Source organism: Phytophthora cinnamomi (genome assembly GCF_018691715.1).
Source record: "Phytophthora cinnamomi strain GKB4 chromosome Unknown Contig63, whole genome shotgun sequence".
Lineage (NCBI taxonomy): Eukaryota > Oomycota > Peronosporomycetes > Peronosporales > Peronosporaceae > Phytophthora > Phytophthora cinnamomi.
Window position 1 is genome coordinate 143,541 of NW_027150996.1, and position 50,864 is coordinate 194,404.

The 50,864-nt window shown below is 53.2% G+C and overlaps 7 protein-coding genes across 7 annotated transcripts; 5 read left to right on the forward strand and 2 right to left on the reverse strand.

Annotated features, from left to right (window-relative positions):
* Nucleotides 1-7,408: 7,408 nt before the first annotated feature.
* IUM83_13159 (Leucine-rich repeat, ribonuclease inhibitor subtype) lies at nucleotides 7,409-8,827 on the forward strand (the record flags this gene model as incomplete). The annotated part of the gene is made up of 1 exon (XM_067937818.1): nucleotides 7,409-8,827. One exon carries the CDS (start codon nucleotides 7,409-7,411, stop codon nucleotides 8,825-8,827), a length of 1,419 nt encoding a protein of 472 aa, XP_067786986.1.
* A 538-nt stretch (nucleotides 8,828-9,365) lies between these two features.
* On the reverse strand, nucleotides 9,366-9,917 carry IUM83_13160 (uncharacterized protein; the record flags this gene model as incomplete). Its single annotated transcript, XM_067937819.1, has 2 exons — nucleotides 9,366-9,533; nucleotides 9,633-9,917. 2 exons carry the CDS (start codon nucleotides 9,915-9,917, stop codon nucleotides 9,366-9,368), a joined length of 453 nt encoding a protein of 150 aa, XP_067786882.1.
* Nucleotides 9,918-11,786: 1,869 nt separating this feature from the next.
* Nucleotides 11,787-32,801, reverse strand: IUM83_13161 (ubiquitin-specific protease 2A; the record flags this gene model as incomplete). Its single annotated transcript, XM_067937820.1, has 12 exons — nucleotides 11,787-12,177; nucleotides 12,258-12,337; nucleotides 30,065-30,131; nucleotides 30,211-30,417; nucleotides 30,497-30,535; nucleotides 30,608-30,658; nucleotides 30,729-30,842; nucleotides 30,922-31,027; nucleotides 31,098-31,267; nucleotides 31,332-32,134; nucleotides 32,250-32,487; nucleotides 32,644-32,801. The coding sequence occupies 12 exons, from the start codon at nucleotides 32,799-32,801 to the stop codon at nucleotides 11,787-11,789; spliced, it is 2,424 nt and encodes an 807-aa protein (XP_067786881.1).
* IUM83_13162 (Serine/threonine protein kinase) lies at nucleotides 27,611-29,167 on the forward strand (the record flags this gene model as incomplete). The annotated part of the gene is made up of 1 exon (XM_067937821.1): nucleotides 27,611-29,167. One exon carries the CDS (start codon nucleotides 27,611-27,613, stop codon nucleotides 29,165-29,167), a length of 1,557 nt encoding a protein of 518 aa, XP_067786884.1.
* Nucleotides 32,802-33,054: 253 nt separating the features above from the next.
* Nucleotides 33,055-37,446, forward strand: IUM83_13163 (Serine/threonine protein kinase; the record flags this gene model as incomplete). Its single annotated transcript, XM_067937822.1, has 1 exon — nucleotides 33,055-37,446. One exon carries the CDS (start codon nucleotides 33,055-33,057, stop codon nucleotides 37,444-37,446), a length of 4,392 nt encoding a protein of 1,463 aa, XP_067786883.1.
* A 3,539-nt stretch (nucleotides 37,447-40,985) lies between these two features.
* IUM83_13164 (Gag/polymerase/env Polyprotein) lies at nucleotides 40,986-41,636 on the forward strand (the record flags this gene model as incomplete). Its single annotated transcript, XM_067937823.1, has 1 exon — nucleotides 40,986-41,636. The coding sequence occupies one exon, from the start codon at nucleotides 40,986-40,988 to the stop codon at nucleotides 41,634-41,636; it is 651 nt and encodes a 216-aa protein (XP_067786836.1).
* Nucleotides 41,637-42,240: 604 nt separating this feature from the next.
* IUM83_13165 (RNA-dependent DNA polymerase) lies at nucleotides 42,241-43,497 on the forward strand (the record flags this gene model as incomplete). Its single annotated transcript, XM_067937824.1, has 1 exon — nucleotides 42,241-43,497. The coding sequence occupies one exon, from the start codon at nucleotides 42,241-42,243 to the stop codon at nucleotides 43,495-43,497; it is 1,257 nt and encodes a 418-aa protein (XP_067786907.1).
* Between the last annotated feature and the right edge of the window lie 7,367 nt (nucleotides 43,498-50,864).

The following is a 50,864-nucleotide window of genomic DNA, read 5'->3' on the forward strand; positions in this document are numbered from 1 at the left end:
TCCCGCTGGTGTTCATGATTTATCGGTCGGTACTCGCACAGCTACCGAATATCATTTACTATCCGGCTGATGTGGGGAACTGGGGTATGAGCACCGTTGCCAATATTATTGCCTTTATCCTGACGGAAGTGGTGTCGTTGGTTGTTTTTGAAAACTATCTGCGACGCACGTTTGCGTTTTCACCACTGAGCCAACTCGCGTCTGTACTCGAAACGCAGATGTACGTGGTGCAGAGTAGCCTTTGGACTGTGATTTTGACCCTGATGCAGTTCGAACTCGTTCATTCTGGTAAGTTGCTACGTTTTTTTGCTTGAACAAGTTGATACTTCACACCAGACTGACGCTTGCGTTATTTGGTTGTTGGATCAAGGAACTGATTTCACCTTTCGATTTGAATGGCTCCATGACAAAAGTACATGAGATGTTGAGCACGGCTGTGATTTTGATACTAACACGAGAGGATTCAGTCCTCTTGATTTCAGTTCAAACCTGAACTTCTTTTTTTACTAATATCGGGTGGACTGGAGATTGCCGCCTTTGTTCTGATATGTTGTTGTTGGAGGTATTTCAGACATCAATGATGTACGGCAATATATACATGTACAGTTAGAAGCATATTGAGTCCTCTTATCAGGCCTCGATGAGACTTGCACACGGACGTCGGAGACTAGTGAAAATTGTTGTTTCACGTGTGGTTTTTCCTCTCTCAACACGAGGAGAGGTGGGATGATATTCATGTGGGTTGTACTCGATCGAGCGGGTTGAGAGTCTGGATCACTACTATAAAGTTACATCACCAATTCGTGTCATTCTTGTATGTGTGATCACTCCTATGCCTGCGCTGTCGTTTGTGTTGGTGGAATGCTTGCCGCTGTCGCCTCCATGCGAGGGAGAACTGGAAGGTGAATTGGGTATTTTTGGTTCGAGTGTTTTACTAGACTTTGCAATGCTCTTCGCGTCGTATCGTGTCGGCTAGATTTTTGTCCTTCCACTGTGGAGGTTTGCCGGAAAGCGTTTCATCATGTGGGTTATGCGCAACCGGGGAGACTACTTGCCCGAAATCGTAGCGTTTACAGTGGATTACTTCAGTGCGCTCTTCTAGCAGCGTCTGGGTTGTAGTCCTGACGTTTGAACTAATTCACAAGGAGATGCACTTCTTAGGTAGCGGCTTGTTTCTGAGTTCTCATTTTATTTGTTTGGCACAGGGATGACCGTCACATTTCGCTTTGAATGACTCCACGATAAGAATCAATAAAATACCCAGATTCTGATGAACCAGGGAATGAGTAGTACTTCAAATGCGGAGGCATCAAACCCAATAGCATTTGGGTGACGATAAGGCGCACTCCCATTTTGAAACCAAGCTGCACACACGCTCGCTATAATTGAAAAGAGCTTGAACATGTATTTCAAGCTTTCGTCAGCCGTGTGTCGTTCATTGATACTTTTGGCGCTTGTATTTGACGCGATAGTTGACATGCCGGTGATGAACCGCGTTAATGAATGGAGAGAGGCTGCGACAGTGAAACCCATCGCCCAGGCAACTACAGCAACACACACGTTATCCCATCTAATCAAACTGTTAAAGCGTCTCAACGAGGAGTGGGAGAAGATCCAAGTCGGCCGACAGGGCTCCTACTCTGTGGAGCGCCTGGAAAGCCTCAGTCACTATTGTAGAACCACGTCACGAACTCGCGTCATTCTAGTGTGCGTCGTCACCCCACTGCCTACACTATTAGCAGCTCTGTTGCTAGAATGCATGCCACTTCGACCTCCATCCGAAGGTTGGAAGGCCAATTGGGTATTCTGGATTCGTCTATCGATGTTGATATTTGCCATGCTCTTCGCGATCACATCCCAGCTGGTTACGTGCGTTCCAGAGCTAAACCCCACGTTTGCGAAAGGGTGTTTCGTGCGGCCGGCTCTTTTGTTGGACTATGTGTCGGAATAGCTAAGAATTACGGGCTTCCCGTTCCGTTCATGTGGAATGGAGCAAATTTAATCGGAGGGATATACCTGTTGTGGGTGATCTGGTTTGTCTTCGGCGGCACAATCTTCGGCGCGGACTCGCCCAGTCGCCGGAACCTAAGGCGGTGCTTTCGCTATTTCTTCGCCTATATGGGCATCGGAGCGGTGTATCCGATATACAAAGGGGTCTACCTCGGCGTACCCGAAAACTACCGCGCAGGCGTGATTCTCGCGCTACCGTTTTGGAGATTTTTGGGCAAGCACTGCGTCATGTGGGCTACGTACGATCTGGAGGACTTCATCCCAGGGATCGTGACTTTCTCAGTTGATTTTTACAATGCACTCTTCGTCTCCCTATTCATGTCGAACGCAGGGTCAATGGCCACTTCTGCATTATTCATCGCGGTAGATTTGATTCAAGCGCTTTTGGAAATTTGCGAGGTGCGGACAAATGCACAAAATGTATTGAAACTTCTCCATGACCGCAGAGCGTCGCGAGAGCAACTACGCAGAGCCAACAGTGATCTAGAAAATGCCGGGCTGATTAAGATAATACTGGGCATCACCAACAACCTTAGCGTGTTGTTCGTAAAACCTTTGCAAGGCGTCCGACTGTGGGCGTGTCTACCCCATACACTCGAAAGTGGTCAAAGGGAACAACTGTATGCATGGGAATCGTCAGGTTTGTTCGGACCTATGCAGGAGCATTTCGTTAGAAAACCAAGCCGCATTTTCTGGAAGCCAAGCCGCCGGCGAATACAAGTCGCTCCCGCGCACAACCAAGGAGATCTGTCGGCAAAATTTGAAAAAGCTCAAGACAAGAACACTAGCCCCAGGTTGACGGCATCTACTGAACGATCCAAGAAACTCGTAGTCCAGGGTCTTCAGTTGCTGTTTCACTGCGAATACCTCGTGCTAGTTGAATACGTCGAGGCAATCATCCCGCTTGTGTTTGCGGCCTATAGATCGGTGCTCGTGCATCTCCCGAATATCGTGTACTACCCTACTAGCATCGCCAATTGGGGTCTCAGCGCCGTAGCGAACATTTTGATATTCTCGGTGCTGGAGCTCGGATCGTTTCTGTTTATCGAGACATTTCTGAGGCGCACGTTTGCATTCTCCCCGTTGTACCAGCTCGCGTTCGTGCTGGAGACACAGATCTACCTGATCCAAGGGAGTATTTGGCTTATCTTGCTCAGTCTGATGCAACTCGATCTCGCCCACTCCGGTAAACTAAGAATCACTTTATTGGGAATTGGCATGCGTGACTCTCATTGATTTTTTTGTATTTGCGGCAGGAAATTCATCCTAAAAGCTATGGCACTGAGCTCAAAGTCAAACGCGTTGTGTTCATTTAAGATCCCGGAGATAAACCTATTCCCACATTGTGGTGTTTTCTTGATCTATCTCATGGTAGTGATTCGGGTAGTATTTGGTGGCAACCCGTTCTCGAAGAATGCATCAAGTCGGAACACTCGGCGGTACTATCGCTACTTTTTCTCGTTCATGGTGCTAAACGTGGTGCACCCGATGGACAAAGTTCCGTACATCAGTCTACCCCAGGAGCGTCGCATCGTAGCGATTACTGCACTCCCGTTCTGAAAAATTGTCGGGAAACACTTCATGATCTGGGCTACGAGAGACTCGAAGGACTTCATCCCCAGTATCATGACTTTTTCAGTAGACTGCCTCAGCGCTGTGTTTATCTCGCTGTTCTCCGGGTCGATATACACCTCGATAATGTTCATTTCGGTAGACCTCCTGCAAGTCCTGCTGGAGTTCAGAGAGGTCCGTGCGAACACAAGAATTATCTTCAAGACAGACGTGCTCCCCAGCAACACCTGAAACGACGATTTAGTACTAGTATGAATTGCAGAGTAGGTAGCGGAACAGCGGCCCAGACTACGCCGACCTGGTGACGAAATTGATCGCCGTGACGCACAATCTCCGATACTTTCCGGTTAAGTCGCTGCAAGATGTACGACTTCGGGCGTGTCTACCTCACCGTCTTACAAGGCTACACGCGGATCAACTGCAAGTGTTGGAAGTGTCGGGCATATTCGGACCACAGAAACAACCCGCCAATACAAACTCGCCTCAAATATTCTGGAAATTCGGCCGCCGACAAATTATCGTCGCTCCAGATCCTCTAGAGGAAGCACCTGACGCCACGAACTCAAACCGTCGACTCTGCATCTATCGACAGGTCGAAGACGATCGTGGAGCAGGGTCTACAACTGCTGCGAATATCTGGTTCTGGCTGAGTTCGTGGATGCGTTATCCTTCGTGATCTAATCTCATTTGCCCAACATAAAATATTTCTTAGCGGAACGAGTGTCTGGGGAGTCAACGCAGCGGTGAATGCGCTGGTGTTTGCAGTGATGGAAGTCGTGTCGCTGGCCCTCTTTGCATCATTTCTACGACGGACATTTGCCTTCTCCCCGCTGTACCAACTCGCCTTCGTGATCGAGAGGCAAATGGACCTGGTGCAAAGAAGCATGTGGGTCATTTGATTCAACAACTCGAGCTCAAGTAAACTGCGAGTAGTCGCGAGTTCCTTAGCTTGACGATACATTGTTGCTGTGTGCAGGAGGTCCCTATCGAAGCACAATGGGGTGAGCAACAGCATGCCAGCGGTTGGTCACCCGAATTGCACCTGTAACCAAAGCTCGACCGAATGTCGCCGTTTGTTGCCTGTTCGCACTCCCAAGGCTGGACAACTCCAATCTTGCAATCCTTGTGAACGGATTTGCCCTCGGATCCGAAGTTGAAGCGGCAAAGCCCACGAACCTATCAGTTGTTCAAGCCTTTTACACGACACGTGCGCTCGAAATACTGCTGTTTTCGTCGCATACATGTCTGCTTGTATTCGCGCCGACTGCCCTCGTCGACATTATTGAATGAGTCTGACTCATTGAGTCAGGCCCCGAGCTTTGAACTGACTAGACAAGCATTGCTCCAGCGACACAGAGCCAAGGGATACCATGTACTTGTAGATCTACTCGGTCCTAACTGTAGGTGTCCGTGTAGAGGTTGCAGTCCGAGTCTTTTCGTCTGTGGCCTTCGTTCCCACGCAAGTTCGAGGCTCAAGCATTTCGCCCCGTAGAGGTTCGAGTGATTAGGTACCGACGCGATTCGAGTCGCCAACCTTCGCCACCCGTCCAAGTAAAAGTGCGGGCTCCCCAATATCCATTGTGGTTGGCTCGCGACTGGTATGAACAACCAGACCCCCAATGCACACTTGGCGAAAGTCTACCAGTCTATCCATGTGTGGACACTGTTTAGGGCGCCGCTACGACTATACAAGCGCTAGCGTGAAGCGAAGTGCCTGGTTGCAACAAGGGCCTCATGTCATCCACGATTTTGCGACTTGACTTCGTCGAAGTTGACAACGCCGTGAGCGGTGAGCGACTCCGAACCTTCCGTTCGGGTGCAATCGTTCTCTACAAGTCACGAACGCGTGGCGGGCGCGGCAGTGGATATTTGTTCATTCATGCCAGATACGATGGCGTTCTATGGGGTGTAGTCAGCGAGGGCAGATGCCATGGCATGCCTTCTTCCCTTCCCTATGCAAGAATTCAGCGACCCGCGTGCTCTCTTGCCTGGGACAAGCAAGCAGGCGAATACCCCTGTAGTCCCCCGCTGCACGCACGATGCCTTATGGCCGCTGTTACTGCTGTTGGTAGTGCTCGGCCGACACGCTCGGTAGTCGTGGCCCGTAGCAGTTTTACAGGCAGTAATGGCTTTGGCTTGTGGCGCGGGCCCCCACACTGTGGTGCTCGGAGAGAAGTAGGAGCCATACCGAGCTCTCCTGGCACCGAGTCCCGCTCCGCACCGCACAACATGTAGCTGCTCGATCGGACGGTGCCGATTGCGGACAAGTGGCGACCAAACTTCTACTTGGCGGTGGCAAGTATGTAAGGTATTCGAGGTTATCATCCATACGAGCGAGCCATGCGCGACTCGGCTTCTACACGTAAGGTTTCATGTATGGACGTCCACAAGCGGAAGTGGCAGCCGATCCGATGCCCATGCCCAACGCAAAAGAATTGCCTAGCCGCTCGCCTTTACCCAGCGTTTGACTGTCGCGCTTTGCATGATGCATCTCCTGACGCCTCAAGCTTTCGGGTCACGTGCGGCAAATAGAGACGTGACGAGCGAGCACTTTCGAGCCACGAAGCTCGCCAACGGCAGGTGCCGTGCCCGAGCTGGCGAAATGTGCTGTAGCTCCTCTGCACTTCAACATCAGCGAACTCGGTTGTCAGCCCAGCCAACGCCTCGAGTGGTAAGTGCTGCCCCGCCACACTACACGCACAGAGCCCTAGTGTCACACTAGTGTGTAGTGCGCGGCCCAGACCTCCACCGCCTTCCTTGCACCCAGCTGCGGACACTTTGGCACGGACGCCTCCGCCTTTAACAGCTCCAACGGACCTGATATGCATGGTTGGGCACCATTGCAACCGTCCAGCAGCGATCGGAGACCGTCCTGCGGTTGAATGGAGCGGCAGATAGTCCAAACACAAACGAGCAAAAGCTCTGCACCTGGGGTCTCTCTCGCCTATAATACACCAGCTTACCTCACTGTCTGTCACCAACGTTCATGACGGGCTGTAGAAGCGTTTTCAGGCCGCTGGTGGCGCGCTCCATAATCAGCGGCAGGAGCGGGAACGTCCCCCAAGTGGAAGATGCGAATGTGGACGACGAGGCACTCGCCACATGGGTGGCCTCTACATGTGTCGAGAGCGCTGGCGCGCTTGCTTATCTTGGGGCAGGATAATCACCGTCTCCGCTCACCAGAAAGCCGATCTCGCGCATTTCGAGGTGCCGCGCATATTTTGATGGTAGAAAGCGTGTCACCACACCCTCCACGGGCGCTCCAGGCCGCTTGTGTAAGTTAATGGCAAATCTCGCCCTCGTTCGAGTTGAGTCAAGTCAAGGCTCGCCATTTGCACGCCGTCCGAAACCAAGTTACACGTTGGTTCGCGACACTTCGTGGCCGCAAACAGCTACGGAAGCCTCCATTGAAAAGCGTCGCTCCTTTTCGCGTCGGACGCCTCGAAGCGTGGAGCTCCCTGTGCATACATGTAATGAAGCCCAGCACTTACGGTTGGCAGCTGGGTGCACCGTGTACCGGATCCGCTCGTCTTTTCGTCGAGCGAGGACAAGGAGGCAGCTCTTCCCGAGTTTCAGCTGGGCGTGCGGATGTGCCCTTGTCACGCCGGACGTTTCGATGCCCCGACACCCCGACACCCGAGCGTGAACGCTCCAGCCTTTCAGAGAAGAGCCTGGGATAAAGAGCCGAGGGTGCTGTAGAAGAGCGCAGCCAACCTACCCAGCCCCGATGGGACCGGAGCCCCAGCACAGCACAACTCAAGTCGAGAGCCATTCCTACTTTTGCCGCGGACATACCAGCCACACCAGTAGCCCAGTCGTAGTAGTGATGGATATGCAGGCGCAGGTGATGATGACCCCTCCGACGACCCCGACAGGTTCCGTCGCGCAGGCTCCGCAATGGGCCCCGGAGCGATGCAACGCCAAACGCATTGACAGTTCCACCACCAAAGCGCAGCAGGACACCGCCCAGCAAATCGGAACTCAAATCCAGAACCAGTGGCAGTGCTCCAGCCACCTGCCTGAACGCCGCATGATGGTGCAGCGCATTCTACAGCTCTCGCAGTCGCAGACCAAGCCCAACGTCCAAGTGAACCCGGAACGAGCGGTGCTGCTGGCCAAGCGCATCGAATTGGCGCTGTACTCGCGTGCCGGTTCACTGGCCGAGTACTGCAACCTGGCCACGCTCCGGCGCCGCCTGCAAAGCCTCGTGGCCTCCAGCGTGCACGAAGCTGCTGCAACTGAGACCGTGGTGCAGGTGCAGTCCCGTAAGCGCCGCGTTGTTGCGCGCAACTTGTTGCACGTGACCAGCAGAGCGATCAAGCGACAACGGTGCACGTCCTCCACCACCGCCAGCTGCAGCATCTTCGCCTCCATCGGTGAGGACTGCACGCGCCTGGTCTTCTCCTTCCTGGACGGCAAAGAGGTCGTGCGTCACCGCGCGCTCAACCGCTTCGCCGCGAGCTTCTTGCCCACGTGCGTGCTGAGCGTGACGGTGGAGGTGGCGCAGTTGACTCAAGGGCTGGCCCAAAACTCGTCCATGCTCAAGATGGTCAACCTGCAGCAGCTCGTAGTGCACAAGGCTGGCGCGATGTCGTTGTCGCCTGTCGTCCCCAAAGTGGGCTCCGCTTCCACGCCGCTGTACGCCTGGGGCTGCGCCGAGCTCCCAACCACCCAATCCAACGATGGTGAGAGCGCCGTGCTCGCACTGGCCGGCGCGTTCACCTCCGGCGCCTTCCCGAATATCAAGAAGCTGCAACTCATCTCCGTGTTCGTCAACACCATGAGCCGCAACGCACTGCGATCGCTGTGCAATGCACTGGAATCGGGCTGCTGTCCGCTGCTGGAGGACCTTTTGCTGGCTGGCAACAGCCTCGCCGACCTCGGAGCTTCCGAGGTGGCGCGACTGCTGCAGTCCGCTCAGGCGCCGCGCCTCACGCGACTGGATCTCCGTCGCAACTTCATCGGAGAGACCGGACTGCGAGCTGTTCTCGGTGCTTTGGCACAGTCGACGGACACCCCGTCGCTGCAGGTGCTGTGCATGGGGGGCAACCTGGTCACGGATAACTGCGTGACTGAGCTGCAGAGCCTGTTGGGCGGTGCCGTGTGCCCTTCACTGCGATTCCTCGGCCTCGAGGACAACTTCCTGAGTTCCGAAGGGGTGAAATTCGTCCTGGATAGTGCAGCCGTCACCTCCAGCAGGGCGCGTCGAGTCTCCTGTGACCGAGACGCCAACTCGTCCGCGTAAGCGAACATCCTCATCCAACTAATAGTTCAAGCTAGTAACCAAACCAACTCCCCTAATAGAAATCCTGTACACAAGTCAATCAACATTTGCATTGCATTCTTCTTGGCTTGCATTCCGATTTTTTTTTGCCTGTAGACGAACGTTTGAAGTTGCATCAAGACTAGCATCAAGCGTTTCGCGGATCCGTTAAAGCATGATGTTCCACTCAACGGTCAGAACGTGAGGCCACTGGAATCAGAACCCTGCAAGCTAACCTGTCGGAATATGTTGCCTGCGACCTTGACCCAAATGCAACAAACTGCATTGCATATGCAAACCTTGCTAATTAGAACCAAAAACTTTCGTTTACGGTGGTGGCACTGCGAGGACTCAATATATTAGGACAGATAGTGCGGCTCACTCCAAGTTATAGGCTGCCGCTCGGAGAGGACGGGTCTGGCAAAAGCCGATGGGAGAGGGGAGTCCGTCGTAGTCGGTCGGCACTGGGTCAAAAAGTCTACGGCACTTGATGGTGGAACGGGATGAATGGATGAAAGATTCACTGGTAATACTCCTCCGGAGGCGTGGTGGAGACGTACCACCCCCACTGCGGAGATACGGTGTCCCCCTCCGCCTGTTGCAGCGCCGCCTCCAACTCGCAGGTCTCCACGTCGGCATGTACGTGCACCTCGTTGTCAGCTGCAACCTCCGCCTCTAACTCGCCGAACTGCAACAACCAGACAATTTAACACCATCTAAACGTTAGCACCTTTGCTGCCGGTTAAGTGAAAAAAATAAAAAGAGTTGCACGTGCAGTGCCACGTACGCTGAGGTTGCGCGGACTCAAGTTGCGGTCTCTTGTGGGCGTGGACGCGTCGCTCTCTGTGCTGCTGCACAGGTCGTCGGTCTCGCTCTCCTTGTGGGGGCTCAGCACGTCTAATTCCAGCTGGCGCTCATCCTCGGCCGCGGCCTTGAGGTACGTGAGAACGCTCACGGCAGTGGCGGCGGCAGCGGCAGCCGTGGCCACGACGGGGTGTTGCCTCACCCAGCGGAGGCCTCCGGCGATCTCAGTGGGTGTCGGGAAGAAGCTGGGCACCACAACGTCGGACATGTCGGGGTTTAAGTAAGCGGTGCTAAATTTGCTGTTGCCTTCTCGGGTTGACGTTGTAAGCGCTGGCTCTGTTGCTGAGCTTTTTAAGCTGTGTGCTTGTTGTTGCTGCCTGGCAAGTGTTATCCAGCGGAGACTTTGCACAATGAGGCTGTCGTTCCGGCGCTGCCCCGCTGCCGCTGCGGCCGGTTTCGTCTTGAAATTTGTATGCGGAATAAAAGGGCACGGCCCACCAAGCGCCAACACAAAAACACGTCGCAGAGACCACCGCAAAACCTCCTTAAACGCACGCACCCTTCCATGACGATAAACGGATAAACCAAGTGAATATAGGCAGTAACCTTGGTAAATGAATTTCCTTGCATCTCGATTATGTTAGATCAGATGCACTTTGAAGGGTACACCCGCGCGGCTCGGGTTGAGGTGGAAGAGGAGGATGCAAGCCCAAAATGGTCTCCGCACTTGAACTGCGCACATTCAAGGGCATGCGTGCTGTCTTGCCGTACTGTGCCGTACATGTATTACGATATGCCCCGATGGCGCGACACGAAGCTCCAACTCGAACGCGCGTGAGTGAAGTCGTGTGGTGTGATGACAGTTCGCCTTCCATCGGAACAGTAATCGGTCGACCGTTGCGTAGCCGCGCTTCTTCTTAGTCTATATAGCGCCGGAACCGCCGTAACCGCCTGCAATGCAACGCTTGACTCGTTGTGTTGCATGCGCTTGGGTTTTCGGTCTTTGAATCTGGGCGTGCCAGCTCCCCAGCTGTGGCTGTTCGTGGCGGCGCTGCACCGACCGATTGCTTTTCCGGAGCCCAAGAACCCAAGAACACTGCGTTACGCTTTCGGCCACCAGCAGCGCACATGATCCCAGTCGGTTTCCCCATCTTCTCACATTTTCTCGGGCATTTTCGGCGCTTGGGTTGGGGGCTTTGCAGTGCCGTCGATCATCGAGCGGTGGTTGAAATTTGGGCCCTCGACAAGTCATTGGACCCCACGAGCTTCAACCGGCTTTGCTTTTATGCCCGCGGGCAACGGCCACCGTCGACTTGAGAGTGGCTAACCCGGCCTTGCCCAGCTCCGGTTCAGCCCGCTCATCCGCCTCTGTGCTGAAGCAACTCATCTCCAGACTTCAGCCTGGGCCAAGTGTCGAGATGGCTTAACAGTAGATAGAAGTTGGCGCCAGCGCGAAGGACAGGCCGGTATCTCTATACCCACTGGAGTTGCTGTCGCCTTCACATTTGCACTCATGCGCCATTGCGATCCTCTAGAGGCGTCGGCGCATTGAAGTTGCCTGGCTTGACACTTGGGGCCTGTATTCAGTGGAAACGCAGGCAACCCGATTGGCCAAAAACTGGTCAGGTGTCGAACACCGAAAGGCAACTTCAAGTACAGTACCTGTTCGCTCAGGAAACTCTGAGGTACTAGTACTCAGCTCTATGGCGGAATGCCGACTGATATTGGGCTCACAAGTGCAGCGTCCATCTAGGGAACTTCGTGTGGGACTGCACCAAGTCACACGCCACAATGTTGTCACGGGCTCGGTACACTAGGAAAAAAAAACTTCCTCAGTAGCTACGACTATAATGCACACCGACGCGACCCGTTGGGATCCAGCTCTGGCATTACGACTCAAGTGCTATAATATAGCACTTGAGTGCGACTTGAATTCGTGCCGAAGATGTGATACGTACTTGCCGACGAGGTTGAAGAGGCCATGGCGAGACGCAATCGATCACAGATGCTTGACCAGGAAAAAAAATGGCACAGTTACGAAAAGTGACGCGGCAATTTCAGCAAAACTGCAGTGATGCACTGAATCCTGTCAGCCAAAACTGTGTTACTTCGAAGTACTAATATCCCCTAACGATTGCTACTCTTGCTTCGAAGCCTTGGGCGCCTTCCCCCTCTCCTTCTTAATCCCCTCGTACTTGCTTGCGTCGGCTTCGATGTACTGCCGGATCTGTTTCCGGGTCGCCGTGATGTCCTCGGCAGAGAATGCGCTAGATGTAATCACAGCTTTGAGATGGTCGTCCGTCATGTCCTTGCTGATCACGCCGTTGTTTCGAGCCAGCAGATCCAGTTCCAGGGAGTTCTTCAGAATCACTTCCGCGAACTTCAAAACGTAAACGCCGCAGTCGTAGCTGTTTTCTTGTTGCGGTGCCTTCACCTCTAGGGTCAGCACGCGGTCTACCGCGTACTCAGAATCCGGGTCACCGTCATTTGAACGTCCCCTGGAGTTTCCCCACTCCATTCGCAAAAGCCTGTTTGCATCATCAAACACAATGTTAGTTAAACAAATTTCCTACTTGCGTCACCTTTGCCAACAACGTCTTCTGCGTACGCTCTCAAATTGCGAATGATGGCTGTTTTGCGGTGATACGAGCCGAGTGGGTCCAGCACTCCGATGCACGAGAACGCCTCCTGACAACGAGAAAGAGCATGGTAATAAAATAAGCTACGCGGCACTTGAACACGCTGCCATTGCAGACCCACCTCGTTGTCGCATGGGTCAGCTCCCGCGATGCCGGGGTTTACGATGACAGCAAGGCTCCAATGCAGACTGAAAGCAGAATAAAAAATCGTGAGCGGTTAGAACACGCAGACAGAGTACCCATTTCCACGTAGTCTTCGACTTACTCCTTGTTGATCGGAATAAATATGATCGAGCGGTTGAAAAAATTCGAGTGTGAAAGCTATGTCGATACATTCTTGTAGCCAGCTTCCATGCGGGCACTTGGTGTAGGACCTTTCCCTGCTCGCAGCCGGGAGTAAAAGTGCGAGCTGAGAAATAACACTTTTTCCTGAACGACCTCGTTGTCTTGAAACTGTTCAAGCATCAAGCGCCTACAGCAACAGAAGTAAACACAATATCAGCATTCACGTGACGACTGGACCCTCGCTTCGCACTAGTAGTTTCACGTACTTGAAGTAGTAGTCGATGATGTTGTCGTTCAGGTAGCGTCTAGGCATTAGTCGAGAAACATCGTTTCGGATGATTGTGATGATATCAGATGTGCACGGGGGCAACGGGTACGTTAGTACGGTGACGTGGCCATCGACATCGTCGTCATCTGATTCCGGTGGACTACTAACAGTATGGAATATAAAACATTAATCCACGACTTTTGCATTCATTGGTGACGGCGTCAGCGTACCTCTCCACGTTCTCCCCAGTGCTTTTACGCCGCCGCGAGCGTCGACGTGCACTGAAGGAAAACGGATCTTTGGTTAAAGGTTGCAGGTGCTCTTTTGCTTGCTCTTTGTCAACTCTGCGAGCAAGCATACACCAAAAGTAGTGGGTTAGGCAATGTCAAGTCACGGACAGCCCAGGCGCGTGCTGAATCATACAGTTGCAATACGCCTGTATAGCCCCGTAAGATGTCTCTGACTTCGTCTAGGTTCCCTCCCGTAGCATCTTCCAGCGGGCGAAGAACCATGTATGCTTTCGAGCCATCTATAGTCCAATAACCAAACACGCGGTGTTCAGCCTCAAGCGATCGGGGTTGCCACATAACCCAGCGTACCAGTGCCGGTGGGATCGTAGAAGGGCTTCATCGCATCCTGGTCAGCTTCCTTCAACAGGGGCAGCTTCAATGCTACGTAAGAAGCTTCGTCTAGCAGCTGCTCCATCCGGTCCGGCTCATCAACATCGATTTCTGTCATGGATTCAGCATCCTTGGACACACTATAGAGTCTGCAATCGCAAGAAGCGGTTAGCTTTGCACCAAGTGTTACTCCCACAAGTCCAACAAGCGTACCTAGCATCCTGCAAATACTTGAACTCAAACATGTACGACGACTCGAAAGGCCATGTGTCGTTCTTGCCGCGGATGTTCCGCATGTTCATCCGATCGTTCTGGAAGTACAGGTCGACAATGCACTGGAAGAGGCCGATCATCACGTCACAATTGTGGATCTGGACCACTGCCTCAACGGTAATATCCTCCGACTCAACTGCAGGCGCTTTCTCTTCCTGCTCCTCCTCGGGCCCCTTTTTCCTATTGTCGTTCAATACTTCTTCGACAATACTCGTGTTTTCGATGGCCGCATCCGGCTGCACGTCCACCTCCACATCCGAGTCCGAGTCCAGTGCAATCGGCTTCGCAGCGGACCCCTCGCTATTCATCTTCCGCTTGCCCAGTCTCGTCGACCGTAGGGTCCTCACCGAAAAACTCTGCGTCGACGTCGGCGAGTGCTCAACCAAAAACGAGGAGCGTCGCTCCCGCAGCGCGTAATGCCTCGTGGCCGACTGCGGCGTCTTCCGTCGCTCGTCCGCCAGCTTCGCCCTCTTCTCCGCCGAGGCCAGAACCACGCGCGGCTTCGGCTTCTCCGTCTGCTCTCTCCTGTACACCCACCCGCTCGACCCGGTCGGCGGGTTGGAGATATCCTTCTTCGGCGCCGGCGCGCTCGCCGCCTCCAACGACGACTTTGGCGTCGGGTACGCCACCATGGTCCTGGTCCTGGCCCCGGCGCCGCGGTTCGCCATCGTGTTCTTCTTGGTGATGCTCGTGATACTATTCAGGAAGTCGTCCTGCTCCTTCGGCGGGTTAAACTTCTACGCCACCACCACAGAAACAAAAAAGAGCAAAGCAAACAAACAAAAAGTTAGCTACCTTCCTCCTCTACTAAATAAAAAAGTACAAAAAACTAAAATAAAAAGTAAAATACTTTTTGCAGCACTGCGTCCGTGACGCCGAGCGAGGAGCTGGCGGTGGCGTGGGCGTTCACGACGTTGACGATGGAGGAGCCTGGGGCGCTGATGCTCTGGCCGCTGGCCTTGGGCCTGCTGGACTGGTACTTGTCCGGCCGGTGGTCGTCCTCCCGGCGTCGGTCCTGCACGTCGTCGCCTCCGAAGTGGAAGTTGTCGCGGAGAGTGTCCTCCCAGTTGGGGCGGTGGTAGCTCTGTCTGCATCAGGTGGACGTGGACAAATAAGAATGGTCCACATATATATATATATTGAGGAGACCAAAAAACAAAACAATTGCACAAATTTTAGTGTCGGCACGAATAGGAACATGACTGCGGGGCTGGCTGGCTGGCTGATGATCGGTTGATCGACGTACGGCCGCGACACGGAGCGCTCGGCCGCCACCTGCTCGAACTCGAGCGTGTTGCGCGTCGGGGGCTGGTAGTGCGGCCCGCCGGCGGAGCGCGCGCGCGGGCCCGCAGAGGAGCTGTGTTGCCGCGCGCCGAAGCGCCGACGGCCCTGCCGGTCGTCCATCGGGTGGCGCCACTGCCAGGTAATTGGACTAAAACGGGGTGTGTCGGAGGACTAAATTGCAGTTTTTCATCGCCGACACGAAATTTGGGTGGACTATAATAAATTGCACTCCTGGGGATAGTTTACCGTAGGATACTGTTCGGAACGCTGTAACGGGTCGATGCACTGAGTTGAGGGGAGTTGTGCCCAGTTGTGGGCTACCGGTGGGTGCGCGGTGACGCTTCATTCTGGAATTTAGGTCGTTTGCGAAACATGTCGAAGGAAGGTGAAGGCGATTCGTGTGTGCTGAAGACCGTGGAGGATGGGGGTGTTGAGAACGACAAAACCGAGTTAATGGCAGCTGCCGAATCAGGAAACCTGGACGCCGTTCGCTGCCTGGTCGAATCCGGTGCAGACGTAAACGCGGCGGACTCTCACCAGATAACCCCATTGATGTATGCGACTTGCACGGACGACAACTTCGCCGTTGTTCAATTTCTTGTCGAACGGGGGGCCCGTGTCAACGCCATGGCACGCCTCCGATTTACCCCTCTAATGGGCGCGGCTGATATAGACGTCACCCGGTTCCTCGTCGAACGTGGTGCCCACGTCAACGTCACGAGCATGCTTGGGTCAACGGCACTCATGTATGCGGCTCAGGCGGGAAAGTTGGACGTTGTTCAGTTTCTCGTTGAAAGCGGCGCCAATGTCAACGCCGTCCAGAATGATAGATGGACTTCGCTGTTGTATGCCATTGAAAACGGGCACAGGCAAGTCGCTGGATTTCTCATTGAGAACGGTGCCGCCATTGAAGCCGCGGAGAAGAACGGATGGACTTCGTTGATGTTGGCTGTGAAAAATAACGACCTGGAGTGGGTTCGGTTTCTGGTCGAGAAAAAAGCTATCGTCGATGCCGCGGATAACGACGGACAGACATCACTTATGCGTGCGGCTCGGAAGGGCAATTCTGAGATCATTAAATTTCTTGTCGGGTGTGGTGCCAGTGTCAATGCTGCCGATGGTAGGTGGGCGACCCCAGTAATGTATGCGACTTGGAATGACACTCTGAATCTGGCGAATGTTAGGTTTCTCGTCGAATGCGGTGCTGACGTCCACGCCAGGACCAAAATGGGAGAAACAGCGCTTATGAGCGCGTCCAGGAATGGTGACATGGATGTCGTCCGATTTCTCGTCGAGAGTGGCGCCGATGTCAACGCTGTCGACAATAAAGGATGGCCACCTCTCCTGTTTGCTGTTGGAAGCGGAAAGTTGGATGTTGGTGGATTTCTTATCGAGGCTGGGGCCGATAGCGGTGTGGTGGAAAAGAAAAAGGCAGAGTTGCTGAGAGATGCGGTTCAGAGAAGCAACCTGGCTGGAGTTCGATATCTTATGGAGAGCGGTGACGCTAATGCAACGAATGAGCAAGGAAAAACCTTGCTGATGATTGCAGCACAGTGCAACCAAATGGACGTCGTTCGGTTTCTCGTCGATCGTGGTGCTGATCTAAACGCAGTAGACAACCTCGACAATAACACCCCGGTGTTGTATGCGGCGGAGGGGGGCCATTCGGACGTCATTCAGTTTCTCATCCAACGCGGTGCCGATGTCAACCTTGGAAACAAAGAGGGAGATACCCCATTATTATTTTTTGTTAGAAGGGACGAGCTTCCAATGATTCGGCTTCTTATTGAAGCCGGTGCCGATGTTAACGCAGCTGACAACTGGGGTCGCTCTTCACTATTCTACGGTGCGGTAAACAGCAATTTGGACGTCATTCAACTTCTCGTAGAATCTGGTGCTGATATCAACGCTGTGGATAGTCGTAAATACAACCCACTGATGGCAGCGATTCGGATGTGCTGGTTGGACGGTATTCAGTTTCTTGTAAATTGCGGTGCTGACGTCAACGCTGTCGGAGATGCCGGATTGACTCCACTGATGCATGCAGCCGACAAGGGTAAATTCGATGTCTTTCAGTATCTCGTCCAGCATGGTGCCGACGTAAGAGCTGTGGACAAGAATGAATCGACAATACTGATGTATGCAGCTAAGGGTGGTAGTTTGGATGTCGTTGAGTTAGCGTTCAAGAATCACGCTGACGTGAAAACTGCAGACAAGAACGGACGGACTCCATTAATGTATGCGGTAAGGAGCGGCAACTTGAATGCAGTCCGATTTCTCCTAGAGAAGGGCGCTGACGTGAACACCGTGAACAAAGACGGCAAGACAGCGGCTTACATTGCTTCCAGTCGCGGCTACACAGGTATTCAAAGTCTGTTAATGCAATTTAAACCGTATGCCCATAACATTGTGGAGAAGATGTCAACTCGGATGCCAGCAAATTGCTCCATTCCTTCGTTCGAAGTGAAGCTGAACCAACTGGTTGGAGCTGGAAACACTGGTGGAAACTACCGCGCCAAGTGGCTGGATGCCGATGTTGCAGTCAAACTGTTCGTGCCAGACGCCACTGTGACAACGTTCGCGGACGAAGTGGCAGTGTGGCACCAGCTACGTCATCCTAATGTGATCAAGCTGTACGGTGCATGCAATGTCGGCCACCATTTCTTCGTGTGCGAGTGGGCCAGCAACGGATCCCTAGTTAATTTCCTCAGCGCTTGTGAGAAGCGTGGTGAGCCTCGCCAACCATGGAAGTTCCTGCATGAGGCGGCGCTGGGTCTTGCCTACCTCCACGAGCGCAAGATCGTGCACGGCAACCTGTGTAGCAACAGTATTTTGATTGGCAGTGATGGCTTAGCCAAGCTGGCAGATTTCGGGGTGAGTGGCTCAACTAAAGACGGAAGTTCGGGTTATGGTTCAGTTCGCTGGCAATCTCCTGAACAGCTACGGGGGGAGGAAGCTTCGTTCGCTTCCGACATTTATTCGTTTTGTCTGTGTGCTGTGGAGGCAGTAACTGGGAAGGCCCCATGGGATCGTTGTGATGATGAAGAGTGCAAGCGGCGGAAGGAAGAGTGGGACGCGGTTACCCACCCGGACGGTTTTGGTCCTGTCCAGTTCGGGTTTACAGCTGATCTTTGTACGTTGGCTTCCAAAATGTGCGGTAATGACCCACGCACTAGGGTGTCTGCTTTAGTAGTAGTTCAAATGCTGGAGCGGTTGGCAGCTCAAGAGGCCCAGGAACAGCAGCAGCCACGGCCAAAGCCGGAACCACTCGTGTACATCCACGAGTATGACAACGGTGAATTGTTGTGCCAATGGCAAAAATTGCGAGATGTAGCGTCCCATGTTGGACTCGATCAGCCTCACGTCGCAGTTGTTCGTGAGTTAGAAACACTCTATGAAAGCCTTGGCAAAGAAAGTCGACATCCAAAGGTGCTGGAGCAATTCTACAAACTTGTCGCGGATTGCATTGGTGCAATTGATGTGGGGTCTCTTCAAAACCGAATCCTACGGCTCTCTGCCACTCGAGCTCAGGGCAACAACGTTGCAATTGCATATCGACGCATTGATGCTATTTGGGCTGCGATTGGCGATGCCCGTTCCATCAGCAAGGAGCAAAAAGTATACCGAGAGGAAAAGCGCTCGATGCAAATGCAAGTTTTTGTGTCGGAGATCTCGCAGACGCTAACGGTTCTGGACGAGTTAGAGACGGAAAATGAGCGAAACACCTTAGTGGCGTTCCTAAAGGCAGAGATCGATTTCCATGGGTCGGCGTACTCGGCAGCTCAAATGGCCGTCCTCAAGAAGGCTTATGCTGATATCACCGCTCGGCTTAAGACTAACACGGTGGTAACAACTCCGAAGTGGTTTCTGCCCTGGTACGAATTGGAGTTCGACGGGACCAACAGTCTCGCGGTTGGGGGATTTGGCACAGTCTACCGAGCTAAATGGCTCGAGTCAGACGTAATCGTGAAGCGGATTAATTCGAAAAAGTCGAACAATGCGGATGATGATAGTATGTTCGCTTCAATACCTGAGACAGACAGTGTGAAGCAATCCCGCAAGGAGACCCATAAAGATTTTGAGCGTGAGGTTGAAGTCTGGTTCGGTCTGAGCCACCCCCACATTGTTCGTCTATTTGGCGCCTGTCACGTTGGGAACCCAATCTTCGTCTGCGAGTACGCAAGCAACGGGTCACTCGATACGTACCTGCGCAGCCACCCCGACGACATGTGGCTCAAGCTTTACGAGGCTGCACTTGGAGTCCAGTATCTCCACTCTCGCAAAATTGTTCATGGCGATTTGAAATGCAACAACATTGTTGTTGGTAGAGACAACAAGGCCAAGGTGACGGATTTCGGACTAAGCTCTGCCAATGTTGTAACTGGCGCTTGGCGCTGGGTGGCGCCGGAGTGTCTGAAGGACGGTCCTTCGGCACTGTCGCTTGCGTCTGACGTGTATGCGCTTGGTATGTGCGTCGTGGAGGCCATGCGCATTGTGGAGAGTACAACCACTAACCAACAAGGTTTTGTCCCGCTTCCGTGGGGGAGCCTTGATAACAATGTGGTTAAGACTCGCGTGACACGTCGTAAGGAGCTGCCGCAGCGTCCGCAGCATTGCACGGATGGTCAATGGGAGTTGGTGAAGCGTATGTGCGCGTATGACCGATCAGACCGGATCAAGATCAGCACTGTGGTGGACGAGCTGGCCGCTCTGGCAGGTGCTGACGCAACTCAAGAGCCTGAACCAGAATCAGCAAAACTCCCAAAAGAGCAAGTCGTCGGAGTTATAGGCGAGATGAAGCGGAGTTGTCATCTCAATCAGCCGGAGACGCGCTCAACGAACCAAGTTGTGCTGCGTTCGGTGTATGGTCTTCTTTGGGATCGGCTGGCGGACCTGTGTGGTATAATCAAAAATGAATCTGGGAGCCTTGATCAACTTGAAGCGCTTGTTGGTCGCGCGCGGATGGGCACACGGAGCTTGGGACAATGTCCAGATACGCTAACCGGATTCACCGAGATGGCAATGAATGGCTACGCTCTCCATCGTGAGCTTGATAAGGCCATTGACGCCAATTTCTGGCGAGTTAACTCAAGCGACGGAGAACTCCATGACTGGACGGCGAGATGCTCTGAAGTTCTAGGAGCGCCAAGACCTCGGGACAACGCTAAGTTTGTTGGTCACGAGCGTAAGGAAAGGGAATCATGAGTGGTAGAATCCGGCTGGCGTGGGGCCGCGTGGTCGACAGTGTTACCCCACCCTGGATTTGTAGTTGAAATACGAAAAAAGTAGGAACTTTGATCGGTCTCACCTCCACTGGACGTCTGCCGAATACAGCGCAGCTAGCAATTCCTTCTCCGACTTGGTGCAGGACTTCTTGGCAAATAGGGAAAGTTTTCGGATATGCTTTTCCCAGGCTTGTTGGCGTCACCCATCGGGCTCTGACGCGCCCGTGGCTTGCAGAGGGGCTTATCTGGTCCTCGTGCTGCTAGAACCAGCTTCATCTAGTCATTACCTAGCATCATTCGTGGGGTTCCCTCACGTAGTCCGTGGGTTGCCATTCCTCAGTGGATGGCATAGTGGATGGCAACCATCCACTCTTAGTCGTGTCACACCAGCCTTCTTCGTGTTACGCATCGGGGCTCAGTGTCGCTCTGGCGTCTTCTGTAGCTAAGGCATGGCGACAGAGTACACCCCAATTTCAGCGACCAGACCAGAGTGAGCGCATGCATCTATTCTCCTTCCGACGTGCAACAAGCAAATGGGGAATTCGTGTCGGAAGATCACGCACCTGGACATGAAGTCTCGCCCAGCGACAACCAGGTGGAGGATGATTTGCTAGCTGTGATGTTCGAGCTACGCAGTTGGAGGACGATTTGTCAAGCGCCGCAAGTGCAGGTGACCTCGCGAGGTTCGAGGAGCTGGTAGAGCTAGGTGCAAACATCCAGGCGACGGAATTGACGGGGGGGGGGCAGGGGACGGCACTCGTCTTAGCTACTAGAGGCGGTCACTGCCAGAATGTCCGCTATCACTGAGACGCGCGAGTATGCCGTAGTTACCAACTACAAACAGGTAGCCAAGGCGTTGATGAAGACTGCGAAATCTGGGCTCGTCGAAATCGTTCAGGATCTCGCGGCGCAACCCGGTGTCGACGTTGATGCGAAGAACGAACACAATGCTACAGCACTGATGAAAGCCGCTGAAAAGGGACATCTTGACGTTGTGACTTGCCTCGCTCAAAAGTACGGCGCTGATGTGAACACCAGGACAAACTACGGAGAAACATTGAACACGCTGCCATCACAGACCTACCTCGTTGCCGCATGGGTCAGCTCCCGCGACGCGGGAGTTTACGATGACAGCAAGGCTCCAATGCAGACTGAAAGCAAAACAAAAAAAATCGTGAGCGGTTAGAACACGCAGACAGAATACCCATTTCCACGTAGTCTTCGACTTACTCCTTGTTGATCGGAATAAATATGATCGAGCGGTTGAAAAAATTCGAGCGTGAAAGCCATGTCGACACATTCTTGTAGCCAGCTTCCATGCGTGCACTTGGTGTAGGACCTTTCCCTGCTCGCAGCCGGGAGTAAAAGTGCGAGCTGAGAAATAACACTTTTTCCTGAACGACCTCGTTGTCTTGAAACTGTTCAAGCATCAAGCGCCTACAGCAACAGAAGTAAACACAATATCAGCACTCACTGACGACTGGACCCTCGCTTCGCACTAGTAGTTTCACGTACTTGAAGTAGTAGTCGATGATGTTGTCGTTCAGGTAGCGTCTAGGCTTTAGTCGAGAAACATCGTTTCGGATGATTGTGATGATATTAGATGCGCATGGGGGCAACGGGTACGTTAGTACGGTGACGTGGCCATCGACATCGTCGTCATCTGATTCCGGTGGACTACTAACAGTATGGAATATAAAACATTAATCCACGACTTTTGCATTCATTGGTGACGGCGTCAGCGTACCTCTCTACGTTCTCCCCAGTGCTTTTACGCCGCCGCGAGCGTCGACGTGCACTGAAGGAAAACGGATCTTTGGTTAAAGGTTGCAGGTGCTCTTTTGCTTGCTCTTTGTCAACTCTGCCAGCAAGCATACACCAAAAGTAGTGGGTTAGGCAATGTCAAGTCACGGACAGCCCAGGCGCGTGCTGAATCATACAGTTGCAATACGCCTGTATAGCCCCGTAAGATGTCTCTGACTTCGTCTAGGTTCCCTCCCGTAGCATCTTCCAGCGGGCGAAGAACCATGTATGCTTTCGAGCCATCTATAGTCCAATAACCAAACACGCGGTGTTCAGCCTCAAGCGATCGGGGTTCCCACGTAATCCAGCGTACCAGTGCCGGTGGGATCGTAGAAGGGCTTCATCGCATCCTGGTCAGCTTCCTTCAACAGGGGCAGCTTCAATGCTACGTAAGAAGCTTCGTCTAGCAGCTGCTCCATCCGGTCCGGCTCATCAACATCGATTTCTGTCATGGATTCAGCATCCTTGGACACACTATAGAGTCTGCAATCGCAAGAAGCGGTTAGCTTTGCACCAAGTGTTACTCCCACAAGCCCAACAAGCGTACCTAGCATCCTGCAAATACTTGAACTCAAACATGTACGACGACTCGAAAGGCCATGTGTCGTTCTTGCCGCGAATGTTCCGCATGTTCATCCGATCGTTCTGGAAGTACAGGTCGACAATGCACTGGAAGAGGCCGATCATCACGTCACAATTGTGGATCTGGACCACTGCCTCAACGGTAATATCCTCCGACTCAACTGCAGGCGCTTTCTCTGCCTGCTCTTCCTCGGGCCCCTTTTTCCTGTTGTCGTTCAATACTTCTTCGACAATACTCGTGTTTTCGATGGCCGCATCCGGCTGCACGTCCACCTCCACATCCGAGTCCGAGTCCAGTGCAATCGGCTTCGCTGCGGACCCCTCGCTATTCATCTTCCGCTTGCCCAGCCTCGTCGACCGTGGGGTCCTCACCGAAAAACTATGCGTCGACGTCGGCGAGTGCTCAACCAAAAATGAGGAGCGTCGCTCCCGCAGCGCGTAATGCCTCGTGACCGACTGCGGCGTCTTCCGTCGCTCGTCCGCCAGCTTCGCCCTCTTCTCCGCCGAGGCCAGAACCACGCGCGGTTTCGGCTTCTCCATCTGCTCTCTCCTGTACACCCACCCGCTCGACCCGGTCGGCGGGTTGGAGATATCCTTCTTCGGCGCCGGCGCGCTCGCCGCCTCCAACGACGACTTTGGCGTCGGGTACGCCACCATGGTCCTGGTCCTGGCCCCGGCGCCGCGGTTCGCCATCGTGTTCTTCTTGGTGATGCTCGTGATACTATTCAGGAAGTCGTCCTGCTCCTTCGGCGGGTTAAACTTCTACGCCACCACCACAGAAACAAAACAAAAAGCAAAGCAAACAAACAAAAAGTTAGCTACCTTCCTCCTCTACTAAATAAAAAAGTAAAAAAACTAAAATAAAAAGTAAAATACTTTTTGCAGCACTGCGTCCGTGACGCCGAGCGAGGAGCTGGCGGTGGCGTGGGCGTTCACGACGTTGACGATGGAGGAGCCTGGGGCGCTGATGCTCTGGCCGCTGGCCTTGGGCCTGCTGGACTGGTACTTGTCCGGCCGGTGGTCGTCCTCCCGGCGTCGGTCCTGCACGTCGTCGCCTCCGAAGTGGAAGTTGTCGCGGAGAGTGTCCTCCCAGTTGGGGCGGTGGTAGCTCTGTCTGCACCAGGTGGACGTGGACAAATAAGAATGGTCCACATATATATATATATATATTGAGGAGACCAAAAATAAAACAATTGCACAAATTTTAGTGTCGGCACGAATAGGAACATGACTGCGGGGCTGGCTGGCTGGCTGATGATCGGTTGATCGACGTACGGCCGCGACACGGAGCGCTCGGCCGCCACCTGCTCGAACTCGAGCGTGTTGCGCGTCGGGGGCTGGTAGTGCGGCCCGCCGGCGGAGCGCGCGCGCGGGCCCGCAGAGGAGCTGTGTTGCCGCGCGCCGAAGCGCCGACGGCCCTGCCGGTCGTCCATCGGGTGGCGCCACTGCCAGGTAATTGGACTAAAACGGGGTGTGTCGGAGGACTAAATTGCATTTTTTCATCGACGACACGAAATTTGGGTGGACTATAATAAATTGCACTCCTGGGGATAGTTTACCGTAGGATACTGTTCGGAACGCTGTAACGGGTCGATGCACTGAGTTGAGGGGAGTTGTGCCCAGTTGTGGGCTACCGGTGGGTGCGCGGTGACGCTTCATTCTGGAATTTAGGTCGTTTGCGGAACATGTCGGAGGAAGGTGAAGGCGATTCGTGTTTGCTGAATGCCGTGCAGGATGGGGGTGTTGAGAACGACAAAACCGAGTTAATGGCAGCTGCCGAATCAGGAAACCTGGACGCCGTTCGCTGCCTGGTCGAATCCGGTGCAGACGTAAACGCGGCGAACTCTCACCAGATAACCCCATTGATGTATGCGACTTGGACGGACGACAACTTCGCCGTCGTTCAATTTCTTGTCGAACGGGGGGCCCGTGTCAACGCCATGGCACGCTACCGATTTACCCCTCTAATGGGCGCGGCTGAAACAGGGGATATAGACGTCGTCCGGTTCCTCGTCGAAAGTGGTGCCCAAATCAACGTCACGGACACCTATGGAGAAACAGCACTCATGTATGCGGCTAAGGCGGGAAAGATGGACGTTGTTCAGTTTCTCGTTGAAAGCGGCGCCAATGTCAACGCCGTCCAGAATGATGGATGGACCTCGCTATTGTATGCCACTGAAAACGGGCACAGGCAAGTCGCTGGATTTCTCATTGAGAACGGCGCCGCCATTGAAGCCGCAGAGGAAAACGGATGGACTTCGTTGGTGTTGGCTGCGAGGAAGAACGACCTGGAGTGCGTTCGGTTTCTGGTCGAGAAAAAAGCTCGCATCGACGCAGCGGATAACGACGGACAGACACCACTTATGCATGCGGCTCGGAAGGGCAATTCTGAGATCATTAGATTTCTTGTCGGGTGTGGTGCCAATGTCAATGCTGTCGATGGTAGGTCGGCGACCCCAGTAATGTATGCGACTTGGAATGTCACTCTGAATCTGGCGAATGTTAGGTTTCTCGTCGAATGCGGTGCTGACGTCAACGCCAGGACCAAAATGGGAGAAACAGCGCTTATGAGCGCGTCCAGGAATGGTGACATGGATGTCGTCCGATTTCTCGTCGAGAGTGGCGCCGATGTCAACGCTGTCGACAATAAAGGGTGGTCACCTCTTGTGTTTGCTGTTGGAAGCGGAAAGTTGGATGTCGCTGGATTTCTTATCGAGGCTGGGGCCGATAGCAGTGAGGTGGAAAAGAAAAAGGCAGAGTTGCTGAGAGATGCGGTTCAGAGCGGCAAGCTGGATGGCGTTCGGTATCTTATGGGGAGCAGTGACGCTAATGCAACGGATGAGCAAGGAAAAACCTTGCTGATGATTGCGGCACGTTGGAACCGAGTGGACATCGTTCGGTTTCTCGTTGATCGGGGTGCTGATCTAAACGCAGTAGACAACCTCAACAATAGCACCCCGCTGTTGTATGCGGCGGAGGGGGGGCATTTGGACGTCGTTCAGTTTCTCGTCCAACGTGGTGCCGATGTCAACATTGGAAACAAAGAGGGAGTGGCCTCATTATTATTTGCTGTTGATAGGGATGAGCTTCTAATGGTTCGGTTTCTTATCGAAGCCGGTGCCGATGTTAACGCAGCTGACAACTGGGGTCGCTCTTCACTATTCTACGGTGCGGTAAACAGCAATTTGGACGTCGTTCAACTTCTCGTAGAATCCGGTGCTGATATCAACGCTGCGGATAGTCGCAAAAACACTCCACTGATGACAGCGGTTCGGATGTGCTGGTTGGACGGTATTCAGTTTCTTGTTAATTGCGGTGCTGATGTCAATGCTGTCGGAGACGCCGGATCGACCCCACTGATGCTTGCAGCCGACCAGGGTAAATTCGATGTCTTTCAGTATCTCGTCCAGCATGGTGCCGACGTAAGAGCTGTGGACAAGAATGAATCGACAATACTGATGCATGCAGCTAAGGGTGGTAGTTTGAATGCCGTTGAGTTTGCCTTCAAGAATCACGCTGACGTGAAAGCTGTAGACAAGAACGGATGGACTCCATTAATGTATGCGGTAAGGAGCGGCAACTTGGATGCAGTCCGATTTCTCCTGGAGAAGGGCGCTGACGTGAACACCGTGAACAAAGACGGCAAGACAGCGGCTTACATTGCTTCCAGTCGCGGCTACACAGATATTCAAAGTCTGCTAATGCAATTTAAACCGCATGCCCATAACATTGTGGAGAAGATGTCTACTCGGATACCAGAAAATTGCTCCATTCCTCCGTTCGAAGTGAAGCTGAATCAACTGGTTGGAGCTGGAAACACTAGTGGAAACTACCGTGCCAAGTGGCTGGATGCCGATGTTGCAGTCAGACTGTTCGTGCCAGATGCCACTGAGACAACGTTCGCGGAGGAAGTGGCAGTGTGGCATCAGCTACGTCATCCTAATGTGATCAAGCTGTACGGTGCATGCAATGTCGGCCACCATTTCTTCGTGTGCGAGTGGGCCAGCAACGGATCACTAGTTAATTTCCTCAGAGCTTGTGAGAAGCGTGGTGAGCCTCGTCAACCATGGAAGTTCCTGCATGAGGCGGCGCTGGGTCTTGCGTACCTCCACGAGCGCAAGATCGTGCACGGCAACCTGTGTAGCAACAGTATTTTGATTGGCAGTGATGGTTTGGCCAAGCTGGCCAAGCTGGCAGATTTCGGGGTGAGTGGCTCAACTAAAGACGGAAGTTCGGGTTATGGTTCAGTTCGCTGGCAATCTCCTGAACAGCTACGGGGGGAGGAAGCTTCGTTCGCTTCCGACATTTATTCGTTTTGTCTGTGTGCTGTGGAGGCAGTAACCGGGGAGGCCCCATGGGATCGTTGTGATGATGAAGATTGCAAGCGGTGGAAGGAAGAGTGGGACGCGGTTACCCACCCGGACGGCTACTTTGCTCCTGTCCTGTTCAGGTTTACAGCTGATCTTTGTACGTTGGCTTCCAAAATGTGCGGTTATGACCCACACAATAGGGTGTCTGCTTTAGTTGTAGTTCAAATGCTGGAGCAGTTGGCAGCTCAAGAGGCCCAGGAACAGCAGCGGCCACGGCCAAAGCCGGAACCACTCGTGTACATCCACGAGTATGGCAGCGGTGAATTGTTGTGCCAATGGCAAAGCTTGCGAGATGTAGCGTCCCATGTTGGACTCGATCAGCCTCACGTCGCAGTTGTTCGTGAGTTAGAAGCACTCTATGAAAGCCTTGGCAAAGAAAGTCGGCATCCAAAGGTGTTGGAGCAATTCTACAAACTTGTCACGGATTGCATTGGTGCGATTGATGTGGGGTCTCTTCAAAATCGGATCCTACGGCTCTCTGCCACTCGAGCTCAGGGCAACAACGTTGCAATTGCATATCGACACATTGATGCTATTTGGGCTGCGATTGGCGATGCCCGTTCCATCAGCAAGGAGCAAAAAATATACCGAGAGGAAAAGCGCTCGATGCAAATGCAAGTTTTTGTGTCGGAGATCTCGCAGACGCTAACGGTTCTGGACGAGTTAAAGACAGAAAATGAGCGAACCGCCTTTGTGGCGTTCCTAAAGGCAGAAATCAATTTCCATGGGTCGGCGTACTCGGCAGCTCAAATGGCCGTCCTCAAGAAGGCTTATGCTGATATCACCGCTCGGCTTAATTCTAACACGATGGTAACAACTCCGAAGTGGTTTCTCCCCTCACACGAATTGGAGTTCGACGGGAACAACAGCCTCGCAGTTGGGGGATTTGGCACAGTGTACCGAGCTAAATGGCTCGAGTCAGACGTAATCGTGAAGCGGATTAATTCGAAAAAGTCGAACAATGCGGATGATGATAGTATGTTCGCTTCAATACCTGAGACAGACAGTGTGAAGCAATCCCGCAAGGAGACCCGGGGGATGTTTGAGCGTGAGGTTGGGGTCTGGTTCGGTCTGAGCCACCCCCACATTGTTCGTCTCTTTGGCGCCTGTCACGTTGGGACCCCAATCTTCGTCTGCGAGTACGCAAGCAACGGGTCACTCGACAAGTACCTGCGCAGCCACCCCAACGACATGTGGCTCAAGCTTTACGAGGCTGCACTTGGCGTCCAGTATCTCCACTCTCGCACAATTATTCATGGCGATTTGAAATGCAATAACATTGTTGTAGGTAGAGACAATAAGGCCAAGGTGACGGATTTCGGACTAAGCTCTGCCAATGTTGTAACTGGGGCTTGGCGCTGGGTGGCGCCGGAGTGTCTGAAGGACGGTCCTTCGGCACTGTCGCTTGCGTCTGACGTGTATGCGCTTGGCATGTGCGTCGTGGAGGCCATGCGCATTGTGGAGAGTACAACCACTAACCAACAAGGTTTTGTCCCGCTTCCGTGGGGGAACCTTGAGAACATTGTGGTTAAGGTTCGCGTGACACGTCTGAAGGAGCTACCGCAGCGTCCGCAGCATTGTACGGATGGTCAATGGGAGTTGGTGAAGCGCATGTGCGCCTATGACCGATCAGACCGGATCAAGATTAGCACTGTGGTGGACGAGCTGGCCGCTCTGGCAGGTGCTGACGCAACTCAAGAGCCTGAACCAGAATCAGCAAAACTCCCAAAAGAGCAAGTCGCCGGAGTTATAGACGAGATGAAGCGGAGCTGTCATCTCAACCAGCCGGAGACGCGCTCAACGAACCAAGTTGTGCTGCGTTCGGTGTATGGTCTTCTTTGGGATCGGCTGGCGGACCTGTGTGCTATCGTCAAAGATGAATCTGGGAGCCTTGATCAACTTGAAGCGCTTGTTGGTCGCGCGCGGATGGGCACACGGAGCTTGGGACAATGTCTAGATACGCTAACCGGCTTCACCGAGATGGCAACGAATGGCTACGCTCTCCATCGTGAGCTTGATAAGGCCATTGACGCCAATTTCTGGGGAGTTAACTCAAGCGACGGAGAACTCCATGACTGGACGGCGAGATGCCGCAAAGTTCTGGGAGCGCCAAGATCTCGGGACAACGCTGAGTTTGATGGTCACAAGCGTAAGGAAAGGGAATCATGAGTGGTAGAATCCGGCTGGCGTGGGGCCGCGTGGTCGACAGTGTTACTCCCTCCACCCTGGGTTTGTAGTTGAAATACGGAAAAAGTAGGAACTTTGATCGGTCTCACATCCACTGGACGTCTGCCGAATACAGCGCAGCTAGCAATTCCTTCTCCGACTTGGTGCAGGACTTCTTGGCAAATAGGGAAAGTTTTCGGATATGCTCTTCACCAGGCTTCTTGGTGTCACCCATCGGGGCTCAGTGTCGCTCTGGCGTCTTCTGTAACTAAGGCATGGCGATAGGTCATGTCCCAAATTCCAGCGACCAGACCAGAGTGAGCGCACGCATCTGTTCTCCTTTCCGAAGTCCAACAAGCAAATGGGGAATTCGTGTCGGAAGATCGCGCACCTGGACAAGGGTGTTGCTGAAGTCTCGCTCAGTGACAACCAGGTGGAGGAGGATTTGCTGTCTGTGATTTTCGACTACGCAGTTGGAGGATGATTTGTCAAGCGCCGCAAAAGCAGGTGACCTCGCGAAGTTCGAGGAGCTGGTAGAGCAAGGTGCGAACGTCCACGCGACGGATTTGATAACCGCACTCGTCTTAGCTACTAGAGGGGGTCACAGCCAGATCGTCCGGTATCACTGTGAGACGCGCGGATGTGCCGTAGTTTCCAACTACAAACAGATAGCCAAGGCGTTGATGAAGACTGCGAAATCTGGGCTCGTCGAAATCGTTCAGGATCTCGGGAGGTGTCGACGTTGATGCGAAGAACGAATATCATGCTACAGCACTGATAAAAGCCGCTGAAAAGGGACATCTTGACGTTGTGACTTGCCTTGCTCAAAGGTACGGCACTGATGTGAACACCAGGACAAACTACGGAGAAATATTGAACACGCTGCCATTGCAGACCTACCTCGTTGTCGCATGGGTCAGCTCCCGCGATGCCGGGGTTTACGATGACAGCAAGGCTCCAATGCAGACTGAAAGCAAAACAAAAAAAATTGTGAGCGGTTAGAACACGCAGACAGAATACCCATTTCCACGTAGTCTTCGACTTACTCCTTGTTGATCGGAATAAATATGATCGAGCGGTTGAAAAAATTCGAGCGTGAAAGCCATGTCGACACATTCTTGTAGCCAGCTTCCATGCGGGCACTTGGTGTAGGACCTTTCCCTGCTCGCAGCCGGGAGTAAAAGTGCGAGCTGAGAAATAACACTTTTTCCTGAACGACCTCGTTGTCTTGAAACTGTTCAAGCATCAAGCGCCTACAGCAACAGAAGTAAACACAATATCAGCACTCACTGACGACTGGACCCTCGCTTCGCACTAGTGGGTTTCACGTACTTGAAGTAGTAGTCGATGATGTTGTCGTTCAGATAGCGTCTAGGCATTAGTCGAGAAACATCGTTTCGGATGATTGTGATGATATCAGATGCGCATGGGGGCAACGGGTACGTTAGTACGGTGACGTGGCCATCGACATCGTCGTCATCTGATTCCGGTGGACTGCTAACAGTATGGAATATAAAACATTAATCCACGACTTTTGCATTCATTGGTGACGGCGTCAGCGTACCTCTCCACGTTCTCCCCAGTGCTTTTACGCCGCCGCGAGCGTCGACGTGCACTGAAAGAAAACGGATCTTTGGTTAAAGGTTGCAGGTGCTCTTTTGCTTGCTCTTTGTCAACTCTGCGAGCAAGCATACACCAAAAGTAGTGGGTTAGGCAATGTCAAGTCACGGACAGCCCAGGCGCGTGCTGAATCATACAGTTGCAATACGCCTGTATAGCCCCGTAAGATGTCTCTGACTTCGTCTAGGTTCCCTCCCGTAGCATCTTCCAGCGGGCGAAGAACCATGTATGCTTTCGAGCCATCTATAGTCCAATAACCAAACACGCGATGTTCAGCCTCAAGCGATCGGGGTTCCCACGTAATCCAGCGTACCAGTGCCGGTGGGATCGTAGAAGGGCTTCATCGCATCCTGGTCAGCTTCCTTCAACAGGGGCAGCTTCAATGCTACGTAAGAAGCTTCGTCTAGCAGCTGCTCCATCCGGTCCGGCTCATCAACATCGATTTCTGTCATGGATTCAGCATCCTTGGACACACTATAGAGTCTGCAATCGCAAGAAGCGGTTAGCTTTGCACCAAGTGTTACTCCCACAAGCCCAACAAGCGTACCTAGCATCCTGCAAATACTTGAACTCAAACATGTACGACGACTCGAAAGGCCATGTGTCGTTCTTGCCGCGAATGTTCCGCATGTTCATCCGATCGTTCTGGAAGTACAGGTCGACAATGCACTGGAAGAGGTCCATCATCACGTCACAATTGTGGATCTGGACCACTGCCTCAACGGGAATATCCTCCGACTCAACTGCAGGCGCTTTCTCTGCCTGCTCTTCCTCGGGCCCCTTTTTCCTGTTGTCGTTCAATACTTCTTCGACAATACTCGTGTTTTCGATGGCCGCATCCGGCTGCACGTCCACCTCCACCTCCACATCCGAGTCCGAGTCCAGTGCAATCGGCTTCGCTGCGGACCCCTCGCTATTCATCTTCCGCTTGCCCAGCCTCGTCGACCGTGGGGTTCTCACCGAAAAGCTTTGCGTCGACGTCGGCGAGTGCTCAACCAAAAAAGAGGAGCGTCGCTCCCGCAGCGCGTAATGCCTCGTGACCGACTGCGGCGTCTTCCGTCGCTCGTCCGCCAGCTTCGCCCTCTTCTCCGCCGAGGCCAGAACCACGCGCGGCTTCGGCTTCTCCGTCTGCTCTCTCCTGTACACCCACCCGCTCGACCCGGTCGGCGGGTTGGAGATATCCTTCTTCGGCGCCGGCGCGCTCGCCGCCTCCAACGACGACTTTGGCGTCGGGTACGCCACCATGGTCCTGGTCCTGGCCCCGGCGCCGCGGTTCGCCATCGTGTTCTTCTTGGTGATGCTCGTGATACTATTCAGGAAGTCGTCCTGCTCCTTCGGCGGGTTAAACTTCTACGCCACCACCACAGAAACAAAACAAAAAGCAAAGCAAACAAACAAAAAGTTAGCTACCTTCCTCCTCTACTAAATAAAAAAGTAAAAAAAACTAAAATAAAAAGTAAAATACTTTTTGCAGCACTGCGTCCGTGACGCCGAGCGAGGAGCTGGCGGTGGCGTGGGCGTTCACGACGTTGACGATGGAGGAGCCTGGGGCGCTGATGCTCTGGCCGCTGGCCTTGGGCCTGCTGGACTGGTACTTGTCCGGCCGGTGGTCGTCCTCCCGGCGTCGGTCCTGCATGTCGTCGCCTCCGAAGTGGAAGTTGTCGCGGAGAGTGTCCTCCCAGTTGGGGCGGTGGTAGCTCTGTCTGCATCAGGTGGACGTGGACAAATAAGAATGGTCCACACATATATATATTGAGGAGACCAAAAAACAAAACAATTGCACAAATTTTAGTGTCGGCACGAATAGGAACATGACTGCGGGGCTGGCTGGCTGGATGATGATCGGTTGATCGACGTACGGCCGCGACACGGAGCGCTCGGCCGCCACCTGCTCGAACTCGAGCGTGTTGCGCGTCGGGGGCTGGTAGTGCGGCCCGCCGGCGGAGCGCGCGCGCGGGCCCGCAGAGGAGCTGTGTTGCCGCGCGCCGAAGCGCCGACGGCCCTGCCGGTCGTCCATCGGGTGGCGCCACAGCCAGGTGATTGGACTAAAATGGGGTGTGTCGGCGGACTAAATTGCATTTTTTTCATCGACGACACGAAATTTGGGTGGACTATAATAAATTGCACTCCTGGGGATAGTTTACCGTAGGATACTGTTCGGAACGCTGCAACGGGCCGATGCACTGAGTTGAGGGGAGTTGAGCCCAGTTGTGGGCTACCGGTGGGTGCGCGGTGACGCTTCATTCTGGAATTTTGGTCGTTTGCGGAACATGTCGGAGGAAGGTGAAGGCGATTCGTGTGTGCAGAAGACCGTGGAGGATGGAGGTGTTGAGGACGACAAAACCGAGTTAATGGTAGCTGCCGAATCAGGAAACCTGGACGCCGTTCGCTGCCTGGTCGAATCCGGTGCAGACGTAAACGCGGCGAACTCTCACCAGATAACCCCATTGATGTATGCGACTTCCACGGACGACAACTTCGCCGTCGTTCAATTTCTTGTCGAACGGGGGGCCCGTGTCAACGCCAAGGCACGCTACCGATTTACCCCTCTAATGGGCGCGGCTGAAACAGGGGATATAGACGTCGTCCGGTTCCTCGTCGAACGTGGTGCCCACGTCAACGTCACGAACACTTTTGGGGAAACGGCACTCATGCGTGCGGCTAAGGCGGGAAAGATGGACGTTGTCCAGTTTCTCGTTGAAAGCGGCGCCAATGTCAACGCCGTCCAGAATGATAGATGGACCTCGCTTTTGTATGCCACTCGAAACGGGCACAGGCAAGTCGCTGGATTTCTCATTGAGAACGGCGCCGCCATTGAAGCCGCGGAGGAGAACGGAAGGACTCCGTTGATGTTGGCTGCGAGGAAGAACGACCTGGAGTGCGTTCGGTTTCTGGTCGAGAAAAAAGCTAGCATCGACGCCGCGGATAACGACGGACAGACATCACTTATGCATGCGGCTCGGAAGGGCAATTCTGAGGTCATTAGATTTCTTGTCGGGTGTGGTGCCAGTGTCAATGCTGTCGATGGTATGTCGGCGACCCCGGTAATGTATGCGACTTGGAATGACACTCTGAATCTGGCGAATGTTAGGTTTCTCGTCGAGTGCGGTGCCGACGTCAACGCCAGGACCAAAATGGGGGAAACAGCGCTTATGAGCGCGTCCAGGAATGGTGACATGGATGTCGTCCGATTTCTCGTCGAGTGCGGTGCTGACGTCAACGCCAGGACCGACTTGGGGGAAACAGCGCTTATGAGCGCGTCCAGGAATGGTGACATGGATGTCGTCCGATTTCTCGTCGAGAGTGGCGCCGATGTCAACGCTGTCGACAATAAAGGATGGTCACCTCTTGTGTTTGCTGTTGGAAGTGGAAAGTTGGATGTCGCTGGATTTCTTATCGAGGCTGGGGCCGATAGCAGTGTGGTGAAAAAGAAAAAGGCAGAGTTGCTGAGTGATGCGGTTCAGAACGGCATTCTGGATACCGTTCGGTATCTTATGGAGAGCGGTGACGCTAATGCAACGGATGAGCAAGGAAAAACCTTGCTGATGATTGCGGCACAGTGCAGCCAAATGGACGTCGTTCGGTTTCTCGTCGATCGGGGTGCTGATCTAAACGCAGTAGACAACCTCAACAATAGCACCCCGCTGTTGTATGCGGCGGAGGGGGGGCATTTGGACGTCGTTCAGTTTCTCATCCAACGCGGTGCCGATGTCAACATTGGAAACAAAGAGGGGGTGACCTCATTATTATTTGCTGTTAGAAGGGGCATGCTTCCAATGATTCGGCTTCTTATTGAAGCCGGTGCCGATGTCAACATTGGAAACAAAGAGGGAGATACCCCATTATTATTTGCTGTTAGAAGGGACGAGCTTCCAATGATTCGGCTTCTTATTGAAGCCGGTGCCGATGTTAACGCAGCTGACAACTGGGGTCGCTCTTCACTATTCTACGGTGCGGTAAACAGCAATTTGGACGTCATTCAACTTCTCGTAGAATCTGGTGCTGATATCAACGCTGTGGATAGTCGCAAAAACACTCCACTGATGATAGCGGCTCGGAGATGCTGCTTGGACGGCGTTCAGTTTCTTGTTAATTGCGGTGCTGATGTCAATGCTGTCGGAGATGACGGATTGACCCCACTGATGCTTGCAGCCGACCAGGGTAAATTCGATGTCTTTCAGTATCTCGTCCAGCATGGTGCCGACGTAAGAGCTGTGGACAAGGATGAATCGACAATGCTGATGCATGCAGCGATGGGCGGTAGTTTGAATGCCGTTGAGTTAGCGTTCAAGAATCACGCTGACGTGAAAACTGCAGACAAGAACGGATGGACCCCGTTAATGTACGCCGTAAAGAGCGGTAAGCTGGATGCAGTCCGATTTCTCCTGGAGAAGGGCGCTGGCGTGAACACCGTGAACAAAGACGGCAAGACAGCGGCTTACATTGCTTCCGGTCGCGGCTACACAGATATTCAAAGTCTGCTAATGCAATTTAAACCGTATGCCCATAACATTGCGGAGAAGATGTCTACTCGGATGCCAGCAAATTGCATTATTCCTCCGTTCGAAGTGAAGCTGAATCAACTGGTTGGAGCTGGAAACACTGGTGGAGACTACCGTGCCAAGTGGCTGGATGCCGATGTTGCAGTCAGACTGTTCGTGCCAGACGCTACGATGACAACGTTCGCGGACGAAGTGGCAGTGTGGCACCAGCTACGTCATCCTAATGTGATCAAGCTGTACGGTGCATGCAATATCGGCCACCATTTCTTCGTGTGCGAGTGGGCCAGCAACGGATCCCTTGTTAATTTCCTCAGCGCTTGTGAGAAGCGTGGCGAGCCTCGTCGACCATGGAAGTTCCTGCATGAGGCGGCGCTGGGTCTTGCCTACCTCCACGAGCGCAAGATCGTGCACGGCAACCTGTGTAGCAACAGTATTTTGATTGGCAGTGATGGTTTGGCCAAGCTGGCAGATTTCGGGGTGAGTGGCTCAATTAAAGACGGAAGTTCGGGTTATGGTTCAGTTCGCTGGCAATCTCCTGAACAGCTACGGGGGGAGGAAGCTTCGTTCGCTTCCGACATTTATTCGTTTTGTTTGTGTGCTGTGGAGGCAGTAACTCGGAAGGCCCCATGGGATCGTTGTGGTGATGAACTTTGCAAGCGGTGGAAGGAAGAGTGGGACGCGGTTACCCACCCGGACGGCTACTTTGCTCCTGTCCTGTTGAAGTATGCAGCTGATCTTTGTATGTTGGCTTCCAAAATGTGCGGTAATGACCCACGCACTAGGGTGTCTGCTGTAGTAGTAGTTCAAATGCTGGAGCGGTTGGCAGCTCAAGAGGCCCAGGATCAGCAGCGGCCACGGCCAAAGCCGGAACCACTCGTGTACATCCACGAGTATGACAACGGTGAATTGTTGTGCCAATGGCAAAAATTGCGAGATGTAGCGTCCCATGTTGGACTCGATCAGCCTCACGTCGCAGTTGTTCGTGAGTTAGAAGCACTCTATGAAAACCTTGGCAAAGAAAGTCGACATCCAAAGGTGTTGGAGCAATTCTACAAACTTGTCATGGATTGCTTTGGTGCGATTGATGTGGGGTCTCTTCAAAATCGGATCCTAAGGCTCTCTGCCACTCGAGCTCAGGGCAACAACGTTGCAATTGCATATCGACACATTGATGCTATTTGGGCTGCGATTGGCGATGCCCGTTCCACCAGCAAGGAGCAAAAACTATACCGAGAGGAAAAGCGCTCGATGCAAATGCAAGTTTTTGTGTCGGAGATCTCGCAGACGCTAACGGTTCTGGACGAGTTAAAGACAGAAAATGAGCGAAACACCTTAGTGGCCATCCTAAAGGCAGAAATCAATTTCCATGGGTCGGCGTACTCGGCAGCTCAAATGGCCGTCCTCAAGAAGGCTTATGCTGATATCACTGCTCGGCTTAAGTCTAACACGGTGGTAACAACTCCGAAGTGGTTTCTGCCCTGGCACGAATTGGAGTTCGACGGGGACAACAGTCTCGCGGTTGGGGGATTTGGCACAGTCTACCAAGCTAAATGGCTCGAGTCAGACGTAATCGTGAAGCGAATTAATTCGAAAAAGTCGAACAATGAGGAGAACGGTAGTATGTTCGCTTCAATACCTGAGACAGACAGTGTGAAGCAATCCCGCAAGGAGACCCGGGAGATGTTTGAGCATGAAGTTGAAGTCTGGTTCGGTCTGAGCCACCCCCACATTGTTCGTCTATTTGGCGCCTGTCACGTTGGGAACCCAATCTTCGTCTGCGAGTACGCAAGCAACGGGTCACTCGACAAGTACCTGCGCAGCCACCCCAACGACATGTGGCTCAAGCTTTACGAGGCTGCACTTGGAGTCCAGTATCTCCACTCTCGCAAAATTGTTCATGGCGATTTGAAATGCAATAACATTGTTGTAGGTAGAGACAATAAGGCCAAGGTGACGGATTTCGGACTAAGCTCTGCCAATGTTGTAACTGGGGCTTGGCGCTGGGTGGCGCCGGAGTGTCTGAAGGACGGTCCTTCGGCACTGTCGCTTGCGTCTGACGTGTATGCGCTTGGTATGTGCGTCGTGGAGGCCATGCGCATTGTGGAGAGTACAACCACTAACCAACAAGATTTTGTCCCGCTTCCGTGGGGGGGGGCTTGAGAATATTGTGGTTAAGACTCGCGTGACACTTCGTAAGGAGCTGCCGCAGCGTCCGCAGCATTGCACGGATGGTCAGTGGGAGTTGGTGAAGCGCATGTGCGCCTATGACCGATCAGGCCGGTTCAAGATCAGCACTGTGGTGGACAAGCTGGCCGCTCTGGCAGGTGCTAGCGCAACTCAAGAGCCTGAACCAGAATCGGCAAAACTCCCAAAAGAGCAAATCGCTGGAGTTATAGACGAGATGAAGCGGAGCTGTCATCTCAACCAGCCGGAGACGCGCTCAACGAACCAAGTTGTGCTGCGTTCGGTGTATGGTCTTCTTTGGGATCGGCTGGCGGACCTGTGTGCTATAATCAAAGATGAATCTGGGAGCCTTGATCAACTTGAAGCGCTTGTTGGTCGCGCGCGGATGGGCACACGGAGCTTGGGACAATGTCCAGATACACTAACCGGATTCACCGAGATGGCAACGAATGGCTACGCTCTCCATCGTGAGCTTGATAAGGCCATTGACGCCAATTTCTGGCGAGTTAACTCAAGCGACGGAGAACTCCATGACTGGACGGCGAGATGCTCTGAAGTTCTGGGAGCGCCAAGATCTCGGGACAACGCTAAGTTTGTTGGTCACAAGCGTAAGGAAAGGAATTCATGAGTGGTAGAATCCGGCTGGCGTGGGGCTGCGTGGTCGACAGTGTTACCCCACCCTGGGTTTGTAGTTGAAATACGAAAAAAGTAGGAACTTTGATCGGTCTCACATCCACTGGACGTCTGCCGAATACAGCGCAGCTAGCAATTCCTTCTCCGACTTGGTGCAGGACTTCTTGGCAAATAGGGAAAGTTTTCGGATATGCTCTTCATCAGGCTTCTTGGTGTCACCCATCGGGGCTCCGTGGCGCTCTGGCGTCTTCTGTAACTAAGGCATGGCGATAGGGCACGTCCCAAATTCCAGCGACCAGACCAGAGTGAGCGCACGCATCTGCTCTCCTTTCCGAAGTCCAACAAGCAAATGGGGAATTCGTGTTGGAAGATCACGCATTGTCGCCGTGATGGCGGTCAGAGTTCAAGCTTAGGCTGCGTCGCAGCACGAGTTCGCGCTGGTGCCCAATCAGCACCACGTCGGAGCGCAGGACGCGTGCCAAGGATTATGGCACGGCAGACTAGTGGGCCGCGGCACGCAGTTTACACAACGAGTGGGTGCTGGCACGCTCCCACTCGTCTTCATGTAGGAGTGCGCTCTAGCGGAGGCGCTCGATTTTCTTTACTCTACTTCTGCTCATTAATAAACTTTCCTGCTTGGAATCAAGCCCCGGGTAAACGCGACAAAGCTAGCTTTGCGCTCTTCGAAGCGCGAGTTTGTTGATCCCGGACGTCGCCGACTGTCCGGACTGCTGTTCTTCTTCGGTGCGCGTGTCAACCGAAGGGACTCCTGCCTGTCGTCGTAGGGTCGAGGACACTACCGACCTTCGTCGACTAAGTGCGAATCGGAAGTTCGCATCGGACTTAAGTGCGGCTCGCGTTAAGTTCGGCTCTGACAACTTCAACGTCAACTATGTCGGGGACTCGCTACACGGTGGATCCCGATGGCGATGTGGAGATGTCAATCCCCAGCCTATCTTCGAGGTCATCAAGGCACCCGAGCTGACCAGCTGGGAGCATGCCGCTCTGGTTGAGTGGCACCGTGAGTGGGAACGCTATGTTGAGAAGATGCGTCACCGCTGCACTACTACCGGTGAGACGTATGAGAACGTTGTAGCCACTGTGAAGGGCTCTGTAAGACGCCAGACGCTGAAGAACCTGGCCACGTATGTGCTCAAGAAGCCTGTTGCCTCCGTCACCGATGCCGACATCATGGGAGTCGTCGAGGCACGCTGTCGTACACTCAAGAATGAGTTCGTACCTGATGTCTCGTCCCTGTTCCGTGCGAACTTAAGGATGGACCTGACGATCGATGACTGTGACGCGCGGATTTTCCGCTACTACGAGGACTTCAATGGGATCGTGGAGGACAACGGTCTACAAGGGCTGATGGGAGCGGATGACAAGGAAGGTACCAACTACAAGAACAGGATGAAGGCTCGCTGCCGCATTCTGGTCGAAAACCTGCAACCTTCTATCCTCAAGGCCCAGATCGATCGACTTATTGAGTTAGAGAGGCGTGACTGTAAGTCAGATGATGTTGCCCTCTTTGATTTGATACTGGAACATGCGAAAGTCCAGCAGCGCTTTCATCGAATGTCGCAGGACCATGCTGGAAAAATTGATGCCAAAGCGTTCAAGGCCGACCGCAAGCCGCCTCGGACCACGAGCTCCAAGCCAGCGCCTCGCCCTACAACTCCGGCACCACGAGCTCCAGGGACCGCTGCGCCGGCCACACCGCCTCCACGGGCTCCCCCTCGTGATGGTTGCCTAGTGTGCAAGGGGCGCATTGGCTCAACGACTGCCCAAAGGCTACGGAAGCGCAGCGGACCGAAGCGCTGAAGAAGTTCCGCGAAGACAAGGAGCACCGCGCCAGCGCCTCGAGATCCAAGGCAGCGCGTTACAAGAGAAGTGCTATGTCTGTCTGCATCAACGGTCTTCTCACGGTCCCGTACGTCCCTGATACCGGTGCGGACAGAAGCATCATCCCAGAAGGCGTCGTGACTTCTCTTCGTGCGGTTCAGCCCACCCTCTCACCTATCCTACTAAGTACGCCCGTGGAAGCCGAAATGGCGGACGGACGCAGGCTGAGGTGTGACCAAGAATTGCTACTGGACCTGGAGCTGATGACGATGGCCGGCCAGGTGTCGCTTCGATCGGTGCCATGCCTCGTTCTGAGAGGTGACGGCGACGAGCTGCTGCTCGGGCGCGACGTGCTGAAGGGGCTCGGTATTGACGTCGAGGAGCAGTTGGCTCAATTAGCCGAACCTGCACTGCTCGATAGTGAGAACGACGAGTTTTCTGTGGGCGACGAACTTCCTTTTGCCCCACAGCCAATCAACTCTCTCGACGAACTGCTGGACTGCGCAGTTGGGAACGGGCTACCGGAAGAGCACGTCGGTGCCGTTCGCGCACTGCTTGATGAATTCCCCGATATTTGGCGCGACGCAGTCGGCGCAGACCTACCAGCAGACGTCGAACCACTTCGTGTCACGCTGCGACCCGATGCGGTCCCTCACCGGAGTGCGCCACGCAAGTACGCGCCGCTGCAGGCTGCTTTTATCCGCGACTATGTAAAGGCATTGGTTGATGGTGGTCTCATCGAACAGAATAACTCGGCACGCTGGGCATGTGCCGTGGTTCCCGTCCGCAAGCCAGGAACCCAGGATAAATTTCGGCTGACGATCGACTATCGACCTGTTAACAGTGTGACGGTCCCTATCGCCGGCACCATGCCGTCAGCTGCCATCCAAGTCGATGCTTTCCAGGGCAAGAAGATCTTCGCCTGATTTGACTTCACCCAAGGTTTCTGGCAGCTACCTCTTCATGAAGACAGTAGGGAGATTTTCTCGTTCGTCACGCCGGATGGCGTTTATACACCTTCTAGAGTCCCGCAAGGAGCGATGGACTCGGCGCTGCATTTTCAAAGCCAAGTGCAAGCGAAACTGGCACCGCTGATCCCACATTCGGCGTTGGTGTGGGTTGACGACGTGATCCTATTTGCGCCTACCATCGCCGAATTCCTGCAAACGCTGCGGACGTTTTTCGAGATTGTCAGTGCGGCCAACTTCAAGCTCAATCGTACAAAGTCGTCGCTTTTTGAGCTCGAGATCCTCTGGTGCGGGCGTCTTATTTCCAGTGAAGGTATTCGCCACGACCCGTCCCGAGTCAGCGCTCTCACAGAGCTCCCGCTACCCGCTACAGTCGCTGACCTACAATACTTCGTGTGCGCTACGAACTGGCTGCACGACTCGCTACCTGACTACGCGAGGACAATTGCACCGCTGCAAGACAAGCTGAATGATGAGCGCACCCGAATTGGTCGGCGAAGTCGCAATGCGTTGAACGTCCCTACGACGTGGTCTCCGGCCGAAGAAGTCGCGTTCAAGACTGTTGTATCACTGGTGAAGGACTCCGCGCTGATGGCTTTTCGGGATCCTGATGCCCAGTTGCTACTCTTCACAGATGCCTCGGCCACCGGCTACTCGATCATCCTCACACAGGTTCGCGATTGGGATGCTTCCTACCTGTTGACGAACAGCACCACGAGATGATTATCTGCAAGGGTGGCCTGTTCAAGCATTCAGAGTTGAATTGGACCGTGGTGGAAAAGAGGCTTATCCGATTGTTAAAGCCTGTCAAGATCTCGAATATCTCCTGCTTCGCCCTCGTGGGTTCCGCCTCTACTGCGATCATGCCAACTTGGCATACATTTTTGCGCCGAGCGTCGAGCTCAAAAGCACGTCCGGGACCGCTTGCAACGCTGGGCGATGCGTCTATGTGGTCTGCACTACACTATCGAACACATTCCTGGCGAAAAGAATGTGTGGGCGGATATCGTGTCCCGTTGGCATGCCCGCGAGATTGTTGCTGTGGCCGCTGTCCAGACACGCAGTCGTCACATCGTCCCAGTGGAAGAGTTATCACCGCTTCGTCCACTTGCTGACGAGCAGTTTATTTTTCCCAAGCGCGCTGACCTGCACGCTGCTCAACTTGCTGCCTCTCGTGAGCGCTCTCGGTTGCAGCACGCTTCGGAAGAGGAGGATGGTGTGGTGACCGTGGACAACCGCCCTGGGTCCCCACGAATGCAAAGGACCTGCTCGCCCGAATTTTGTCGTCGCTCATTGCGGTTCACAAGGCCATCGCGGCCAGGATGCAATGGCCTTGGTGTTGAAAGAACGATTTTACACCGTGAATCTGGACGATAAAGTGGCCAAGTTCGTCCGACAGTGTCTACTCTGCAAGCACTTCAAGGGCCCTCGTCAGATTCCGCGCCCATATGGCCCGCTGCTGACACCGACGCAGCGAAATGAAGTGGTGCATTGGGACTTCCTGTCCCTTGGTGATGGTTTTGGCGACTCGAAGTATCTGCTGGTGGTGAAAGATGGAATATCCCACTTCTGTGAATTGTTTCCGTGCGCTACACCAACTGCCTACGTCGCGGCGGAATCACTCACACTCTGGTACGCACGGTATGGGCTACCACAGACTCTGAAGTCCGACCAGGGCACACACTTTCGCAACGAAATGGTGAAGCACCTCGCAGCGCGATTGAAGATGGAGCTGCACTTCACGCCAGTATACTCACCATGGTTGAACGGGACGATTGAAAGGCTGAACAAGGACGTCCTTCAAGTACTCCGAGCGCTGCTCATGGAGTATGGCCTGGACCAGCACGAGTGGCCATATCTGTTGCCTGCTATCCAAGCCAACTTAAACCACACTCCAGTCCCATCTCTTGCCGGTCATGCTCCTGTGGAGGTGTTCACGGGGCTGCCAGCTTCATCAGCATTGGACGTAATTGTGGTGCCCGCCGGTAGCGAGCACGCTGAACGCGTAGTCGACCTCGACGATATTGGCGGCTTTGTGGGCCAGCTTCGCTCTTCGCTGCACGCTATTCACCAGGACGTGTCAGATGCAAAGGAACGCCAGCGACTCCGCGACATGGCATCGCACAAGGGCATTCCTGTCAACTTCGACGTCGGTGACTTTGTGCTATGGTCAAGAATCGACCAACGTCTGCCGAACAACAAGCTGTTGGGTCACTGGGTCGGCCCCTTCAAAGTGGTTGCTGCTCTCGCCCACTCCTTCGAGATAGAGCACCTGGTGACTGGACGAAAGTACGATGTGCACGCTTCTCGTCTTAAATTCTACGCCGACGCCGAGCTGGACACGACTGCAGAGCTGTTGGAATTGGTCTCCAGCCAGGGCATGCTCTTGGGAGTCGAGAAGTTGGTCGACCATCGCTACAACCATGACCTGAACCGCTGGGAGCTTTTCGTCTCATGGGCCGGTCTCCAAGCCATCGAGAACTCATGGGAGCCGCTGATCACGTTGCTGCATGATGTCCCCGCGAAGGTGCGCGAGTACATCGACGCGGCTGAAGATGACGAACTCAGCGCTCAAATTGACTAGCAGCACGATACTGCAGCCGCATCCAAGCTTTGGAGGGCACTGTCGCCGTGATGGCGGTCAGAGTTCAAGCTTAGGCTGCGTCGCAGCACGAGTTCGCGCTGGTGCCCAATCAGCACCACGTCGGAGCGCAGGACGCGTGCCAAGGATTATGGCACGGCAGACTAGTGGGCCGCGGCACGCAGTTTACACAACGAGTGGGTGCTGGCACGCTCCCACTCGTCTTCATGTAGGAGTGCGCTCTAGCGGAGGCGCTCGATTTTCTTTACTCTACTTCTGCTCATTAATAAACTTTCCTGCTTGGAATCAAGCCCCGGGTAAACGCGACACGCATCTAGACATGAAGTCTCGCCCGGCGACGACCTGGTGGAGGATGATTTGCTAGCTGTGATGTTCGAGCTACGCAGTTGGAGGACGATTTGTCAAGCGCCGCATGCGCAGGTGACCTCGCGAAGTTCGAGGAGCTGATAGAGCAAGGTGCGAACGTCCACGCGACGGAATTGACGGGGGGGGGGCAGGGGACGGCACTCGTCTTAGCTACTAGAGGCGGTCCTTGCCAGAATGTCCGCTATCACTGTGAGACGCGCGAGTATGCCGAAGTTACCAACTACAAACAGGTAGCCAAGGCGTTGATGAAGACTGCGAAATCTGGGCTCGTCGAAATCGTTCAGGATCTCGCGGGGCAACCCGGTGTCGACGTTGATGCGAAGAACGAACACAATGCTACAGCAGTGATGATGGCCGCTGAAAAGGGACATCTTGACGTTGTGACTTGATTTGCTCGCGCTGATATGAACACTAGGACAAACGACAGAGAAATAGCTTTAGTGATGGCAGCTGAAACAGGCACTGCCATTTCTTAAGCTTCCTCGCAAATCACGGCGCTGGCGTGAATTTGAAGGATAGATACAGAAAGACCACAGCAACCAAGGCTGCCACTAACAGACATCTCGAGGTCGTTCGGTACCTTGCTGAAAAATGCGCTGCTGATCTGAGTGCGGATTCTGGAACAACATCACTGTTGGTGACGATAAAAATGGGGAATTTGCTCTTGGTTCAGTACAGTGATGGCCAAAAATACATTGCTGGGCATTGTAAAAAAGTAAAAAGCACGCAATATCTACTGCAACTACTCTCCGGTCCTGCAGTAAGTACTGCAATACCTGGTTTGTTTGCAATACTATTGCAATACTACCCCTCAACACTAGCGTCGCTGCTGCCGTTGCCCCCCCCTCATCGCCACCTAAATACGCTCAACTCCTTCCTGGACAGGTACTGCTCACGAACAAATCCCAGTGGATTAGGTTGAGCACGAATACTCTGCTCGTATCTCTCCATGTAATCATCTCCAATGCAGCTCGCGAGATGCTTCCGCACGTTCGAGTATCCAGACTTCCAAGCCTGTTTCGGTCTGGTGGGGCACTTTCGGCATTGATACGAGACCACGCCGCCGGCGAGAGAGATGTTGTAGTAGAAGCGGACGTCGCCAGGAACGCTGTCGATCGAAAGTGGGCTGGAGTGGGGGGCCATGGCGTCTGCTGGTTAGAAGGCAAAAACCAAAGTGAGACCTGCTCACAGCTCTAGCTAACGAGTTCGCGCCCAAATTTGGAGGCCGAGCTCTCGTGACCACATGCCTCGCAGTTCGCGCCAAAAGCGCTCCATGCGTAAATCAGCGGGACCTTTGGATATCACCTTGAAAAGGGATCCCGGAATCGCTTTAAAATAAGTACTGCAATATCCGGCGGCGCTGCAATACGTATTGCAATACCCCAGAGCGCTTGCAATAAAGTATTTCTACTGGTATTGCAAAATGCCAATACCCGCAATACATTTTTGGCCATCACTGGTTCAGTATGTCGCTGAAGACTTCGGAGCTCAGATAACTTTTACAGACCAAGACAAGTTCTCAGCGCTGATGAATGCTGTCACGTACGTGCACATGGATACTGTTCGGTATTCGGTAGAGCGATGGAATATTGACGTAAATGCGGCGGGTGCAGACGGTAACAAAGCATTGATGCGGGCGGTTTCAAGTCGGTACGTTGGCTTTTGTTTGGTATCTAGCTGAAGAAGGCGGTGCAGCCGCAAGTATCAAAAATGCGAGCGGGCAAACTGCAGTACTGCTTGCTGCTGAGCATGGGTACCAAGAGATCCAGTACAATTCTTCCGCTTCCTGCTCAATCGAATTCCAGGGGTAGTGATGACGCCTCGCCCGCTGCAGACAATTCCTCAAATTGAGTTATCCCTCCTTCTGAAATCGCGCTGATCCACCTATCTACAAACGGTAACATTGTGGGCAACTACCGTGACAAATGACAAGATGCTGATGCGGTTGTGAACTGTTTGTTTCAGAGGTGGCACACTCGGAATTTGTGCACACGTGGGGGCAATTATGCCATCCCAACGTGATCAAATGCACGGTACGTGTGACACTGGTCCATTCCTTAAATTCTTCGTGTGTGAGCACGCCAGCAAGGGATCACTGCTTGAGTATATCGAGTCGCCTTTAGTTGAAAAGCCGACATTTTGGAAGTTCCTGTATGAGACAACCTTGGGACTGGAAAACCTTCATGAACGGAGAAGTTCTCAAGGAGACCTTCGGTGCAGTAACATTTTGATCGGTAGTGACGGCTTGGCTAACTTGTCCAACTTCGGGCTGAGTGACTCGGTCGATAGCCCTGGTGTAACAGCTTCAGCTATCACAGGACCAAGCCATTGGCAAGCTCTCGAGGTTCTGTTTTGTGATCGATCGCCATCGTTTGCATCGGATATTTACACCCTGGGAATATGCATGTTAGAATCTGTGGCTAGAAAAAGACCATGGTACAATGAAGCAAATGATTATGTGCCATCTTTTAAAGGATTTGGATGCCGGAGACGGGTAGAAATGTTAATGGTAGTAATCTCTACACACCTCCTTGCCATTCCGAAGGCACGCGAAATTTATTGTGGCGTTCGTGTTGCAATGGCCCAGCCAAACGCGCGAGTATTTCGCCTGTGGCTTACGAGCTTGAGTGTTTGGCGGTGAAAGTGAGCTCCCAGCCTGATCTCGCGCCTCCAGGCGACTGCAAGTGGGAAGAAAAGAATGAAGTGTGGACTGACGTTGAAATGTAGAGTAAGACATGCGTACGACCGAGTGCTTTGCAAGACCAAGAATATGCGTGAGGGTTTGACAAGCTCCTCGTTGATTTTAATGGGTGGTCAACATGTCACCTGAGCAAACTCAGATCCTGAGGCTATCGTAAACGCAAGCCACCTCCGATAGCTTTTACGCGTTCGATCGGTGTATTCAGTCGCTCCTGGCAGCACTGGGATAGCCCATGAGAGCAACTAGCGAGAGAGAGGCACGATGGCAGCAACAACAAGATGAACAAAGTAACTTCTTCGTCGCGAGAGCCACAGACGCTTATCTTCTGTTACAGGAGTTGAAGTCGACAGAGGAGCCTTCAACATTCCTTCATCATTTGAAAGCTCAAATTGATGCTCCTATATCGAACTACACCTCTGACCAACATCGTGTGATGAAACAGGCGTGCAGCGAGATCATTAGTAAGCTTGAGATGGATAACTGGGCGAAACTCGCACAAGAATGATTCATCCCTTGGTACGAGTTGGTCGTTGATAAGTGGAACTAGCTGGGTGGCGGTGGGTTTGGAAGCGTGTACAGAACGTCTTAGCTAAACTCAGATGTGGTGGTGAAACTGTTTGGTGCTGGCAGTGGCCAGGAGGGTTCTCTCTGGAATACTCAACATACCAGTCTCAAGTTCAAACGCAGCTTACTCCAGAGCAAAGAGCGAAAGCAATGAAGACATGCCACCACGAAGCCAACATTTGGTTTGGGTTTAATCATCCTCATGTCATTCGGCTCTTCGGCGCCTGCCACGTCGTACGACTGTTCGTCGTCTGTGAGTACGCTACCAACGGGACCCTAGTTAGCTTTCTGCAACAACATCCAGATCAACTCTGGATAAACTTCACGAGGCTGCGTTGGGTGTTCAATATCTCCGCGCACACAATGCTATCCACGGCGACCTGAAAGGGATTAATGTTGAGTGTGGGAGCGACGTGAAGACAAAGGTCACGAACTTCGTTGTTTGAGCTCGATCATTAAAATTCAATTTTTACGGAGGATAACCAACAAGCTGCAATCCATAATTGCAGGACATACATTATAGGAACTCTAAAGGGCAAAGAATCCATTATGCAATAACCTTCCCTCAGTACTGCTTAGACGCAGTGGCGACTGTTTTGATCGACCAAAACCTGCGGTTAACCTTGATAAAGAGCACCCTCTCGAGCCGCACAAGTGACATGGATTGCCGAAGAGGGGACAACACCACCTTCGCCTTGCTGAACAAACTCTCAACAACGTTTGACGTGGGCCGGCGGTGGGGGGGGGGGGGGGGGGGGGACGGAACGAGCGGATAGCTGGGGAAATATCAGTCAATCAGTCAAAATAACCAAAAGAGTAATATATATAATATATTAGGAAGCACTGATGAATAGTAAACCAGTGTTCGCGGCCCATAGTGCTCAGGCGAAGATGCGGAAGCCTGACACTATATGACAAACGTTTGTATACTCTCTGGGTAAGTGCATCGTGGAAGCACTGCGCGTTGTCAGGCTCATCACGGGCCTGCTGAGCAAGCAAGCCAAAGCGATGCGGCGCAATGGCTCTGGCTTGCTTGCTCGTGGCCAGAGGCTTGAAGTCCCTGTGACAGTTATCCGTGCCGGACATATTTCAGGTCAGGGGTCTCACATACAAAATCAAGTCAATAAGGTTGAAGGGACGCCAGTTTGCGAGCATCGTAACTACCTCAATAATGGCCCTGTTGCACTCAAACTGGCTCTATCGAATCGGCGCGACATCCTTCTTTCCGATAAACTTTTGCTCGCCCCCCAACGATCACTAGGTCGCGCGCAATGGGCCAGCCAATTTCAGGTAAATCTAAGAAGAGGAGGGAAAAGAAGAAAACCTCGCTTGACGCTTGGATCGCAGCTGTGGCTGCAGTTAAAGACGGGATGAGCTTACGGCTTGCATCGGAAGGCTATGGGGTGACTCAAGAGCCCCTTCGTCAGCGGTGTAATGGGCTTGTGCCGCTCGACGCTAAGCCTGGACCTCAACTTGTGTATGTCTCTGAAGGTGGTTCCAAGGTGTTGAAGAGATCGTGCACTATCGGGCTCTGTACGGCATGTGCGTCGGGTTCGAAGAAATCCGCTGCATGATACGTGATGCTGCAGAAACTACAGGAACCCGTCTACTCACTGATGATTTTCCCAACGACAAATACCTACAGCGGTGGGTAGCTGCCCATCCGACGTTTTCGCTGCGTCACGCCCAAATCCTGGATTCGAAACGAGAAGCCGCTTCTACTTCCGATACTGTCATGAAATTTTACAACAATTTGAAAGGTGTGCTGACGAAGTTCGACATGATGAACAAGCCTGAGCGTATCTGGAATTGCGACGAGACGGGTATCTGCCCTCAAGGCCATACTAGAGATCGTGTCATATGCCCCAAAGGTTGAGAGCAAATGTGTAGCGCTCGGACGATCGCGAAAATGTCAATATCATGGCCTGCGTTAGTGCGGCTGGCGAAAGAATGCCACCGTTGTTTATTTTCAAGGGTAAGTATAAGCAGAAGAAGTGGATGGTGAATACGGAGAAGAAAGCGCGATGTGCCGTGAGTGAGAGCTCCAACATCAATGGCAAGTTGTTTGTCCATTGGTGTGGTGGGTCCAACTTGACTCACTACTTTTGCTTACACGTTGCGCTACGTGTATGAGGAAGCGTACGTACTTAGTAATAACTTGAGTTAATTATACTTGAGTACACAAGTATAATATAAATCAAATTGAGACTCCAAGTGACTTAGATTAGGTAAAATGAGAAGTGTATTGTTTGTAAATTGATCTTCCTCCTAAATCTGCTAAAAGTGTTTATCATCTATGAAAGGGGTTGACAGCGGCTGGCTGTCAGAGATCCGCTAATATGCATATCTCTAATTGGTAGAAAGATGCTGGTTTCTACCAATAGGATCTTTGGGTATGTGTGGATCACTTATTGTGGTGGCCCACTTCAATGTATCCATTGGTGTAACTTACACCAAGGTGAGGAAGTATCTAAAACTATTAACAGATATCCTATCTGTTAAAATCACAAGTGGCTTGTAGCCACTTGTGCGTGTAACCCCGTTACACCATCCCCATTAAGGTTAGACGCGCGGGGTCCCCGCACGTCAATTCTTCGCGTTTGGTGAAGAAATCCGCGCTCATTCAACGATGAGCGCGCCTCAAGAGAAGAAGACTTCAAAGTCGGTGGAGAGTCATCTCTCCATCGACGACTACTTCGAACGCCAGAAGGCGAAATATGGCGACATCGTTGACTTCGACGACGACGATGAAGACATGGAGGACGAGGAGGACTCGCCCTCTAAGCGCAAAGACGCAGTGTCGAGCGAATCGCTCGACCCTCATGCTGAGAACATTCGCCCGCGTGAAGGGGACGAATCGGACGCTTCGAGTTCGAAGCGTTCGCGGACTGAGAGTGATACCCCACTCGCTTCTGCTGGGGCTCTCACTTCTCCGCGCGCTGCAGCTGCAGCGCGTGATTCCAAAGCTCAAGGCTCTCCGTGGATGCCGTCCGCGTCCGAGATCTCGGACCTGTATGGGAACTCGGCACCTCCGAATGAGGTGCCGCTATACGTATGCAGCGCCATCAAAGATGACGCCGTGGCTGTCGAGCTGCACTTTGATGCGGAAACGCATCAAAGGCGCGATTACTACATCGGACGCTTCCATGAGCTGCGATGGTTCCAAAGCAAGAAGACATCTTCTCGCAGCAAAGTGCCCGAGTGGCAGGCACTTTGTCAAAGTTGGAGTGCTTTTGTTGAGAACTTCAACAAGAAGCCGAATGCTTACCGTGATCGGATTAAGCAAGCGCGTGATCGCTTCGAGACGTACTCGAAGCGTGAAAAGCTGGAGCAACTTCATGTTGCTGCTGAGGAGGCAAATGTGCCGTGCGCTGTGCCCGAGGGCTTTCAGTGCACGAAGTGTTTCCCAGGCGCGGTCCGCTTGAGCGACCGCGACCTGAACGGGTACACGTCGTTCCGTGTGCCCGAGAGTCTCAAAGAGCTCCGTGCTAAGTTCTTAGCACGTGAGGGTTCGGGCGCTAGCGATGATCGCAGCGCTCGTATTACTTCTGCTGCACCAGCGCGTACTGCTCTTCGTACGCCCTCACCATTTCCGGAACGTCCTCCAGCAAGACGTTCCGCGGCTCCCATGTATCTCGATGGGGAGGAAATCCTCTCCAACGAATACGAAAACGAGCCCCTTGGGGGCTCGTTTTCGGGATACTATGGTCAACAATCC